Source organism: Camelina sativa, chromosome 17 (genome assembly GCF_030686135.1).
Source record: "Camelina sativa cultivar CO46 ecotype springtype chromosome 17, ASM3068613v1".
Lineage (NCBI taxonomy): Eukaryota > Viridiplantae > Streptophyta > Magnoliopsida > Brassicales > Brassicaceae > Camelina > Camelina sativa.
In genome coordinates, this window is record NC_141896.1 from 24,443,557 (window position 1) to 24,515,645 (window position 72,089).

Genomic DNA, 72,089 nt, shown 5'->3' on the forward strand with positions numbered 1-72,089 from the left:
GCTAGTTGCATTGGATTAAGACACATTTTAACCCCAGAAACACTAACATAGATGTTTACAACTTCCAAGCAATGTTTTCTTGGTTTTAGCCTGTTTTGGGACAAAATGGGTATAAGTGGCTTTTAAACTCTCCACATCTATCTCAAACTCTTATAATTAGTTAGTTGCATTAGATTAAGACACATTTTAACCCCATAAACACTAACATAGCTGTTTACAGTTTCTAAGCAATGTTTTCTTGGTTTTAACCTGTTTTGGGACAAAATGGTTATAAGTGGCTTTTAAACTCTCCACATCTATCTCAAACTCTTATAATTAGTTATTTGCAATGGATTAAGACACATTTTAACCCCATAAACACTAACGTAGCTGTTTACAGCTTCTAAGCAATGTTTTCTTGGTTTTAACCTGTTTTGGGACAAAATGGTTATAAGTGGCTTTTAAACTCTCCACATCTATCTCAAACTCTTATACTTAGTTAGTTGCATTGGATTAAGACACATTTTAACCCCATAAACAATAACATACCTGTTTACAGCTACTAAGCAATGTTTTCTTGCTGTTAGCCTGTTTTGGGACAAAATGGGTATAAGTGGTTTTTAAACACTCCACATCTATCTCAAACTCTTATAAGTAGTTAGTTGCATTGGATTAAGATACCTTTTAACCCCAGAAACACTAACATAGCTGTTTACAGCTTCTAAGCAATGTTTTCTTGATTTTAGCCTATTTTGGGACAAAATGGGTATAAGTGGCTTTTAAACTCTCCACATCTATCTCAAACTCTTATAATTAGTTAGTTGCATTGGATTAAGACACATTTTAACCCCATAAACACTAACATAGCTGTTTACAGCTTCTAAGCAATGTTTTCTTGGTTTTAGCCTGTTTTGGGACAAAATGGTTATAAGTGGCTTTTAAACTCTCCACATCTATCTCAAACTCTTATACTTTGTTAGTTGCATTGGATTAAGACACATTTTAACCCCAGAAACACTAACATAGATGTTTACAACTTCTAAGCAATGTTTTCTTGGTTTTAGCCTGTTTTGGGACAAAATGGGTATAAGTGGCTTTTAAACTCTCCACATCTGTCTCAAACTCTTATAATTAGTTAGTTGCATTGGATTAAGACACATTTTAACCCCATAAACACTAACATAGCTGTTTACAGCTTCTAAGCAATGTTTTCTTTGTTTTAGCCTGTTTTGGGACAAAATGGTTATAAGTGGCTTTTAAACTCTCCACATCTATCTCAAACTCTTATACTTAGTTAGTTGCATTGGATTAAGACACATTTTAACCCCAGAAACACTAACATAGATGTTTACAACTTCTAAGCAATGTTTTCTTGGTTTTAGCCAGTTTTGGGACAAAATGGGTATAAGTGGCTTTTAAACTCTCCACATCTATCTCAAACTCTTGTAATTAGTTAGTTGCATTGGATTAAGACACATTTTAACCCCATAAACACTAACATAGCTGTTTACAGTTTCTAAGCAATGTTTTCTTGGTTTTAACCTGTTTTGGGACAAAATGGTTATAAGTGGCTTTAAACTCTCCACATCTATCTCAAACTCTTATACTTAAATAGTTGCATTGGATTAAGACACATTTTAACCCCAGAAACACTAACAGAGATGTTTACAACGTCTAAGCAATGTTTTCTTGGTTTTAGCCTGTTTTGGGACAAAATGGGTATAAGTGGCTTTTAACCTCTCCACATCTATCTCAAACTCTTATAATTAGTTAGTTGCATTGGATTAAGACACATTTTAACCCCATAAACACTAACATAGCTGTTTACAGCTTCTAAGCAATGTTTTCTTGGTTTTAACCTGTTTTGGGACAAAATGGTTATAAGTGGCTTTTAAACTCTCCACATCTATCTCAAACTCTTATACTTAGTTAGTTGCATTGGATTAAGACACATTTTAACCCCATAAACACTAACATAGCTGTTTACAGCTACTAAGCAATGTTTTCTTGCTGTTAGCCTGTTTTGGGACAAAATGGGTATAAGTGGCTTTTAAACTCTCCACATCTATCTCAAACTCTTATACTTAGTTAGTTACATTGGATTAAGACACATTTTAACCCCATAAACACTAACATAGCTGTTTACAGCTACTAAGCAATGTTTTCTTGCTGTTAGCCTGTTTTGGGACAAAATGGGTATAAGTGGCTTTTAAACTCTCCACATCTATCTCAAACTCTTATAATTAGTTAGTTGCATTGGATTAAGACACATTTTAACCCCATAAACACTAACATAGCTGTTTACAGCTTCTAAGCAATGTTTTCTTGGTTTTAACCTGTTTTGGGACAAAATGGTTATACGTAGCTTTTAAACTCTCCACATCTATCTCAAACTCTTATACTTAGTTAGTTGCATTGGATTAAGACACATTTTAACCCCATAAACACTAACATAGCTGTTTACAGCTACTAAGCAATGTTTTCTTGCTGTTAGCCTGTTTTGGGACAAAATGGGTATAAGTGGCTTTTAAACTCTTCACATTTATCTCAAACTCTTATAATTAGTTAGTTGCATTGGATTAAGACACATTTTAACCCCAGAAACACTAACATAGCTGTTTACAACTTCTAAGCAATGTTTTCTTGGTTTTAGCCTGTTTTGGGACAAAATGGGTATAAGTGGCTTTTAAACTCTCCACATCTATCTCAAACTCTTATCATTAGTTAGTTGCATTGGATTAAGACAAATTTTAACCCCATAAACACTAACATAGCTGTTTACAGCTTCTAAGCAATGTTTTCTTGGTTTTAACCTGTTTTGGGACAAAATGGTTATAAGTGGCTTTTAAACTCTCCACATCTATCTCAAACTCTTATACTTAGTTAGTTGCATTGGATTAAGACACATTTTAACCCCATAAACACTAACATAGCTGTTTACAGCTACTAAGCAATGTTTTCTTGCTGTTAGCCTGTTTTGGGACAAAATGGGTATAAGTGGTTTTTAAACACTCCACATCTATCTCAAACTCTTATAATTAGTTAGTGGCATTGGATTAAGATACATTTTAACCCCATAAACACTAACATAGCTGTATACAGCTTCTAAGCAATGTTTTCTTGGTTTTAGCCTATTTTGGGACAAAATGGTTATAAGTGGCTTTTAAACTCTCCACATCTATCTCAAACTCTTATACTTAGTTAGTTGCATTGGATTAAGACACATTTTAACCCCAGAAACACTAACATAGATGTTTACAACTTCTAAGCAATGTTTTCTTGGTTTTAGCCTGTTTTGGGACAAAATGGGTATAAGTGGCTTTTAAACTCTCCACATCTATCTCAAACTCTTATACTTAGTTAGTTACATTGGATTAAGACACATTTTAACCCCATAAACACTAACATAGCTGTTTACAGCTACTAAGCAATGTTTTCTTGCTGTTAGCCTGTTTTGGGACAAAATGGGTATAAGTGGCTTTTAAACTCTCCACATCTATCTCAAACTCTTATAATTAGTTAGTTGCATTGATTTAAGACACATTTTAACCCCATAAACACTAACATAGCTGTTTACAGATTCTAAGCAATGTTTTCTTGGTTTTAACCTGTTTTGGGACAAAATGGTTATAAGTGGCTTTTAAACTCTCCACATCTATCTCAAACTCTTATACTTAGTTAGTTGCATTGGATTAAGCCACATTTTAACCCCATAAACACTAACATAGCTGTTTACAGCTACTAAGCAATGTTTTCTTGCTGTTAGCCTGTTTTGGGACAAAATGGGTATAAGTGGCTTTTAAACTCTTCACATCTATCTCAAACTCTTATAATTAGTTAGTTGCATTGGATTAAGACACATTTTAACCCCAGAAACACTAACATAGCAGTTTACAACTTCTAAGCAATGTTTTCTTGGTTTTAGCCTGTTTTGGGACAAAATGGGTATAAGTGGCTTTTAAACTCTCCACATCTATCTCAAACTCTTATCATTAGTTAGTTGCATTGGATTAAGACACATTTTAACCCCATAAACACTAACATAGCTGTTTACAGCTTCTAAGCAATGTTTTCTTGGTTTTAACCTGTTTTGGGACAAAATGGTTATAAGTGGCTTTTAAACTCTCCACATCTATCTCAAACTCTTATACTTAGTTAGTTGCATTGGATTAAGACACATTTTAACCCCATAAACACTAACATAGCTGTTTATAGCTACTAAGCAATGTTTTCTTGCTGTTAGCCTGTTTTGGGACAAAATGGGTATAAGTGGCTTTTAAACTCTTCACATCTATCTCAAACTCTTATAATTAGTTAGTTGCATTGGATTAAGACACATTTTAACCCCAGAAACACTAACATAGCTGTTTACAACTTCTAAGCAATGTTTTCTTGGTTTTAGCCTGTTTTGGGACAAAATGGGTATAAGTGGCTTTTAAACTCTCCACATCTATCTCAAACTCTTATAATTAGTTAGTTGCATTGGATTAAGATACATTTTAACCCCAGAAACACTAACATAGCTGTTTACAGCTTCTAAGCAATGTTTTCTTGACTTTAGCCTATTTTGGGACAAAATGGGTATAAGTGGCTTTTAAACTCTCCACATCTATCTCAAACTCTTATAATTAGTTAGTTGCATTGGATTAAGACACATTTTAACCCCATAAACACTAACATAGCTGTTTACAACTTCTAAGCAATGTTTTCTTGGTTTTAACCTGTTTTGGGACAAAATGGTTATAAGTGGCTTTTAAACTCTCCACATCTATCTCAAACTCTTATACTTAGTTAGTTGCATTGGATTAAGACACATTTTAACCCCATAAACACTAACATAGCTGTTTACAGCTACTAAGCAATGTTTTCTTGCTGTTAGCCTGTTTTGGGACAAAATGGGTATAAGTGGTTTTTAAACACTCCACATCTATCTCAAACTCTTATAATTAGTTAGTTGCATTGGATTAAGATACATTTTAACCCCAGAAACACTAACATAGCAGTTTACAGCTTCTAAGCAATGTTTTCTTGATTTTAGCCTATTTTGGGACAAAATGGGTATAAGTGGCTTTTAAACTCTCCACATCTATCTCAAACTCTTATAATTAGTTAGTTGCATTGGATTAAGACACATTTTAACCCCAGAAACACTAACATAGCTGTTTACAACTTCTAAGCAATGTTTTCTTGGTTTTAGCCTGTTTTGGGACAAAATGGGTATAAGTGGCTTTTAAACTCTCCACATCTATCTCAGACTCTTATAATTAGTTAGTTGCATTGGATTAAGATACATTTTAACCCCAGAAACACTAACATAGCTGTTTACAGCTTCTAAGTATTAGAATGTACCAAGGAGGAGAGAGGAGAGGCCGGTAAGGCCGAACCTTGGAAGAAGAGAAGAAAGGCCGGAAAGGCCATGTAAAGGCCGGTAAGGCCATGTCCGTGTCCGTGAGCGACCATGTACCGTGTCCGGTACCATGTACCGTGTCCGTGAACGGACCCATGTCCGGAGAGCGGCCAGTTAGGCCGTGAACACATTGAAGAGCAGGCCCGTCCGTACTATTAGTATATATGAAGGAGAAGAGAGAGTGAGGCCGGTGAGGCCGAGCTGCACAAGGAAGAAGAGAGTGGCCGGTAAGGCTGCTAGTACAAGAAGTGTGGCCGGTAAGGCCATGAGTGGTGTGGGAGCGGCCAGTAAGGCCGTGAGCACAATAAGAGTGGCCAATAAGGCCATGTGGGCCGTGAGAGCAAGGAGAGTGGTCAGCAAGGCCATAAGTGCCTTATAAGAAGAACAAAGGCCTTATAAGAAGAAGAAGCCCATGAGGAAGTCTCACAAAGGAAAGAAGGAAGGAATGAGGCCGAGTGTGAGTGATGAGAAGAAGGAAGACTCGGCCCACTATGTGATCAAGAAGCTTCTAATCCAACCGTTAGGAAAGAAGGAGAGAAATCACGAGTGTGGTTAAGCAAGTGGGCATGTCGCTATTAGCTTAGGAAATCACACTTCTCTCTCCTCATGTCCCTCTCAACTCTCATCTCCTCTCTAACGGTTATATGGAGCTTTGTATTCCTATATTAAGATGTAATTTCTCTCATATGTAATACATTACAATATTATCTAATAGAAGAGAAACCGTTTTCCCTCTCTACTTGTGTTCTTGTTCATATCAACAATGTAGAGTGTTTAGGAGATTAGCGGTTAGAGGCTGCCCTTAAGGCAGCCTATTCTCTTCTCAAATCCACCTAAACTCTTCTTATTTACTGCTTTACTTAGCCTAGATTACTGATTCTTAATCCTCCTTCTCCTAAGTACACAAACTCTAAGTGTTGTGATACTAGAAGAGGATAAGTCTCAAACTAGTGCTTCTCCTAGTTAGGATCCGCTTACTCTCTAGTATTTGGGTTCTATCTAGCTTGTTTATGGGGAGTTCATCACAAGTTGATGTTCTCTCCTCCCCCTTGAGAATGAGTTAGTTTGTTGTGGGTAAAGGGGGATTCATTCACCAAGTGTTTGTCTACCCTCTCTTGTGAGCTTTGTCTCATAAATCCCAACATGGTATCAGAGCCAGGTTCTGTTCTTGGTGATTTAAACTCATTCTCAAAGTCGTTTTCTTAGGAGTTAGCTTAGTTAAAGTTTTAGACTTTGCTTAGGTGTTAAATCGCTTAGCTTAGTTTCTTTAAAGCTTTAATTTTGCTTTTGTTGATTAAATCGATTCTCTAGCAGCTCATTGTTGAGTAAGCTTGGTCTCTTGTCTTGTTAGAATTTGTAGACCAAGTGTGTGGAAAGAAATCGATTTTACAAGCCCCATCCTTAAGCTTCACCGATTTGGTAATAGCTTTGTTTATTTTGGGATGTGTGGGAAGTGATGAACCATTGAGCAAATTGTGTTGTTCATGGTGAGGATTCACGGTTCTTGTGTGCTTGTATGAGCCACGAAATTCTTAGGATTTAGTTCTCTTAGGATTTAGTTAATTTTTCCTCTAAAGGTTTAATTTTGCTTTTGTTAAATTTCCTTTAAAGGCTTAATTACTAAATCGCTTCTTCTTCTTCTCAAGGTTGAGAAAGCTTTGTTTCTGGTCATATGGTGTGTCCAGGTTCGAGTTTGAGGAAGAGAGAGACTTTATTTTAGCATGTAGAGCCCGCTTGGTCAAATAGATTCAAGTTGGTCCAAGATGCATTCTTTTAACCGTTGGACAATAGGCTGTTCCAAAGGCTTTTGTTGTTTCTTCTTTGCTTGGGACCACGAAAAACATCTTCTATATGTTATTTTCGTGGATCTAAAGCCTTAAGATCTTGGAGAACACTTTGTTTAAGTGATTCTACCATGAGTTAGGTTCAAACCGTTGGAGAAATTAATTTTCCAAACGGTCCATGTGTTTCAGCCATTAAAGCACCAAAGTCTTGTTGAATGTTGGATGCTCTTGGCTGTCAAAGCTTCTGCAAACTCAAGAAAACAGAGTATAACTCTGTCCATAAGAACTCTTGAGCAAATTCTCTATTCTACTCTCCACTCACCTTATACTTCCGCCCATATACTCTACTATACTCTATACTCTTGGTTACTAATTCTCTGGTTACTTATTCTCTAAATTCTATTTTATTTTCAGTAATATTCTATATTCTCTATTCTCTAATCTCTAACAATCTCTTGTTTAGAATCTGTTCCATTGAATTTGGTTTCAGCTTCAGCCTTGAAGATTGTGTGGAGCTCGCCTACTATCTCAAGAAGAAGAAGTGGCGAGGTTGAAGGCTACAAGATAGCCATGAGGAGAGCGCAGCACAATGCCTGGAGTTAGAACCAAGGGCCACCAAGTCTTTGTTAAGCTGGTGGAAGGTGATGAATCAGTCCAAGAGCATGTGTGTTAGTGCCAAGTTGTTGATCGGATGTGCACAATGGTCTTTAGGAAAGGTGATGCACAAGGTTTCAACTGTTGATTGGATGTGCACAAGAACGGTGATGCACAAGGCTTCAACTGAGGTGATGAGGTTTCAGCCCATCATCAAGTAAAGGTTACGGGGGAGATCAAGTGACTTCAGACCGTACCTCACAGATTCTGCTCGGCCACAAGCAAAAGTCTTTACTTAAAGCTCAGCCGAAGCGTCTCAAAGATCGACTCGGACGAAACCCTTCCACTGCGATTCGGCTTCCGCGTTCTTCATTAAAGTTCGAGACCACAGAGTCATCTTGCCAGTGGAAGTGGAATCATACCAATCCGAGCAGCCGTTCGAAAGTTATGTCCGATTCAGTGGGCATGTGTCAGTCTGACAAATAAAACTGACCAGGTTTAAAAACCATGGTTAGAGTAGGAGCGGTCTCAAGGAGGAATTCCAAACCGCAACAGTGATCAACTCTCTCCCTCCTATCCATCAAAACACCATAAAGGCTGTGCTCTAAACTCTTCTCTATTTTAATTCATAAATTCATTACCTTAGTTTCATTACTAGTCTTTAGTCTTTAATATGTTCTCTTAAATTGTCACACTTTTAGAAATTTTCTTTGATATTCCTCATAACATACACTTATTGTTTCTTCTTTATCACTTGTTTGAAGGGTAAAGAAGATTATGAGAGCCTCAAAGAAATTCTAAAGGTACAAAGATAGAGATCATAAGAAGTGTGTTAAAGGCAAGGTGGACTAAGGAAGAGTAGCGGTTCAAATCATGAAGAGAAGGGAGCTAGTTCTTTGCAAACCAAGGTCAAGGGACATCATGGATAGTGGAGTCTATACTCTTTTTCCCTTAACAAAGTTTTATCCCAAGAGGTTTTCTTTGTTGAGGTTTTTAATGAGGTAGATGACACTAGTCCACCCTTGATCTTTGGTCCCCATGGTGTCCCACCGATCAAGCGTGCGGGGGAGTATTAGAATGTACCAAGGAGGAGAGAGGAGAGGCCGGTAAGGCCGAACCTTGGAAGAAGAGAAGAAAGGCCGGAAAGGCCATGTAAAGGCCGGTAAGGCCATGTCCGTGTCCGTGAGCGACCATGTACCGTGTCCGGTACCATGTACCGTGTCCGTGAACGGACCCATGTCCGGAGAGCGGCCAGTTAGGCCGTGAACACATTGAAGAGCAGGCCCGTCCGTACTATTAGTATATATGAAGGAGAAGAGAGAGTGAGGCCGGTGAGGCCGAGCTGCACAAGGAAGAAGAGAGTGGCCGGTAAGGCTGCTAGTACAAGAAGTGTGGCCGGTAAGGCCATGAGTGGTGTGGGAGCGGCCAGTAAGGCCGTGAGCACAATAAGAGTGGCCAATAAGGCCATGTGGGCCGTGAGAGCAAGGAGAGTGGTCAGCAAGGCCATAAGTGCCTTATAAGAAGAACAAAGGCCTTATAAGAAGAAGAAGCCCATGAGGAAGTCTCACAAAGGAAAGAAGGAAGGAATGAGGCCGAGTGTGAGTGATGAGAAGAAGGAAGACTCGGCCCACTATGTGATCAAGAAGCTTCTAATCCAACCGTTAGGAAAGAAGGAGAGAAATCACGAGTGTGGTTAAGCAAGTGGGCATGTCGCTATTAGCTTAGGAAATCACACTTCTCTCTCCTCATGTCCCTCTCAACTCTCATCTCCTCTCTAACGGTTATATGGAGCTTTGTATTCCTATATTAAGATGTAATTTCTCTCATATGTAATACATTACAATATTATCTAATAGAAGAGAAACCGTTTTCCCTCTCTACTTGTGTTCTTGTTCATATCAACAATGTAGAGTGTTTAGGAGATTAGCGGTTAGAGGCTGCCCTTAAGGCAGCCTATTCTCTTCTCAAATCCACCTAAACTCTTCTTATTTACTGCTTTACTTAGCCTAGATTACTGATTCTTAATCCTCCTTCTCCTAAGTACACAAACTCTAAGTGTTGTGATACTAGAAGAGGATAAGTCTCAAACTAGTGCTTCTCCTAGTTAGGATCCGCTTACTCTCTAGTATTTGGGTTCTATCTAGCTTGTTTATGGGGAGTTCATCACAAGTTGATGTTCTCTCCTCCCCCTTGAGAATGAGTTAGTTTGTTGTGGGTAAAGGGGGATTCATTCACCAAGTGTTTGTCTACCCTCTCTTGTGAGCTTTGTCTCATAAATCCCAACACTAAGCAATGTTTTCTTGACTTTAGCCTATTTTGGGACAAAATGGGTATAAGTGGCTTTTAAACTCTCCACATCTATCTCAAACTCTTATAATTAGTTAGTTGCATTGGATTAAGACACATTTATTAGAATGTACCAAGGAGGAGAGAGGAGAGGCCGGTAAGGCCGAGCCTTGGAAGAAGAGAAGAAAGGCTGGAAAGGCCATGTAAAGGCCGGTAAGGCCATGTCCGTGTCCGTGAGCGACCATGTACCGTGTCCGGTACCATGTACCGTGTCCGTGAACGGACCCATGTCCGGTGAGCGGCCAGTTAGGCCGTGAACACATTGAAGAGAAGGCCCGTCCGTACAGGCCCGTCCGTACAGGCCCGTCCGTACAGGCCCGTCCGTACGATGAAGAGAAGGCCCGTCCGTACAATGAAGAGAAGGCCCGTCCGTACGGTCTCGGCCCTTAGGCCTGCGCTCGGTCCAGTAGATAGAGAGGCCGAGTTTGAGAGGAGGAAAGCGAGGCCCTACAAGAGAGAGAGGCTTATGGGAAGATCACATGTGCCCTTGGTTGGTGAAGGAAGGAAAGGTCACTCTCACCAACACCAAATCGAGAATGTCACTTTCATCACTCTCTTCTTCTCTCCAACGGTCATATGGCATTTGTATCTCTATATTAAGCTTTGTATACACTCTCATATGTAAAAACAACAACAAAAAAATCACAATATTATTCAATAGAAGAGAAACCGATTTCCTCTCTATACTTGTGTTCTTGTTTCATATTAACAATGTAGAGAGTTTAGGATTAGCGGTTAGGGGCTGCCCTTAAGGCAGCCTATTCTCTTCTCAAATCCACCTAAACTCTTCTTATTTACTGATTTACTTAGCCTAGATTACTGATTCTTAATCCTCCTTCTCCTAAGTACACAAACTCTAAGTGTTGTGATACTAGAAGAGGATAAGTCTCAAACTAGTGCTTCTCCTAGTTAGGATCCGCTTACTCTCTAGTATTTGGGTTCTATCTAGCTTGTTTATGGGGAGTTCATCACAAGTTGATGTTCTCTCCTCCCCCTTGAGAATGAGTTAGTTTGTTGTGGGTAAAGGGGGATTCATTCACCAAGTGTTTGTCTACCCTCTCTTGTGAGCTTTGTCTCATAAATCCCAACATGGTATCAGAGCAGGATCTGTTCTTGGTGATTCAAACTCGTTCTCAAGTTAAATCTCTTAGGAGATAGCTTAGTTAAAGTTTTAAACTTAGCTTAGGTGTTAATTCGCTTAGCTTAGTTCTTTAAAGCTTTAACTTTGCTTTTGTTGTTAAAAACGATTCTCTTACAGCTCAATGTTGAGTAAGCTTGGTCTCTTATCTTGTTAGAATTTGTAGACCAAGTGAGTGAAGAGAAATCGAGTTTAAAAGCCTCATCCTTATGCTTTACCGATTTGGTAATAGTTTTGTCTAAATGGGGAAGTGATGAACCGATGAACAAATTATGTTGTTCAGGGTGAGGATTCACGGTTCTTGTGTGCTTATATGTGCCACAGGATCCTCTTTGGATTTGGCTTTAGATGCTAAAGCTTAGTTCCTTGTAAAGGTTCAATTTTGCTTTAGATGCTAAATCGCTTCTTCTTCATCTCAAGGTTGAGAAAGCTTTGTTTCTGGTCATATGGTGTGTCCAGATTCACGCTTGAGGAAGAGAGAGATCTTGTTTTTCGCATATATGGTATGCTTGGTCAAATAGATTAAAGCTGGTCCAAGGATGCATTCTTTTAACCGATGGACAATAGGGTGTTCCAAAGGCCTTTTGTTTCTTCTTTGCTTGGGACCACGAAAATCATCTCCTATATGTTATTTTCGTGGATCTAAAGCCTTAAGATCTTGGAGAACACTTTGTTTAAGTGATTCTACCATGAAATTTGTCTAAACCGTTGGAGAAATTAATTTTCCAAACGATCCATGTGTTTCAGCCATTAAAACACCAAAAGAGATTGTCTTGTTGGTTGTTCTTGGCTGTCAAAGATGTCTCAAACTCAAGAAAACAGAGTATAACTCTGTCCATTGGAACTCTTGAGCCCAATTCTACTCTACACTCATCTTATACTACCCCCCCCATACTCTCTTATACTCTTGGTTACTTATTCTCTATTCTCCATTTACACTCTACACTCTACACTCTATACTCTAATCTCTAACAATCTCTTGTTTAGAATCTGTTCCATTGAATTTGGTTTCAGTTTCAACCTTGAAGATTGTGTGGAGCTCACTTGCTATCTCAAGAAGAAATGGCGAGGTTGAAGGCTACAAAGAAGCCATGAGAAGGCGCAGCACAATGCCTGGAGTTAGAACCAAGGGCCACCAAGTCTTTGTTAAGCTGGTGGAAGGTGATGAATCAGCCCAAGAGCATGTGTGTTAGCGCCAAGTAGTTGATCGGATGTGCACCAGACTTTGAGGAAGGTCAAGCACAAGGTTTCAAGGAAAATGATGAGATGTCAGCTCATCATCAAGTCAAGGGTACGGGGGAGATAGACATTATACTCACCGCCCCTCACATTCTCTGTTCTCGGCAACAAGCAAATCTCTGCCGAGACGTCTCAAAGATCGACTCGGACGAAACCCTTCCACTGCGATTCAGCTTCCGCGTTCTTCACCAAAGTTCTAGACCACAGAGTTATCTTGCCAGTGGAAGTGAAATCATACCATTCCGAGTAGCCGATCAAAAGTTATGCCCGATTCAGTGGGCATATATCAGTCAGTAGCGGTCTCAAGAAGAGAGGTCAAAACCGCAACAATGATCAACCTCTCTCCCTCCTATTCATAAAAACACCAAAAGGCTGTGCTCTAAACCCTACTCTCTTTAAATTCCTAATTATTTTTAGTTCCATTGCTAGTCTTTACACTTCCATATGATTTTTCTTAAATTGTCACACTTATAGAAATTGTCTTTGATATTCCTCATAGCATACACTTACACTTTTCTTCTTTATCACTTGTTTAAAGGGTAAAGGAGACTATGAGAGCCTCAAAGAAATTCTAAAGGTGCAAGGATGGAGATCATAAGGAAGGTGCCAAAGGCAAGGTGGGCTAAGGAGAAGTAGCGGTTCAAATAATGAAGAGAAGAGAGCTGGTTCTTTTTAAACCAAGGTCAAGGGACATCATGGATAGTGGAGGCTATACTCTTTTTCCCTTTAACAAAGTTTTATCCCAAGAGGTTTTCTTTGTTGAGGTTTTTTTAATGAGGTAGACTACACTACTCCACCCTTGATCTTTGGTCCCCATGGTGTCCCACCGATCAAGCGTGCGGGGGAGTATTAGAATGTACCAAGGAGGAGAGAGGAGAGGCCGGTAAGGCCGAGCCTTGGAAGAAGAGAAGAAAGGCTGGAAAGGCCATGTAAAGGCCGGTAAGGCCATGTCCGTGTCCGTGAGCGACCATGTACCGTGTCCGGTACCATGTACCGTGTCCGTGAACGGACCCATGTCCGGTGAGCGGCCAGTTAGGCCGTGAACACATTGAAGAGAAGGCCCGTCCGTACAGGCCCGTCCGTACAGGCCCGTCCGTACAGGCCCGTCCGTACGATGAAGAGAAGGCCCGTCCGTACAATGAAGAGAAGGCCCGTCCGTACGGTCTCGGCCCTTAGGCCTGCGCTCGGTCCAGTAGATAGAGAGGCCGAGTTTGAGAGGAGGAAAGCGAGGCCCTACAAGAGAGAGAGGCTTATGGGAAGATCACATGTGCCCTTGGTTGGTGAAGGAAGGAAAGGTCACTCTCACCAACACCAAATCGAGAATGTCACTTTCATCACTCTCTTCTTCTCTCCAACGGTCATATGGCATTTGTATCTCTATATTAAGCTTTGTATACACTCTCATATGTAAAAACAACAACAAAAAAATCACAATATTATTCAATAGAAGAGAAACCGATTTCCTCTCTATACTTGTGTTCTTGTTTCATATTAACAATGTAGAGAGTTTAGGATTAGCGGTTAGGGGCTGCCCTTAAGGCAGCCTATTCTCTTCTCAAATCCACCTAAACTCTTCTTATTTACTGATTTACTTAGCCTAGATTACTGATTCTTAATCCTCCTTCTCCTAAGTACACAAACTCTAAGTGTTGTGATACTAGAAGAGGATAAGTCTCAAACTAGTGCTTCTCCTAGTTAGGATCCGCTTACTCTCTAGTATTTGGGTTCTATCTAGCTTGTTTATGGGGAGTTCATCACAAGTTGATGTTCTCTCCTCCCCCTTGAGAATGAGTTAGTTTGTTGTGGGTAAAGGGGGATTCATTCACCAAGTGTTTGTCTACCCTCTCTTGTGAGCTTTGTCTCATAAATCCCAACAACATTTTAACCCCATAAACACTAACATAGCTGTTTACAGCTTCTAAGCAATGTTTTCTTGGTTTTAACCTGTTTTGGGACAAAATGGTTATAAGTGGCTTTTAAACTCTCCACATCTATCTCAAACTCTTATACTTAGTTAGTTGCATTGGATTAAGACACATTTTAACCCCATAAACACTAACATAGCTGTTTACAGCTACTAAGCAATGTTTTCTTGCTGTTAGCCTGTTTTGGGACAAAATGGGTATAAGTGGTTTTTAAACACTCCACATCTATCTCAAACTCTTATAACTAGTTAGTTGCATTGGATTAAGATACATTTTAACCCCAGAAACACTAACATAGCAGTTTACAGCTTCTAAGCAATGTTTTCTTGATTTTAGCCTATTTTGGGACAAAATGGGTATAAGTGGCTTTTAAACTCTCCACATCTATCTCAAACTCTTATAATTAGTTAGTTGCATTAGATTAAGACACATTTTAACCCCATAAACACTAACATAGCTGTTTACAGCTTCTAAGCAATGTTTTCTTGGTTTTAGCCTGTTTTGGGACAAAATGGTTATAAGTGGCTTTTAAACTCTCCACATCTATCTCAAACTCTTATACTTAGTTAGTTGCATTGGATTAAGACACATTTTAACCCCAGAAACACTAACGTAGATGTTTACAACTTCTAAGCATTTTTTCTTGGTTTTAGCCTGTTTTGGGACAAAATGGGTATAAGTGGCTTTTAAACTCTCCACATCTATCTCAAACTCTTATAATTAGTTAGTTGCATTGGATTAAGACACATTTTAACCCCATAAACACTAACATAGCTGTTTACAGCTTCTAAGCAATGTTTTCTTGGTTTTAACCTGTTTTGGGACAAAATGGTTATAAGTGGCTTTTAAACTCTCCACATCTATCTCAAACTCTTATACTTAGTTAGTTGCATTGGATTAAGACACATTTTAACCCCATAAACACTAACATAGCTGTTTACAGCTACTAAGCAATGTTTTCTTGCTGTTAGCCTGTTTTGGGACAAAATGGGTATAAGTGGCTTTTAAACTCTTCACATCTATCTCAAACTCTTATAATTAGTTAGTTGCATTGGATTAAGACACATTTTAACCCCAGAAACACTAACATAGCTGTTTACAACTTCTAAGCAATGTTTTCTTGGTTTTAGCCTGTTTTGGGACAAAATGGGTATAAGTGGCTTTTAAACTCTCCACATCTATCTCAAACTCTTATAATTAGTTAGTTGCATTGGATTAAGACACATTTTAACCCCATAAACACTAACATAGCTGTTTACAGCTTCTAAGCAATGTTTTCTTGGTTTTAACCTGTTTTGGGACAAAATAGTTATAAGTGGCTTTTAAACTCTCCACATCTATCTCAAACTCTTATACTTAGTTAGTTGCATTGGATTAAGACACATTTTAACCCCATAAACACTAACATAGTATAATTTGGGATCTTGATCACCATGTCCGTACAAGTCAACGTCCGTACAAGTCAACGACCGTTCTCTCTCATCGGGCCAACCATACCATCTCGTGTAGAAGCCCACTTGAAGTCTTCTAAGGCTTGTATGAGACAACCAAGTCTCTAGATCCTTCTCCTACCGACCGTTGGAGTTTGTGTGCAAGTGGGAAGATATTTCAACTCACAAGTCACATGTTATGTTAAGAAGGAAGGATGTCACTTTCAGTCATGTAAAGCGTGTATAGGATCCCATAGGAATATGCTGTTTACTTTGTCTATAATTAGGATGTATCTAGGTTCTTTTTCAAGTAAGAAGTTTGATTCTTCTTCTATACTCTCTCTCTTACACTTCCATACTCTCTTCTACTCTCTCGTGCGAACACTCTCAAACTCACTCGATCTCTACACTCTCTCGTTTCTAAACTTACATGGTATCAGAGCCTTGTGGTTCCTCTCGTTAAACTCTTCATTCACTCTACTTTCTTCCGCAACTCGTTCATTCAATCTCTTGAGTTTTTTTCTTTAACCGTTGGGTAAACTTATTGACCATTGGACAAAACTCCATGGAAAGCACCAAAACCTTGGTTGTTCCAGTTACTCTCAAAGGAGAGAACTATTTGTTGTGGGCAAGGACCACAAAGACGGCGCTATGTGGCCGAGGGCTTTGGACCCATGTGACAACAAGTGAAGCTCCGAAGGGCGAGCCGACTGAAGACGGCAAAGTTGTGGCCACAAGTGGTGAAGAAAAGTGGTTTCAAGAAGACCAAAGTGTTCTCGCCATCATACAAAACTCTCTCGATGCTCCAATACTCGAGGCCTACTCGTATTGTGAAACGGCCAAGGATCTATGGGATACCTTGCAAAACGTCTTTGGTAACACTACCAATTTAAGCCGAGTCTTTGAGATCAAGAGAGCCATCAACAACCTAAGCCAAGAAGACATGGAGTTCACCAAACACTTTGGGAAGTTTAGGTCCCTTTGGGCTGAGCTTGAGATGCTTAGGCCAGCGACTCTTGATCCGGCAATCTTGAATGAGAGGCGTGAACAAGACAAGGTGTTCGGCCTCCTCCTTACGCTGAATCCATCTTACAACGATCTTATCAAGCATATCTTGAGGTCGGACAAGCTTCCCAGCCTGGAGGAAGTGTGTAGTCAGATTCAAAAGGAGCATGGTTCCATGGGGTTGTTTGGTAACAAGGGGGAGCTTGTAACCGCCAACCAAGCTGATGTAGCGACCGCAAACAAGGGCTACTATCGAGGAGATAACAAGAAAGAACCAGTGTGTCACCACTGCAAGAAGCCGGGCCATTTCAAGAATGAGTGTTGGATTCTCCACCCACACCTCCGAGTAAACCGACCAATGAACCACCGTGGAGCACCAAGAGCTCATCAAGCGAGTGTGGAGCCATTGGTTGCTGAACTGAACCCTCGAGCTCCGGATATGAATGGAACTGCCCTGGCTGCCTCGTCGGACCTCGTGAGGAAGTCTGATCTTGATGCGCTCATTAAGGCCCTCAAAGAAAATTCCGGTAACTCTTATCTTGCCTTGAATCAAACTAAACCGCTCATAGTTGATTCCGGTGCTTCTCACCACATGATTAGTGATTCTAGGTTAATGAGTGATATTAAACCGGCTAGTGGTAATGTTGTGATAGCAAATGGTGAGAAAGTGCCAGTTAAAGGCATTGGAAACTTGAAATTATTTGATAAAGATACTAAAGCGTTCTATATGCCAAATTTTACTTCCAACTTGCTATCAGTTAAGAGAGCCACTACTGATTTGAATTGTTATGCAATATTTGGTCCTAACAAGGTTCATTTTCAGGATATTGAGACAAGTAAGGTCCTTGGTCAAGGAGGTTCCAAGGGTGATCTATTGATCAAAAGAATAAGCCTAAGGCAGCCATGGCCGTCCGTACGAGTATTGAATATGGGCTGTCCGTACAAGTGTGGTGAAATGGCCGAGTCTTCTAGTGATAAGGAATGGAGAGGAGGCCTGCTCATCCTAAGCCCATTAGAAGACTCTAGAATTCCCAAGATAGCCGTTGGAGGGAAAGCGCAAGTGGAGCAAGAAGAGTCACGGGTGATGTTTGGTTTAAGGAGACTAAGACGGGTCGCTATCAACCTTGGGATTAGTCTCTTCTCTCTTCCTGTCCCTATCACTTAGCTGTGCGGTTTGTAAAGGGTGTAGCCCTAGAGTTTCTCATGATATAAATAGGCATTAGCCTACATTGTAACCGATATTCTTATGGAACAATAACCTAATCTTTTCTTCTTCCTCATTCTCTTTGTCTACCGATATCTCTCATCAATCTCTTGATTCTCTTCTTTATTCTACAAAGTCTTACATGGTATCAGAGCAAGTTCTTCGATTCTCTACAGTCTAATCTCATTCTCCTACTCATTTCTACACTCTAGTCTCCTTATCTTCGTTTCTTCTTACTCGCATCCCATTTATTCTCCGGGTAAAAGCTTTACCCATCGGTCCATAGAAATCCGACCATGGAAAACGCCAAGCCCATTGTTTCACCGGTTGTCCTAAAGGGGACAAACTACTTGCTGTGGACAAGAACCACAAGAACCGCCCTTGGAGGTCGTGGCCTTTGGAGTCATGTCGAGTCCGACTATGTCCCAAAGAAAAACCCCAAAGGAGAGGACGCTTCCGAGGCGGAAGCGGAGGAAGAGAGCGAGAGGAAGGCCAAATGGTTCCAGGAAGACCAAGTTGTCCTATCTGTTCTCCAAAACTCTCTGGACACGCCTATCCTTGAGGCCTACTCATATTGCGAGACGGCCAAGGAACTGTGGGAAACACTTAAAGGCGTGTATGGTAATGTCTCTAACATGACTAGAGTCTTTGAGGTCAAGAAGGCCATAAATGATCTTAACCAAGATGATGTGGAGTTCACTAAGCATCTTGGTAAGTTCCGTGCACTATGGTCCGAGCTTGACATGTTGCGGCCAAGTACACTTGAGGCAAGTGTGCTAAACGAAAGAAAGGAGCAAGACAAAGTCTTCGGACTCCTACTTACCTTGAACCCGTCCTTCAACGACCTCTTGAAGCACATCCTAAGGGCAGAGAAGCTCCCCTCCTTTGAGGATATTTGCTCCCAAATTCAGAAAGAGCAAGGATCCCTTGACTTGTTTAGCGGTAAGGGGGAGCTTGCTTCGGCCAACAAAGGAATGTACAAGCAAGAGGAGAGGAAGTTGTTGGTGTGCGACCACTGCAAGAAGCGGGGTCATCTGAAAGACAAGTGCTGGGTTCTCCATCCTCATCTCAAGCCGGCCAAGTTCAAAGCCAACCTCTCAAAGGAAGCGGTTAGCGATAAAGGAGCCGGATCATCAAAGCAGGGAGATGAGGTGGCCATGACCGCAGCCTACGGAGATGTGGTGAGGAAGTCAGACCTTGAGGCTCTCATCCGCTCCATTGCTTCACTCAAGGAGTCCGGTATCTCTTTCTTTACTTCTAGGCCTAGCAAATCGCTTGTTATTGACTCGGGAGCCTCACATCATATGATTAGTAACCCTAGTTTAATTGACAACATAAAACCGGCCTTAGGAAATGTTGTTATTGCAAATGGAGAACAAATACCAGTAAAGGGAATAGGGGACTTGAAACTATTTGATAAAACCTCAAAAGCTTTCTTTATGCCTACCTTTACCTCCAATTTACTATCGGTTAAGAGGGCCACAAATGATTTGAATTGTTATGCAATCTTTGGTCCTAACAATGTTTATTTTCAGGATATTGAGACTGGAAAGGTTCTTGGAGAAGGGCAAGGGAGTGGAGATCTCTATGTCCTAGAGAAAACCGATCCAAATTTATCCTCTACTAAGTCTTGTTTTGTTGTTGATTCGAATACGGTGTGGCATGCTAGGCTAGGCCACCCACATTCACGTGCTTTAGGGTTGATGTTTCCTAATATTTCTTTTGATAATTCTACTTGTGAACCTTGTATTCTTGGAAAACATTGCAAGTCTATCTTTCCTAAGTCAACTACTATTTATGAGAATTGTTTTGATTTGGTTCACTCAGATGTTTGGACATCACCATGCCTATCTAGAGATAATAACAAGTATTTTGTGACTTTTATTGATGAAAAATCAAAATACACTTGGATTACCTTGTTGCCATCTAAAGATAGAGTATTTGATGCCTTTATCAATTTTCAAAATTATGTGACTAATCACTTCAATGCTAAACTTAAGGTACTTAGGTCTGATAATGGGGGGGAATACACAAGTTGCAAGTTCAAAGAACATCTCTCCAAGCATGGCATTCTCCATCAAACTAGTTGTCCCTACACGCCACAACAAAATGGTGTGGCCGAGAGGAAGAACCGGCACCTCATGGAAGTGGCGCGGGCAATCATGTTCCATTCGAGTGTTCCTAAACGATATTGGGGTGATGCCGTGATGACTGCATGCTACCTAATCAACCGAACACCAACTAGAGTTCTTCATGACTTATCTCCATTTGAAGTACTAAACAAATTTAAACCATCTCTTGATCACTTACGAGTTTTCGGCTGTGTTTGTTTTGTGTTAGTACCAGGAGAACAAAGGAGTAAGCTGGATGCCAAAAGTACAAAGTGTATGTTCATTGGCTACTCCACCACACAAAAGGGGTACAAATGTTATGATCCGGCCACAAGTCGACTATATGTCTCTCGAGACGTCCGGTTTCTAGAACATATGGGCTACCATGACAAGAGGGATTGGAACAGCCTTAAAGATCTCTCTCACTCACCTAATGACCGAGCTTCGAGTCTACGGTTCCTTCTTGATCACCTTGGCAACCCATCTCCACCAACGGGTGCCGTGCGGCCAACACTAAGTCAAATTTCTACCGATGGTGGGTCTGACCAAGGAGATGCAAATGACAATGGTTCAGCCCAAGATGGTGAATCTCTCGGGTCTGGCCTACCCATAACCGGTGTTCCCGTCCCTGGCCCTACAACGGACACGCATGCTCCGGCGGCGGCCTCTACCGAGGAAAACACGGAGACGGCTCCTACGGACGGTACGCCCACCGTGTTGCCTAGCGTGGATCCACTTCCGGCACCAGTCCTGCGTCGGAGCACCAGACCTCGATCAGATCCCTCCACTTGGAAGAACAAGCGTGTCTATTACAACAGCCAAGCTGTCGCTCATCCCATTCAGTCCGTTTGTTCCCTTGAGCTGTTACCTGCTGATCACCAAGCTTTCTTCGGCCAAGTGGACGCCAATTGGATCCCGCAGACATATGATGAAGCTAAGGAACATCAAGTTTGGTTAGATGCGGTCAAGAATGAAACTGGCGCCATGATCCGGAATCATACGTGGGACGAATCGGATCTTCCTCAAGGCAAGCGGGCAGTTAGCTCCAAATGGGTGTTTACCATAAAGTATTTGAGCAATGGTGACATTGAACGGCATAAAGCCAGGTTAGTGGCCCGTGGCTTCACCCAAACCTATGGCGCGGACTACACGGACACCTTTGCACCCGTGGCCAAGCTCCATACGGTTCGGGTTGTGCTGTCTCTTGCTGTCAACCTCTCATGGGACTTATGGCAGATGGATGTGAAGAACGCCTTCCTTCAAGGTGAACTTGATGAAGAAGTGTACATGACGCCTCCTCCCGGCCTTGAAGACATGGTTACACCCGGAAAAGTCTTGAGGCTACGTAAGGCCATCTATGGCCTTAAGCAGTCCCCACGAGCGTGGTACCACAAACTAAGCTCCACTCTCAAGACTGATGGTTTTACGCGATCGGAGGCTGATCATACTCTCTTCACGCGTCGCACCTCTATTGGTTGGGTGGTGGTGCTCATATACGTCGACGACATCATCGTGACTGGTGATGATAAGGCGGCCATTCAGGACACCAAGGACTCTCTCAAGTCGGTATTTGACATCAAGGACCTTGGGGAACTCAAATACTTTCTTGGTATTGAGATTTGTCGCTCACCGGAAGGACTCTTCCTCTCACAACGCAAGTTTACTCTTGACTTGTTAGAGGAGACTGGCAAGCTTGGTGTGTCTCCGGTTGCTACGCCCCTTGATGAAGATTACCAGCTCAAGCGAAAGGGGGAGAGCTTACGGGCAAAAGAAGGCCGACCTAAGGAACCAATGGACGAGCCATTCTTAGACGTCACACGCTACCGCCGGCTTGTAGGTAAGCTGATATACCTTACTATCACACGACCTGACATATCCTATGCTGTGAATCAGGTTAGCCAACATATGAAGGCACCAAGCAAGTACCAATGGAGTCAAGTCGAAAGGATCCTAAGCTATCTCAAGGGCAGTCCGGGTCAAGGTATTTGGATGGGCAAGAATGACAACACCGAAATCGTTGGCTATTGTGATGCGGATTACAATGGCGACACGCTGGATAGGAGATCCACCACTGGGTACTGCACGTTTGTTGGAGGCAACTTGGTTACATGGAGGTCTAAGAAACAAAAGGTGGTTTCATGCTCTAGCGCCGAGGCCGAGTATAGAGCTATGAGGAAGCTCACTAACGAGATGACATGGCTGAAGGGTCTACTCAAGGACTTAGGCATCGAAACAAAGCAGCCCATGACCATGCATTGCGACAATGAAGCGGCCATCCACATTGCCACAAACTCGGTCTTTCATGAGAGGACCAAGCACATAGAAAGCGATTGCCACAAGGTGAGAGAGAAGATTGAAGAAGGAGTGGTGTTACCATGCCACACAAGGAGTCAAGATCAGCTAGCTGACATCTTCACCAAGTCTGCAAGCTCCAAGGTTTGTGATCACATCTATAGCAAACTTGGACTTGTAGACATTACACGGCCATGATCAAGCTTCTCTAATCCGTGGACAGCACACTCTTTTTCCCTCGACTTGGTTTTGTCCCATGAGGTTTTCTAAGTCAAGGTTTTTAATGAGGTGCTGCTTCACGGGTTCCAAGCTTAGCCATTTCATTAGGCTAAGCTTGAGGGGGAGTATTGATCAAAAGAATAAGCCTAAGGCAGCCATGGCCGTCCGTACGAGTATTGAATATGGGCTGTCCGTACAAGTGTGGTGAAATGGCCGAGTCTTCTAGTGATAAGGAATGGAGAGGAGGCCTGCTCATCCTAAGCCCATTAGAAGACTCTAGAATTCCCAAGATAGCCGTTGGAGGGAAAGCGCAAGTGGAGCAAGAAGAGTCACGGGTGATGTTTGGTTTAAGGAGACTAAGACGGGTCGCTATCAACCTTGGGATTAGTCTCTTCTCTCTTCCTGTCCCTATCACTTAGCTGTGCGGTTTGTAAAGGGTGTAGCCCTAGAGTTTCTCATGATATAAATAGGCATTAGCCTACATTGTAACCGATATTCTTATGGAACAATAACCTAATCTTTTCTTCTTCCTCATTCTCTTTGTCTACCGATATCTCTCATCAATCTCTTGATTCTCTTCTTTATTCTACAAAGTCTTACATGATCTCTATATGCTTGAGGACTTGAATTTATCTGCTTCTTGTTTTAATTCGGTTGTTGTTAAACCTAGTGATTCTATTTTACATGCTAGGCTAGGACATCCTCACACTAGAGCTTTAGCTTTAATGTTCCCTAATATTTCTTTTCAAAATGATGGGTGTGAGGCTTGTATTCTTGGTAAACATTGCAAGGCTGTTTTTCCTAAATCTATTACTATTTATGAAAAATGTTTTGATTTGGTTCATTCTGATGTTTGGACATCCCCTTGCTTATCTAGAGAAAATCAAAAGTATTTTGTGACTTTTATTGATGAAAAATCAAAATATACTTGGATAACTTTGCTTCCTTCTAAGGATAGAGTTCTTGAAGCTTTTACTAGCTTTCAAAATTATGTTACTAACCACTATCATGCCAAGATTAAAATTTTGAGATCAGATAATGGTGGAGAATACACAAGCCATGCCTTTAAGCAATATCTAGCCGAACATGGAATTCTTCATCAAACTAGCTGTCCATACACACCACAACAAAATGGGGTGGCTGAAAGGAAGAATAGGCATCTCATGGAGGTAGCAAGGTCCATGATGTTCCATACAAGAGTTCCAAAACGCTTTTGGGGAGATGCCGTGCTCACAGCTTGTTATCTTATCAACCGCACACCAACAAAAATACTCAACGACTTGTCTCCATTTGAGGTATTGAACAATGAAAAGCCTAACTTTGATCATTTACGAGTATTTGGTTGTGTTTGCTATGTGTTGCGACCAGGTGAACTAAGAGACAAGCTTGATGCTAAGAGTACTAAGGCAATGTTTATCGGCTATTCTACAACTCAAAAAGGATATAAGTGCTATGACTCGGAGACAAGAAGAGTTCTTGTGTCTCGTGATGTCAAGTTTGTGGAGTCACAAGGATTTTATGATGAGAAGAACTGGGATGAACTTCGCAATCTCTCGACCTCTTCTTCCGATCGGACACGCAACCTCCGGGTGATCCTTGAGAGGCTAGGTATTGAGAATGATCGGATCACCAACGCGCCGGCCAGTCAAGCATCACCAGAACAACCTGAGCCATTCCCTGAGCCCGACCTTGATCCACCCACTTCTCATACCAACGACGAAACTGAGTTGCCCACGGATTCGACCGAACTACCCGGAGACAACAATGATGTGCCATCCGAGGAACCGGCTGAGCAGCTTGAAGAAATTATTACACTAGGCAGAGCTAGCTCAGAGGCGGGAACTATAGTTCCTCTTCGACGTAGCCAACGTCTCAAGTTTCCCCCATCTAACTGGAAGAACACTAGAGTGTACTACAACAACATGGTCGTCGCACACCCAATTCAAGCTGTATGCACGCTGGCACACTTTCCGATGGAACATCAAGTGTTCCTTGGCCAAATTGACCAGCATTGGGTTCCCAAGACATATGATGAGGCCAAGGACCACAAGGTGTGGCGAGACGCAGTTGATGCCGAGAACACGGCCATGGTGCAAAATCACACATGGGACGAATCAGACTTACCCAAGGGCAAGAAGGCTGTGACGTCTCGGTATATCTTCACTATCAAGTATAAGAGCAATGGGGAGATTGAACGCTACAAGGCCAGACTTGTAGCTCGTGGTTTTACGCAAACGTATGGGGAGGATTACAAAGATACGTTTGCTCCGGTGGCCAAATTACACACAGTTCGAGTTGTTCTCTCCTTGGCCACAAACTTGGATTGGGATCTATGGCAAATGGATGTGAAGAATGCGTTCTTGCAAGGAGAACTTGAAGATGAGGTCTACATGCGGCCACCGCCTGGTCTAGAGGACACCATAGGCCCGGGAAAGGTGCTGAAGCTCAACAAGGCAATATATGGCCTTAAACAATCGCCTAGAGCATGGTACCACAAGTTGAGCACAACCTTACTTGGGAAAGGTTTTCGCAAATCAGAATCGGATCATACTCTCTTCACACTACCAAGTGACAAAGGTATAGTGGTCATTCTAGTATATGTTGATGATATCATCATATCTGGAAGTGACAAGGTAGGTATTCAAGAAGCTAAAGAGTTTCTTAAGTCAGTTTTTGATATTAAAGACCTTGGAGAACTTAAGTATTTTCTTGGTATAGAAGTGTATAGGTCTGATGAAGGATTGTTTTTATCACAAAGAAAGTATGCTCTTGACCTCTTAAGTGAAGCAGGAAAACTTGGATCAAAAGCAGTGACCACACCTCTTGAAGAAAACTACAAGACAGCCGGAAAGGGGGAGCCTCCATTCGAAGATGTCACGCGATATAGGCGTCTAGTGGGTAAGCTCATATATTTAACTATCACTAGGCCTGATCTTTGTTTTGCTGTGAACCAGGTAAGCCAACACATGCAAAACCCAACTAGACACCACTGGAACATGGTGAACCGAATCCTTAAGTACATCAAGGGAGCTCCGGGACAAGGCATATGGATGGGAAGGAACAAGAGCACCGAGTTGATAGGATATTGTGACGCTGATTACGCCGGAGACCATGGGGATCGTCGCTCAACCACCGGATACTGCACGTTCTTGGGAGGAAACTTAGTCACATGGAAGAGCAAGAAACAAAAGGTTGTCTCGTTATCTAGTGCGGAGTCCGAGTATAGAGCCATGAGGAAGTTAACAACCGAGCTCATGTGGCTTAAGGCACTATTGAAGGATCTTGGAGTTGAATCATCAAAGCCTATCACTATGCATTGTGATAACGAAGCAGCCATCCACATAGCCACCAATTCCGTGTTTCACGAGAGAACAAAACACATAGAGGTCGATTGCCACAAGGTGCGAGAGCAGATTCAGCTAGGCGTCACACTCCCATGTCATACAGACAGCAAAGAGCAACTAGCCGACATTTTCACAAAGGCGGCCAGCCCACAAGTGTGCGAATACATTCACCCTCGGCTAGGACTCATGGACCTCACCAAACCTTGAGATCCTACGCTCTTTTTCCCTTAAGTATAATTTTTCCCAAGTGGTTTTATATACTAAGGTTTTTAATGAGGTAGGTGATCAATGGTTCAAGCTTATGTCATAGGGTCCAATGACTAAAGCTTGAGGGGGAGTATAATTTGGGATCTTGATCACCATGTCCGTACAAGTCAACGTCCGTACAAGTCAACGACCGTTCTCTCTCATCGGGCCAACCATACCATCTCGTGTAGAAGCCCACTTGAAGTCTTCTAAGGCTTGTATGAGACAACCAAGTCTCTAGATCCTTCTCCTACCGACCGTTGGAGTTTGTGTGCAAGTGGGAAGATATTTCAACTCACAAGTCACATGTTATGTTAAGAAGGAAGGATGTCACTTTCAGTCATGTAAAGCGTGTATAGGATCCCATAGGAATATGCTGTTTACTTTGTCTATAATTAGGATGTATCTAGGTTCTTTTTCAAGTAAGAAGTTTGATTCTTCTTCTATACTCTCTCTCTTACACTTCCATACTCTCTTCTACTCTCTCGTGCGAACACTCTCAAACTCACTCGATCTCTACACTCTCTCGTTTCTAAACTTACACATAGCTGTTTATAGCTACTAAGCAATGTTTTCTTGCTGTTAGCCTGTTTTGGGACAAAATGGGTATAAGTGGCTTTTAAACTCTTCACATCTATCTCAAACTCTTATAATTAGTTAGTTGCATTGGATTAAGACACATTTTAACCCCAGAAACACTAACATAGCTGTTTACAACTTCTAAGCAATGTTTTCTTGGTTTTAGCCTGTTTTGGGACAAAATGGGTATAAGTGGCTTTTAAACTCTCCACATCTATCTCAAACTCTTATAATTAGTTAGTTGCATTGGATTAAGATACATTTTAACCCCAGAAACACTAACATAGCTGTTTACAGCTTCTAAGCAATGTTTTCTTGACTTTAGCCTATTTTGGGACAAAATGGGTATAAGTGGCTTTTAAACTCTCCACATCTATCTCAAACTCTTATAATTAGTTAGTTGCATTGGATTAAGACACATTTTAACCCCATAAACACTAACATAGCTGTTTACAGCTTCTAAGCAATGTTTTCTTGGTTTTAACCTGTTTTGGGACAAAATGGTTATAAATGGCTTTTAAACTCTCCACATCTATCTCACACTCTTATACTTAGTTAGTTGCATTGGATTAAGACACATTTTAACCCCATAAACACTAACATAGCTGTTTACAGCTACTAAGCAATGTTTTCTTGCTGTTAGCCTGTTTTGGGACAAAATGGGTATAAGTGGCTTTTAAACTCTTCACATCTATCTCAAACTCTTATAATTAGTTAGTTGCATTGGATTAAGACACATTTTAACCCCAGAAACACTAACATAGCTGTTTACTATGAACCGGCACACACACTTGTCCGTACGACCGTACGGACGTCCGTACGACCAACCAACGGGCCATCCTCAAATAGAAGTCTTCATGAGCCCAATCCACCAAAGAGATCCTCCAACGGTCGTCATTCATCTCGATCCTTCCTTTGTAGCCGTTGGAGCAAGTTGTAAGAGAGAAGAGGAGATCACATGTTAGAATAAGGAGATGTCGCTTTCTCCTCATATTAGTGTGCATAGGATCCTAAGAGAATATCCTATTTGTATATGTCTTTAAATAGTTTGTAAGTATCATACTAATAGAAGTAAGAAAAGAGTTTATTCTCTTTCTCCAACACTCTCTCTCTCAATCGTTCACTCTCCTCACTCTTTACACGATTTCACTCTCTTCCATAATCTCTTGATTACTCTACTCTCAAACTTACATGGTATCAGAGCAGATTTGATTCTGTTCTTGCCTCAAATCTCCATCACTCCCTTCCGCATTCTCTTTCTTGTTCTTGAAATTTCTTGTTCTTGAATCTTCTTTCTTTAACCGTTGGACAATAGCTTTAACCAACGGTCTCTTCATCTTTTTCCATGGAAACTACCAAAACTCTCATTGTTCCAGTTACTCTCAAGGGAGAGAATTACTTACTGTGGGCTAGAACCACAAAGACAGCCCTATGCGGCCGAGGACTTTGGTCCCATGTTGAGACGAGCGAAGCTCCTAGTGGCGAGACCACCAAAGACGGCAAGGATCTTGTCGATGAGAAGAACAAGTGGTTTCAAGAAGATCAGGGAGTCCTAGCTATCATTCAAAACTCCCTAGATGCACCTATACTTGAAGCTTACTCTTATTGCGAGACAGCAAAAGACTTGTGGGACACTCTCAAGAATGTTTTTGGGAATGTTACAAATGTAAACCGAATTTTTGAGATTAAGAGGGCCATCAACAACCTCAACCAAGAAGACATGGAGTTCACCAAGCACTTTGGGAAGTTTAGGTCCCTTTGGGCTGAACTAGAGATGCTCCGGCCGGCGACTATAGATCCGGCCATTCTGAATGAGAGGCGTGAACAAGATAAGGTGTTCGGCCTTCTCTTGACCTTGAACCCCTCCTACAATGACCTTATCAAGCATATTCTACGGTCGGACAAGCTCCCTAGCCTTGATGATGTCTGTAACCAAATTCAAAAGGAGCATGGCTCCATGGGATTGTTTGGCGGCAAGGGAGAACTTGTGACCGCTAACAAAGCTGAGACGGCATCAGCAAACAAGGGCTACTACAAGCCGGAGGACAAGAACAACCCGCCATTTTGTGAGCATTGTAAGAAGCTTGGTCACTTCAAGAGCCGCTGCTGGATTCTACACCCTCATCTAGCACCACCGCCGGGTACCATCCGAGGTGGACGACCAAACCGCGGAGGACCACCGAGAGCTCATCAAGCAGTAGCCATGGGGGAGTCATCAATCTCTGAGCAACCTCAACAAGTGACCAGTGGAACTGCTCTTGCTGCAGCATCGTCCGAGCTGGTAAGGCGGTCCGACCTTGATGCGCTCATCAAAGCCATCAAAGAGGCCACCGGTAAGGCGTTTCTTGCCTCAAACAAAATTAAACCCCTCATAGTTGATTCTGGTGCATCCCATCACATGATTAGTGATTCTAGGCTAATTAGTGATATTAAACCTGCTAATGGTAATGTGATAATAGCAAATGGTGAGAAAGTACCAGTTAAAGGCATTGGAAACTTGAAACTATTTGATAAGGAGACTAAGGCATTTTATATGCCAAACTTTACTTCTAACTTGCTATCAGTTAAGAGAGCCACTACTGATTTAAATTGTTATGCTATATTTGGTCCTAACAATGTTCATTTTCAGGATATTGAGACAAGTAAGGTTCTTGGTCAAGGAGGATCCAAGGATGACCTCTATGTGCTTGAGGACTTGAACTTATCTTCTAATGCATCTTGTTTTAATTCGGTTATTATGAAACCTAGTGATTCTATTTTACATGCTAGGCTAGGACACCCTCACACAAGAGCTTTATCTTTAATATTTCCTAATGTTTCTTTTCAAAATGATGAGTGTGAGGCTTGTATTCTTGGTAAACATTGCAAGGCTGTTTTTCCTAAATCTATTACTATTTATGAAAAATGTTTTGATTTAATTCATTCTGATGTTTGGACATCTCCTTGCTTATCTAGAGATAATCAAAAGTATTTTGTGACTTTTATTGATGAAAAATCAAAATATACTTGGATAACTTTACTTCCCTCTAAGGATAGAGTCCTTGAGGCCTTTACTAATTTTCAAAATTATGTCACTAACCACTTTCATGCCAAGATTAAAATTTTGAGATCAGATAATGGTGGAGAGTACACAAGCCATGCCTTTAAGCAATATCTAGCCAAACATGGAATTCTTCATCAAACTAGCTGTCCTTACACACCACAACAAAATGGAGTGGCTGAGAGAAAGAATAGGCATCTCATGGAAGTAGCAAGGTCTATGATGTTTCACACAAGGGTTCCAAAGAGGTTTTGGGGAGATGCTGTGCTAGCCGCTTGTTATCTTATTAACCGCACACCAACAAAGATCCTAAAGGATGTGTCTCCATTTGAGGTATTAACGAATGACAAACCTACATTTGATCACTTACGAGTGTTTGGTTGTGTGTGCTATGTGTTGCGACCAGGTGAGCTAAGAGACAAGCTTGATGCAAAGAGTACAAAGGCTATGTTTCTTGGCTACTCTACCACACAGAAGGGGTATAAGTGCTATGAACCTACAACAAGGAGGGTTCTAGTATCTCGTGATGTCAAGTTCATGGAGACACAAGGTTTTTACGATGAGAAGAATTGGGATGAGCTCCGTAACCTCTCTGATTCACCATCTGATCGGACGCGCAACCTCCGAGTAATCCTTGAGCGACTAGGTCTTGAAAACGATCGGATCACTACCGAGTCAGCCAGACCAGCATCACCAGAGCAACCTGAGCCATTTACTGAGCCTGAGCCTGCTACACATGCCGATGACCATACTGAGCAGCATGAGGAAGCACCCGAGTCACTCGCGGACAACACGGCCGAAACAACCGAGGAGACGGCTGAACAGCTTGAGGAGATCGTTACTCCAGGACGAGCCAACTCCGAAGCTGGGGCTATAGTTCCTCTTCGGCGCAGCCAACGTATTAGGTATCCGTTGGCTCATTGGAAGAACACCCGTGTGTACTACAACAACATGGCCGTTGCTCATCCGATTCAGGCCGTGTGCACCTTGGCTCATTTTCCGATAGAGCATCAAGTGTTTCTTGGCCATATTGATGAGGATTGGATCCCCAAGACCTATGATGAGGCTAAGCAGCACAAAGTATGGAGAGATGCAGTGGATGCCGAGAATACGGCCATGGTGCAAAATCATACATGGGACGAGGCTGACTTACCCAAGGGCAAGAAGGCTGTCACCTCTCGGTATATCTTCACAATCAAATATAAGAGCAATGGGGAGATTGAACGCCACAAAGCCCGCCTAGTCGCACGAGGGTTCACGCAAACGTATGGGGAGGACTATCTTGATACGTTTGCTCCGGTGGCTAAGCTTCACACGGTTCGAGTTGTACTCTCTCTCGCCACCAACCTCGACTGGGAACTTTGGCAAATGGACGTGAAGAACGCCTTCTTGCAAGGAGAACTGGAGGATGAAGTGTATATGCGACCACCACCGGGTTTGGAGGATACTATTGGTCCGGGAAAGGTCTTGAAACTCAACAAAGCTATCTATGGCTTGAAGCAGTCACCAAGGGCTTGGTATCACAAGCTTAGCACCACACTCCTTGACAAAGGCTTTCGCAAATCCGAAGCTGACCACACCTTGTTCACCTTACCAAGCGCCAAAGGTATAGTAGTCATTCTAGTGTATGTTGATGATATCATCATCACTGGAAGTGACTCGGTAGGTATTCAAGACTCTAAAACATTCTTGAAATCAGTTTTTGATATTAAAGATCTTGGAGAGTTGAAATACTTTCTTGGGATAGAAGTTTATAGATCAAATGAAGGGTTATTGTTGTCTCAAAGAAAGTATGCACTAGACTTATTGAGTGAAACAGGAAAACTAGGAGCTAAGGCAGTAACAACGCCCCTAGAAGAGAATTACAAGGATGGAGGACAGGGGGAGCTTGACACCGCTCCATTCGAGGACGTTAGCCTCTACCGGCGGCTAGTCGGTAAGCTCATTTATTTGACTATCACACGGCCTGACATTTGCTTTGCCGTGAACCAGGTAAGCCAGCATATGAAGAACCCCACCGTGCACCATTGGAACATGCTGACACGGATCCTCAAGTACATCAAGGGCTCACCCGGCCAAGGCATATGGATGGGACGCAACAAGAGCACTGAGTTGGTAGGCTACTGCGACGCTGACTATGCCGGAGATCGTGGGGACCGACGCTCAACCACAGGCTATTGCACGTTCCTTGGAGGGAACCTGGTCACATGGAAGAGCAAGAAGCAAAAGGTCGTCTCACTCTCAAGTGCCGAATCCGAGTATAGAGCTATGAGGAAGCTAACGACGGAGCTAATGTGGCTGAAGATGTTACTCAAGGATCTTGGAATAGAATCAACAAAGCCGATCACCATGCACTGTGATAACGAAGCAGCCATTCATATAGCAACCAATTCAGTGTTCCATGAGCGGACCAAGCACATTGAAGTGGATTGCCATAAGGTCCGAGAACAAATCAAGCTTGGAGTTGTCTTACCTTGCCATACCGAAAGCAAAGAACAACTTGCAGACGTCCTGACTAAAGCTGCGAGCCCCCAAGTGTGTGAATACATCCATCCTAAGCTTGGCCTCCTAAACCTCACTCGGCCATGACTTGCTTTGTTTTGGCGCCTACACTCTTTTTCCCTTAAGTATAGTTTTCCCAAGAGGTTTTTCTATACTAAGGTTTTTTTAATGAGGTGGGTGCCTATGTTGTCAAGCTTGACTAGTTCCCCAAGTCAAGCTTGAGGGGGAGTATGAACCGGCACACACACTTGTCCGTACGACCGTACGGACGTCCGTACGACCAACCAACGGGCCATCCTCAAATAGAAGTCTTCATGAGCCCAATCCACCAAAGAGATCCTCCAACGGTCGTCATTCATCTCGATCCTTCCTTTGTAGCCGTTGGAGCAAGTTGTAAGAGAGAAGAGGAGATCACATGTTAGAATAAGGAGATGTCGCTTTCTCCTCATATTAGTGTGCATAGGATCCTAAGAGAATATCCTATTTGTATATGTCTTTAAATAGTTTGTAAGTATCATACTAATAGAAGTAAGAAAAGAGTTTATTCTCTTTCTCCAACACTCTCTCTCTCAATCGTTCACTCTCCTCACTCTTTACACGATTTCACTCTCTTCCATAATCTCTTGATTACTCTACTCTCAAACTTACATTTACCACTTCTAAGCAATGTTTTCTTGGTTTTAGCCTGTTTTGGGACAAAATGGGTATAAGTGGCTTTTAAACTCTCCACATCTATCTCAAACTCTTATAATTAGTTAGTTGCATTGGATTAAGACACATTTTAACCCCATAAACACTAACATAGCTGTTTACAGCTTCTAAGCAATGTTTTCTTGGTTTTAACCTGTTTTGGGACAAAATAGTTATAAGTGGCTTTTAAACTCTCCACATCTATCTCAAACTCTTATACTTAGTTAGTTGCATTGGATTAAGACACATTTTAACCCCATAAACACTAACATAGCTGTTTATAGCTACTAAGCAATGTTTTCTTGCTGTTAGCCTGTTTTGGGACAAAATGGGTATAAGTGGCTTTTAAACTCTTCACATCTATCTCAAACTCTTATAATTAGTTAGTTGCATTGGATTAAGACACATTTTAACCCCATAAACACTAACATAGCTGTATACAGCTTCTAAGCAATGTTTTCTTGGTTTTAGCCTATTTTGGGACAAAATGGTTATAAGTGGCTTTTAAACTCTCCACATCTATCTCAAACTCTTATACTTAGTTAGTTGCATTGGATTAAGACACATTTTAACCCCAGAAACACTAACATAGATGTTTACAACTTCTAAGCAATGTTTTCTTGGTTTTAGCCTGTTTTGGGACAAAATGGGTATAAGTGGCTTTTAAACTCTCCACATCTATCTCAAACTCTTATACTTAGTTAGTTACATTGGATTAAGACACATTTTAACCCCATAAACACTAACATAGCTGTTTACAGCTACTAAGCAATGTTTTCTTGCTGTTAGCCTGTTTTGGGACAAAATGGGTATAAGTGGCTTTTAAACTCTCCACATCTATCTCAAACTCTTATAATTAGTTAGTTGCATTGAATTAAGACACATTTTAACCCCATAAACACTAACATAGCTGTTTACAGATTCTAAGCAATGTTTTCTTGGTTTTAACCTGTTTTGGGACAAAATGGTTATAAGTGGCTTTTAAACTCTCCACATCTATCTCAAACTCTTATACTTAGTTAGTTGCATTGGATTAAGCCACATTTTAACCCCATAAACACTAACATAGCTGTTTACAGCTACTAAGCAATGTTTTCTTGCTGTTAGCCTGTTTTGGGACAAAATGGGTATAAGTGGCTTTTAAACTCTTCACATCTATCTCAAACTCTTATAATTAGTTAGTTGCATTGGATTAAGACACATTTTAACCCCAGAAACACTAACATAGCAGTTTACAACTTCTAAGCAATGTTTTCTTGGTTTTAGCCTGTTTTGGGACAAAATGGGTATAAGTGGCTTTTAAACTCTCCACATCTATCTCAAACTCTTATCATTAGTTAGTTGCATTGGATTAAGACACATTTTAACCCCATAAACACTAACATAGCTGTTTACAGCTTCTAAGCAATGTTTTCTTGGTTTTAACCTGTTTTGGGACAAAATGGTTATAAGTGGCTTTTAAACTCTCCACATCTATCTCAAACTCTTATACTTAGTTAGTTGCATTGGATTAAGACACATTTTAACCCCATAAACACTAACATAGCTGTTTATAGCTACTAAGCAATGTTTTCTTGCTGTTAGCCTGTTTTGGGACAAAATGGGTATAAGTGGCTTTTAAACTCTTCACATCTATCTCAAACTCTTATAATTAGTTAGTTGCATTGGATTAAGACACATTTTAACCCCAGAAACACTAACATAGCTGTTTACAACTTCTAAGCAATGTTTTCTTGGTTTTAGCCTGTTTTGGGACAAAATGGGTATAAGTGGCTTTTAAACTCTCCACATCTATCTCAAACTCTTATAATTAGTTAGTTGCATTGGATTAAGATACATTTTAACCCCAGAAACACTAACATAGCTGTTTACAGCTTCTAAGCAATGTTTTCTTGACTTTAGCCTATTTTGGGACAAAATGGGTATAAGTGGCTTTTAAACTCTCCACATCTATCTCAAACTCTTATAATTAGTTAGTTGCATTGGATTAAGACACATTTTAACCCCATAAACACTAACATAGCTGTTTACAGCTTCTAAGCAATGTTTTCTTGGTTTTAACCTGTTTTGGGACAAAATGGTTATAAGTGGCTTTTAAACTCTCCACATCTATCTCAAACTCTTATACTTAGTTATTAGTATATATGAAGGAGAAGAGAGAGTGAGGCCGGTGAGGCCGAGCTGCACAAGGAAGAAGAGAGTGGCCGGTAAGGCTGCTAGTACAAGAAGTGTGGCCGGTAAGGCCATTAGTGGTGTGTGAGCGGCCAGTTAGGCCGTGAACACAATGAGTAAGGCCATATGGGCCGTGTGAAAAGTGAGAGAAGTCAGCAAGGCCATAAGTGCCTTATAAGAAGAACCAAGGCCTTATAAGAAGAAGAGGCCCAAGAAGAAGGAAATATCTCACAAGGAAAAGGGAGAAGGATCTAATGGCCACAAAGAAAGGAAAGAAGGGAGGATCTAACGGTCACAAGGAATGGAAGGGAAGGAGAATCTCGTGCCTTTGGTAGGAGAAAGAAAGAAGGAGTCGCTTTCACCATCCTTTACTCGAGACAAACGGCTACAAGTCTCTATCACCTTCTTCTTCTCTCTAACGGTCATATGACCTTGTATTCTCCTATATTAAGCTTTGTATTTCATCTCATATGTATCACAATATTATTCAATAAGAAGAGAATCCGATTTCCCCTCTTTTACCTTGTGTTCTTGTTCTTAGCTTCAATGTAGATAGTTTAGGGAATCGGTTAGAGGCTGCCCTTAAGGCAGCCTATTCTCTTCCCAAATCTCACCTAAAGTCTTCTTATTTACTGCTTTACTTAGCCTAGATTACTGATTCTTAATCCTCCTTCTCCTAAGTACACAAACTCTAAGTGTTGTGATACTAGAAGAGGATAAGTCTCAAACTAGTGCTTCTCCTAGTTAGGATCCGCTTACTCTCTAGTATTTGGGTTCTATCTAGCTTGTTTATGGGGAGTTCATCACAAGTTGATGTTCTCTCCTCCCCCTTGAGAATGAGTTAGTTTGTTGTGGGTAAAGGGGGATTCATTCACCAAGTGTTTGTCTACCCTCTCTTGTGAGCTTTGTCTCATAAATCCCAACATGGTATCAGAGCAGGTTCTGTTCTTGGTGATTTAAACTCATTCTCAAAGTCATTTTCTTAGGAGTTAGCTTAGTTAAAGTTTTAGACTTTGCTTAGGTGTTAAATCGCTTAGCTTAGTTTCTTTAAAGCTTTAATTTTGCTTTTGTTGATTAAATCGATTCTCTAGCAGCTCATTGTTGAGTAAGCTTGGTCTCTTGTCTTGTTAGAATTTGTAGACCAAGTGTGTGGAAAGAAATCGATTTTACAAGCCCCATCCTTAAGCTTTACCGATTTGGTAATAGCTTTGTTTATTTTGGGATGTGTGGGAAGTGATGAACCATTGAGCAAATTGTGTTGTTCATGGTGAGGATTCACGGTTCTTGTGTGCTTGTATGAGCCACGAAATTCTTAGGATTTAGCTCTCTTAGGATTTAGTTAATTTTCCTCTAAAGGTTTAATTTGCTTTTGTTAAATTTCCTTTAAAGGCTTAATTACTAAATCGCTACTTCTTCTTCTCAATGTTGAGAAAGCTTTGTTTCTGGCCCTATGGTGTGTCCAGATTCAAGCTTGAAGAAGAGAGAGATCTTAATTTTCGCATCTCATGTCCGCTTGGTCAACTAGACTAAAGCTGTTCAAAGATGCATTCTTTTAACCGTTGGACAATAGGTTGTTCCAAAGGCTTTTGTTGTTTCTTCTTTGCTTGGGACCACGAAAAACATCTTCTATATGTTATCTTCGTGGATCTAAAGCCTTAATCTCTTGAAGAACACTTGTTTAAGTGATTCTACAAGGAGTTTTGTTGTTAAACCTTTGGAGAAACTAATTTTCCATAAGGTCCATTGTGTTTCAGCCATTAAAGCACCAAAAGAGATTGTCTTCTTGGATGTTCTTGGCTGTCAAAGCTTCTTTCAACTCAAGAAAACAGAGTTAAACTCTGTCCATAAGAACTCTTGAGCAGATTCTCTATTCTACTCTCCATTCATCTTATACTACCGCCAATACTCTCCCTTATACTCTCACTTTCTATTCTCCATATATACTCTTATTAATTCTCTAAATTCTCTATTTAATTTCAGTAATATTCTCTATACTCTAATCTCTAACAATCTCTTGTTTAGAATCTGTTCCATTGATTTTTGGTTTCAGTTTCAGCATTGAAGATTGTGTGGAGCTCGCTCACTATCTCAAGGAGAAGAAGTGGCGAGGTTGAAGGCTACAAGATAGCCATGTAAGAGCGCAGCACAATGCCTGGAGTTAGAACCAAGGGCCACCAAGTCTTTGTTAAGCTGGTGGAAGGTGATGAATCAGTCCAAGAGCATGTGTGTTAGTGCCAAGTTGTTGATCGGATGTGCACAATGGTCTTTAGGAAAGGTGATGCACAAGGTTTCAACTGTTGATTGGATGTGCACAAGAACGGTGATGCACAAGGCTTCAACTGAGGTGATGAGGTTTCAGCCCATCATCAAGTAAAGGTTACGGGGGAGATCAAGTGACTTCAGACCGTACCTCACAGATTCTGCTCGGCCACAAGCAAAAGTCTTTACTTAAAGCTCAGCCGAAGCGTCTCAAAGATCGACTCGGACGAAACCCTTCCACTGCGATTCGGCTTCCGCGTTCTTCATTAAAGTTCGAGACCACAGAGTCATCTTGCCAGTGGAAGTGGAATCATACCAATCCGAGCAGCCGTTCGAAAGTTATGTCCGATTCAGTGGGCATGTGTCAGTCTGACAAATAAAACTGACCGGGTTTAAAACCATGGTTAGAGGAGCGGTCTCAAGGAGGAATTCCAAACCGCAACTGTGATCAACTCTCTCCTTCCTATCCATCAAAACACCATAAAGGCTGTGCTCTAAACCCTTCTCTATTTTAATTCATAAATTCATTACCTTAGCTTCATTACTAGTCTTTAGTCTTTAATATGATTCTTCTTAAATTGTCACACTTTTAGAATTTTTCTTTGATATTCCTCATAGCAAACACTTATTCTTTTCTTCTTTATCACTTGTTTAAGGGTAAAGGAGACTATGAGAGCCTCAAAGGAATTCTAAAGGAACAAGGATGGAGATCATAAGGAATGTGCTAAAGGCAAGGAGGGCTAAGGAAGTGTAGCGGTTCAAAGGCTTAAAGAGAAGAGAGCTGGTTCTTGACAAACCAAGATCATTGCGACATCAAGGAACGTGGAGACTACACTCTTTTTACTTAACAAAGTTTTCTCCCAAGTGGTTTTCTTTGTTAAGGTTTTTAATGAGGTAGTCCTCACGTGTCCACGCTTGATCTTGGGTCCCCATGGTGCCCTGCAGATCAAACGTGCGGGGGAGTATTAGTATATATGAAGGAGAAGAGAGAGTGAGGCCGGTGAGGCCGAGCTGCACAAGGAAGAAGAGAGTGGCCGGTAAGGCTGCTAGTACAAGAAGTGTGGCCGGTAAGGCCATTAGTGGTGTGTGAGCGGCCAGTTAGGCCGTGAACACAATGAGTAAGGCCATATGGGCCGTGTGAAGAGTGAGAGAAGTCAGCAAGGCCATAAGTGCCTTATAAGAAGAACCAAGGCCTTATAAGAAGAAGAGGCCCAAGAAGAAGGAAATATCTCACAAGGAAAAGGGAGAAGGATCTAATGGCCACAAAGAAAGGAAAGAAGGGAGGATCTAACGGTCACAAGGAATGGAAGGGAAGGAGAATCTCGTGCCTTTGGTAGGAGAAAGAAAGAAGGAGTCGCTTTCACCATCCTTTACTCGAGACAAACGGCTACAAGTCTCTATCACCTTCTTCTTCTCTCTAACGGTCATATGACCTTGTATTCTCCTATATTAAGCTTTGTATTTCATCTCATATGTATCACAATATTATTCAATAAGAAGAGAATCCGATTTCCCCTCTTTTACCTTGTGTTCTTGTTCTTAGCTTCAATGTAGATAGTTTAGGGAATCGGTTAGAGGCTGCCCTTAAGGCAGCCTATTCTCTTCCCAAATCTCACCTAAAGTCTTCTTATTTACTGCTTTACTTAGCCTAGATTACTGATTCTTAATCCTCCTTCTCCTAAGTACACAAACTCTAAGTGTTGTGATACTAGAAGAGGATAAGTCTCAAACTAGTGCTTCTCCTAGTTAGGATCCGCTTACTCTCTAGTATTTGGGTTCTATCTAGCTTGTTTATGGGGAGTTCATCACAAGTTGATGTTCTCTCCTCCCCCTTGAGAATGAGTTAGTTTGTTGTGGGTAAAGGGGGATTCATTCACCAAGTGTTTGTCTACCCTCTCTTGTGAGCTTTGTCTCATAAATCCCAACATTAGTTAGTTGCATTGGATTAAGACACATTTTAACCCCATAAACACTAACATAGCTGTTTACAGCTACTAAGCAATGTTTTCTTGCTGTTAGCCTGTTTTGGGACAAAATGGGTATAAGTGGTTTTTAAACACTCCACATCTATCTCAAACTCTTATAATTAGTTAGTTGCATTGGATTAAGATACATTTTAACCCCAGAAACACTAACATAGCAGTTTACAGCTTCTAAGCAATGTTTTCTTGATTTTAGCCTATTTTGGGACAAAATGGGTATAAGTGGCTTTTAAACTCTCCACATCTATCTCAAACTCTTATAATTAGTTAGTTGCATTGGATTAAGACACATTTTAACCCCAGAAACACTAACATAGCTGTTTACAACTTCTAAGCAATGTTTTCTTGGTTTTAGCCTGTTTTGGGACAAAATGGGTATAAGTGGCTTTTAAACTCTCCACATCTATCTCAGACTCTTATAATTAGTTAGTTGCATTGGATTAAGATACATTTTAACCCCAGAAACACTAACATAGCTGTTTACAGCTTCTAAGCAATGTTTTCTTGACTTTAGCCTATTTTGGGACAAAATGGGTATAAGTGGCTTTTAAACTCTCCACATCTATCTCAAACTCTTATAATTAGTTAGTTGCATTGGATTAAGACACATTTTAACCCCATAAACACTAACATAGCTGTTTACAGCTTCTAAGCAATGTTTTCTTGGTTTTAACCTGTTTTGGGACAAAATGGTTATAAGTGGCTTTTAAACTCTCCACATCTATCTCAAACTCTTATACTTAGTTAGTTGCATTGGATTAAGACACATTTTAACCCCATAAACACTAACATAGCTGTTTACAGCTACTAAGCAATGTTTTCTTGCTGTTAGCCTGTTTTGGGACAAAATGGGTATAAGTGGTTTTTAAACACTCCACATCTATCTCAAACTCTTATAACTAGTTAGTTGCATTGGATTAAGATACATTTTAACCCCAGAAACACTAACATAGCAGTTTACAGCTTCTAAGCAATGTTTTCTTGATTTTAGCCTATTTTGGGACAAAATGGGTATAAGTGGCTTTTAAACTCTCCACATCTATCTCAAACTCTTATAATTAGTTAGTTGCATTAGATTAAGACACATTTTAACCCCATAAACACTAACATAGCTGTTTACAGCTTCTAAGCAATGTTTTCTTGGTTTTAGCCTGTTTTGGGACAAAATGGTTATAAGTGGCTTTTAAACTCTCCACATCTATCTCAAACTCTTATACTTAGTTAGTTGCATTGGATTAAGACACATTTTAACCCCAGAAACACTAACGTAGATGTTTACAACTTCTAAGCATTTTTTCTTGGTTTTAGCCTGTTTTGGGACAAAATGGGTATAAGTGGCTTTTAAACTCTCCACATCTATCTCAAACTCTTATAATTAGTTAGTTGCATTGGATTAAGACACATTTTAACCCCATAAACACTAACATCGCTGTTTACAGCTTCTAAGCAATGTTTTCTTGGTTTTAACCTGTTTTGGGACAAAATGGTTATAAGTGGCTTTTAAACTCTCCACATCTATCTCAAACTCTTATACTTAGTTAGTTGCATTGGATTAAGACACATTTTAACCCCATAAACACTAACATAGCTGTTTACAGCTACTAAGCAATGTTTTCTTGCTGTTAGCCTGTTTTGGGACAAAATGGGTATAAGTGGCTTTTAAACTCTTCACATCTATCTCAAACTCTTATAATTAGTTAGTTGCATTGGATTAAGACACATTTTAACCCCAGAAACACTAACATAGCTGTTTACAACTTCTAAGCAATGTTTTCTTGGTTTTAGCCTGTTTTGGGACAAAATGGGTATAAGTGGCTTTTAAACTCTCCACATCTATCTCAAACTCTTATAATTAGTTAGTTGCATTGGATTAAGACACATTTTAACCCCATAAACACTAACATAGCTGTTTACAGCTTCTAAGCAATGTTTTCTTGGTTTTAACCTGTTTTGGGACAAAATAGTTATAAGTGGCTTTTAAACTCTCCACATCTATCTCAAACTCTTATACTTAGTTAGTTGCATTGGATTAAGACACATTTTAACCCCATAAACACTAACATAGCTGTTTATAGCTACTAAGCAATGTTTTCTTGCTGTTAGCCTGTTTTGGGACAAAATGGGTATAAGTGGCTTTTAAACTCTTCACATCTATCTCAAACTCTTATAATTAGTTAGTTGCATTGGATTAAGACACATTTTAACCCCAGAAACACTAACATAGCTGTTTACAACTTCTAAGCAATGTTTTCTTGGTTTTAGCCTGTTTTGGGACAAAATGGGTATAAGTGGCTTTTAAACTCTCCACATCTATCTCAAACTCTTATAATTAGTTAGTTGCATTGGATTAAGATACATTTTAACCCCAGAAACACTAACATAGCTGTTTACAGCTTCTAAGCAATGTTTTCTTGACTTTAGCCTATTTTGGGACAAAATGGGTATAAGTGGCTTTTAAACTCTCCACATCTATCTCAAACTCTTATAATTAGTTAGTTGCATTGGATTAAGACACATTTTAACCCCATAAACACTAACATAGCTGTTTACAGCTTCTAAGCAATGTTTTCTTGGTTTTAACCTGTTTTGGGACAAAATGGTTATAAGTGGCTTTTAAACTCTCCACATCTATCTCACACTCTTATACTTAGTTAGTTGCATTGGATTAAGACACATTTTAACCCCATAAACACTAACATAGCTGTTTACAGCTACTAAGCAATGTTTTCTTGCTGTTAGCCTGTTTTGGGACAAAATGGGTATAAGTGGCTTTTAAACTCTTCACATCTATCTCAAACTCTTATAATTAGTTAGTTGCATTGGATTAAGACACATTTTAACCCCAGAAACACTAACATAGCTGTTTACCACTTCTAAGCAATGTTTTCTTGGTTTTAGCCTGTTTTGGGACAAAATGGGTATAAGTGGCTTTTAAACTCTCCACATCTATCTCAAACTCTTATAATTAGTTAGTTACATTGGATTAAGACACATTTTAACCCCATAAACACTAACATAGCTGTTTACAGCTTCTAAGCAATGTTTTCTTGGTTTTAACCTGTTTTGGGACAAAATAGTTATAAGTGGCTTTTAAACTCTCCACATCTATCTCAAACTCTTATACTTAGTTAGTTGCATTGGATTAAGACACATTTTAACCCCATAAACACTAACATAGCTGTTTATAGCTACTAAGCAATGTTTTCTTGATGTTAGCCTGTTTTGGGACAAAATGGGTATAAGTGGCTTTTAAACTCTTCACATCTATCTCAAACTCTTATAATTAGTTAGTTGGATTGGATTAAGACACATTTTAACCCCAGAAACACTAACATAGCTGTTTACAACTTCTAAGCAATGTTTTCTTGGTTTTAGCCTGTTTTGGGACAAAATGGGTATAAGTGGCTTTTAAACTATCCACATCTATCTCAAACTCTTATAATTAGTTAGTTGCATTGGATTAAGATACATTTTAACCCCAGAAACACTAACATAGCTGTTTACAGCTTCTAAGCAATGTTTTCTTGACTTTAGCCTATTTTGGGACAAAATGGGTATAAGTGGCTTTTAAACTCTCCACATCTATCTCAAACTCTTATAATTAGTTAGTTGCATTAGATTAGGACACATTTTAACCCCAGAAACACTAACATAGATGTTTACAACTTCTAAGCAATGTTTTCTTGGTTTTAGCCTGTTTTGGGACAAAATGGGTATAAGTGGCTTTTAAACTCTCCACATCTATCTCAAACTCTTATACTTAGTTAGTTGCATTGGATTAAGACACATTTTAACCCCATAAACACTAACATAGCTGTTTACAGCTACTAAGCAATGTTTTCTTGCTGTTAGCCTGTTTTGGGACAAAATGGGTATAAGTGGTTTTTAAACACTCCACATCTATCTCAAACTCTTATAATTAGTTAGTTGCATAGGATTAAGATACATTTTAACCCCAAAAACACTAACATAGCTGTTTACAGCTTCTAAGCAATGTTTTCTTGATTTTAGCCTATTTTGGGACAAAATGGGTATAAGTGGCTTTTAAACTCTCCACATCTATCTCAAACTCTTATAATTAGTTAGTTGCATTGGATTAAGACACATTTTAACCCCATAAACACTAACATAGCTGTTTACAGCTTCTAAGCAATGTTTTCTTGGTTTTAGCCTGTTTTGGGACAAAATGGTTATAAGTGGCTTTTAAACTCTCCACATCTATCTCAAACTCTTATACTTAGTTAGTTGCATTGGATTAAGACACATTTTAACCCCAGAAACACTAACATAGATGTTTACAACTTCTAAGCAATGTTTTCTTGGTTTTAGCCTGTTTTGGGACAAAATAGGTATAAGTGGCTTTTAAACTCTCCACATCTATCTCAAACTCTTATAATTAGTTAGTTGCATTGGATTAAGACACATTTTAACCCCATAAACACTAACATAGCTGTTTACAGCTTCTAAGCAATGTTTTCTTGGTTTTAACCTGTTTTGGGACAAAATGGTTATAAGTGGCTTTTAAACTCTCCACATCTATCTCAAACTCTTATACTTAGTTAGTTGCATTGGATTAAGACACATTTTAACCCCATAAACACTAACATAGCTGTTTACAGCTACTAAGCAATGTTTTCTTGCTGTTAGCCTGTTTTGGGACAAAATGGGTATAAGTGGCTTTTAAACTCTCCACATCTATCTCAAACTCTTATACTTAGTTAGTTGCATTGGATTAAGACACATTTTAACCCCATAAACACTAACATAGCTGTTTATAGCTACTAAGCAATGTTTTCTTGATGTTAGCCTGTTTTGGGACAAAATGGGTATAAGTGGCTTTTAAACTCTTCACATCTATCTCAAACTCTTATAATTAGTTAGTTGGATTGGATTAAGACACATTTTAACCCCAGAAACACTAACATAGCTGTTTACAACTTCTAAGCAATGTTTTCTTGGTTTTAGCCTGTTTTGGGACAAAATGGGTATAAGTGGCTTTTAAACTATCCACATCTATCTCAAACTCTTATAATTAGTTAGTTGCATTGGATTAAGATACATTTTAACCCCAGAAACACTAACATAGCTGTTTACAGCTTCTAAGCAATGTTTTCTTGACTTTAGCCTATTTTGGGACAAAATGGGTATAAGTGGCTTTTAAACTCTCCACATCTATCTCAAACTCTTATAATTAGTTAGTTGCATTAGATTAGGACACATTTTAACCCCAGAAACACTAACATAGATGTTTACAACTTCTAAGCAATGTTTTCTTGGTTTTAGCCTGTTTTGGGACAAAATGGGTATAAGTGGCTTTTAAACTCTCCACATCTATCTCAAACTCTTATACTTAGTTAGTTGCATTGGATTAAGACACATTTTAACCCCATAAACACTAACATAGCTGTTTACAGCTACTAAGCAATGTTTTCTTGCTGTTAGCCTGTTTTGGGACAAAATGGGTATAAGTGGTTTTTAAACACTCCACATATTGATCAAAAGAATAAGCCTAAGGCAGCCATGGCCGTCCGTACGAGTATTGAATATGGGCTGTCCGTACAAGTGTGGTGAAATGGCCGAGTCTTCTAGTGATAAGGAATGGAGAGGAGGCCTGCTCATCCTAAGCCCATTAGAAGACTCTAGAATTCCCAAGATAGCCGTTGGAGGGAAAGCGCAAGTGGAGCAAGAAGAGTCACGGGTGATGTTTGGTTTAAGGAGACTAAGACGGGTCGCTATCAACCTTGGGATTAGTCTCTTCTCTCTTCCTGTCCCTATCACTTAGCTGTGCGGTTTGTAAAGGGTGTAGCCCTAGAGTTTCTCATGATATAAATAGGCATTAGCCTACATTGTAACCGATATTCTTATGGAACAATAACCTAATCTTTTCTTCTTCCTCATTCTCTTTGTCTACCGATATCTCTCATCAATCTCTTGATTCTCTTCTTTATTCTACAAAGTCTTACATGGTATCAGAGCAAGTTCTTCGATTCTCTACAGTCTAATCTCATTCTCCTACTCATTTCTACACTCTAGTCTCCTTATCTTCGTTTCTTCTTACTCGCATCCCATTTATTCTCCGGGTAAAAGCTTTACCCATCGGTCCATAGAAATCCGACCATGGAAAACGCCAAGCCCATTGTTTCACCGGTTGTCCTAAAGGGGACAAACTACTTGCTGTGGACAAGAACCACAAGAACCGCCCTTGGAGGTCGTGGCCTTTGGAGTCATGTCGAGTCCGACTATGTCCCAAAGAAAAACCCCAAAGGAGAGGACGCTTCCGAGGCGGAAGCGGAGGAAGAGAGCGAGAGGAAGGCCAAATGGTTCCAAGAAGACCAAGTTGTCCTATCTGTTCTCCAAAACTCTCTGGACACGCCTATCCTTGAGGCCTACTCATATTGCGAGACGGCCAAGGAACTGTGGGAAACACTTAAAGGCGTGTATGGTAATGTCTCTAACATGACTAGAGTCTTTGAGGTCAAGAAGGCCATAAATGATCTTAACCAAGATGATGTGGAGTTCACTAAGCATCTTGGTAAGTTCCGTGCACTATGGTCCGAGCTTGACATGTTGCGGCCAAGTACACTTGAGGCAAGTGTGCTAAACGAAAGAAAGGAGCAAGACAAAGTCTTCGGACTCCTACTTACCTTGAACCCGTCCTTCAACGACCTCTTGAAGCACATCCTAAGGGCAGAGAAGCTCCCCTCCTTTGAGGATATTTGCTCCCAAATTCAGAAAGAGCAAGGATCCCTTGACTTGTTTAGCGGTAAGGGGGAGCTTGCTTCGGCCAACAAAGGAATGTACAAGCAAGAGGAGAGGAAGTTGTTGGTGTGCGACCACTGCAAGAAGCGGGGTCATCTGAAAGACAAGTGCTGGGTTCTCCATCCTCATCTCAAGCCGGCCAAGTTCAAAGCCAACCTCTCAAAGGAAGCGGTTAGCGATAAAGGAGCCGGATCATCAAAGCAGGGAGATGAGGTGGCCATGACCGCAGCCTACGGAGATGTGGTGAGGAAGTCAGACCTTGAGGCTCTCATCCGCTCCATTGCTTCACTCAAGGAGTCTGGTATCTCTTTCTTTACTTCTAGGCCTAGCAAATCGCTTGTTATTGACTCGGGAGCCTCACATCATATGATTAGTAACCCTAGTTTAATTGACAACATAAAACCGGCCTTAGGAAATGTTGTTATTGCAAATGGAGAACAAATACCAGTAAAGGGAATAGGGGACTTGAAACTATTTGATAAAACCTCAAAAGCTTTCTTTATGCCTACCTTTACCTCCAATTTACTATCGGTTAAGAGGGCCACAAATGATTTGAATTGTTATGCAATCTTTGGTCCTAACAATGTTTATTTTCAGGATATTGAGACTGGAAAGGTTCTTGGAGAAGGGCAAGGGAGTGGAGATCTCTATGTCCTAGAGAAAACCGATCCAAATTTATCCTCTACTAAGTCTTGTTTTGTTGTTGATTCGAATATGGTGTGGCATGCTAGGCTAGGCCACCCACATTCACGTGCTTTAGGGTTGATGTTTCCTAATATTTCTTTTGATAATTCTACTTGTGAACCTTGTATTCTTGGAAAACATTGCAAGTCTATCTTTCCTAAGTCAACTACTATTTATGAGAATTGTTTTGATTTGGTTCACTCAGATGTTTGGACATCACCATGCCTATCTAGAGATAATAACAAGTATTTTGTGACTTTTATTGATGAAAAATCAAAATACACTTGGATTACCTTGTTGCCATCTAAAGATAGAGTATTTGATGCCTTTATCAATTTTCAAAATTATGTGACTAATCACTTCAATGTTAAACTTAAGGTACTTAGGTCTGATAATGGGGGGGAATACACAAGTTGCAAGTTCAAAGAACATCTCTCCAAGCATGGCATTCTCCATCAAACTAGTTGTCCCTACACGCCACAACAAAATGGTGTGGCCGAGAGGAAGAACCGGCACCTCATGGAAGTGGCGCGGGCAATCATGTTCCATTCGAGTGTTCCTAAACGATATTGGGGTGATGCCGTGATGACTGCATGCTACCTAATCAACCGAACACCAACTAGAGTTCTTCATGACTTATCTCCATTTGAAGTACTAAACAAATTTAAACCATCTCTTGATCACTTACGAGTTTTCGGCTGTGTTTGTTTTGTGTTAGTACCAGGAGAACAAAGGAGTAAGCTGGATGCCAAAAGTACAAAGTGTATGTTCATTGGCTACTCCACCACACAAAAGGGGTACAAATGTTATGATCCGGCCACAAGTCGACTATATGTCTCTCGAGACGTCCAGTTTCTAGAACATATGGGCTACCATGACAAGAGGGATTGGAACAGCCTTAAAGATCTCTCTCACTCACCTAATGACCGAGCTTCGAGTCTACGGTTCCTTCTTGATCACCTTGGCAACCCATCTCCACCAACGGGTGCCGTGCGGCCAACACTAAGTCAAATTTCTACCGATGGTGGGTCTGACCAAGGAGATGCAAATGACAATGGTTCAGCCCAAGATGGTGAATCTCTCGGGTCTGGCCTACCCATAACCGGTGTTCCCGTCCCTGGCCCTACAACGGACACGCATGCTCCGGCGGCGGCCGAGGAAAACACGGAGACGGCTCCTACGGACGGTACGCCCACCGTGTTGCCTAGCGTGGATCCACTTCCGGCACCAGTCCTGCGTCGGAGCACCAGACCTCGATCAGATCCCTCCACTTGGAAGAACAAGCGTGTCTATTACAACAGCCAAGCTGTCGCTCATCCCATTCAGTCCGTTTGTTCCCTTGAGCTGTTACCTGCTGATCACCAAGCTTTCTTCGGCCAAGTGGACGCCAATTGGATCCCGCAGACATATGATGAAGCTAAGGAACATCAAGTTTGGTTAGATGCGGTCAAGAATGAAACTGGCGCCATGATCCGGAATCATACGTGGGACGAATCGGATCTTCCTCAAGGCAAGCGGGCAGTTAGCTCCAAATGGGTGTTTACCATAAAGTATTTGAGCAATGGTGACATTGAACGGCATAAAGCCAGGTTAGTGGCCCGTGGCTTCACCCAAACCTATGGCGCGGACTACACGGACACCTTTGCACCCGTGGCCAAGCTCCATACGGTTCGGGTTGTGCTGTCTCTTGCTGTCAACCTCTCATGGGACTTATGGCAGATGGATGTGAAGAACGCCTTCCTTCAAGGTGAACTTGATGAAGAAGTGTACATGACGCCTCCTCCCGGCCTTGAAGACATGGTTACACCCGGAAAAGTCTTGAGGCTACGTAAGGCCATCTATGGCCTTAAGCAGTCCCCACGAGCGTGGTACCACAAACTAAGCTCCACTCTCAAGACTGATGGTTTTACGCGATCGGAGGCTGATCATACTCTCTTCACGCGTCGCACCTCTATTGGTTGGGTGGTGGTGCTCATATACGTCGACGACATCATCGTGACTGGTGATGATAAGGCGGCCATTCAGGACACCAAGGACTCTCTCAAGTCGGTATTTGACATCAAGGACCTTGGGGAACTCAAATACTTTCTTGGTATTGAGATTTGTCGCTCACCGGAAGGACTCTTCCTCTCACAACGCAAGTTTACTCTTGACTTGTTAGAGGAGACTGGCAAGCTTGGTGTGTCTCCGGTTGCTACGCCCCTTGATGAAGATTACCAGCTCAAGCGAAAGGGGGAGAGCTTACGGGCAAAAGAAGGCCGACCTAAGGAACCAATGGACGAGCCATTCTTAGACGTCACACGCTACCGCCGGCTTGTAGGTAAGCTGATATACCTTACTATCACACGACCTGACATATCCTATGCTGTGAATCAGGTTAGCCAACATATGAAGGCACCAAGCAAGTACCAATGGAGTCAAGTCGAAAGGATCCTAAGCTATCTCAAGGGCAGTCCGGGTCAAGGTATTTGGATGGGCAAGAATGACAACACCGAAATCGTTGGCTATTGTGATGCGGATTACAATGGCGACACGCTGGATAGGAGATCCACCACTGGGTACTGCACGTTTGTTGGAGGCAACTTGGTTACATGGAGGTCTAAGAAACAAAAGGTGGTTTCATGCTCTAGCGCCGAGGCCGAGTATAGAGCTATGAGGAAGCTCACTAACGAGATGACATGGCTGAAGGGTCTACTCAAGGATTTAGGCATCGAAACAAAGCAGCCCATGACCATGCATTGCGACAATGAAGCGGCCATCCACATTGCTACAAACTCGGTCTTTCATGAGAGGACCAAGCACATAGAAAGCGATTGCCACAAGGTGAGAGAGAAGATTGAAGAAGGAGTGGTGTTACCATGCCACACAAGGAGTCAAGATCAGCTAGCTGACATCTTCACCAAGTCTGCAAGCTCCAAGGTTTGTGATCACATCTATAGCAAACTTGGACTTGTAGACATTACACGGCCATGATCAAGCTTCTCTAATCCGTGGACAGCACACTCTTTTTCCCTCGACTTGGTTTTGTCCCATGAGGTTTTCTAAGTCAAGGTTTTTTAATGAGGTGCTGCTTCACGGGTTCCAAGCTTAGCCATTTCATTAGGCTAAGCTTGAGGGGGAGTATTGATCAAAAGAATAAGCCTAAGGCAGCCATGGCCGTCCGTACGAGTATTGAATATGGGCTGTCCGTACAAGTGTGGTGAAATGGCCGAGTCTTCTAGTGATAAGGAATGGAGAGGAGGCCTGCTCATCCTAAGCCCATTAGAAGACTCTAGAATTCCCAAGATAGCCGTTGGAGGGAAAGCGCAAGTGGAGCAAGAAGAGTCACGGGTGATGTTTGGTTTAAGGAGACTAAGACGGGTCGCTATCAACCTTGGGATTAGTCTCTTCTCTCTTCCTGTCCCTATCACTTAGCTGTGCGGTTTGTAAAGGGTGTAGCCCTAGAGTTTCTCATGATATAAATAGGCATTAGCCTACATTGTAACCGATATTCTTATGGAACAATAACCTAATCTTTTCTTCTTCCTCATTCTCTTTGTCTACCGATATCTCTCATCAATCTCTTGATTCTCTTCTTTATTCTACAAAGTCTTACACCACATCTATCTCAAACTCTTATAATTAGTTAGTTGCATAGGATTAAGATACATTTTAACCCCAAAAACACTAACATAGCTGTTTACAGCTTCTAAGCAATGTTTTCTTGATTTTAGCCTATTTTGGGACAAAATGGGTATAAGTGGCTTTTAAACTCTCCACATCTATCTCAAACTCTTATAATTAGTTAGTTGCATTGGATTAAGACACATTTTAACCCCATAAACACTAACATAGCTGTTTACAGCTTCTAAGCAATGTTTTCTTGGTTTTAGCCTGTTTTGGGACAAAATGGTTATAAGTGGCTTTTAAACTCTCCACATCTATCTCAAACTCTTATACTTAGTTAGTTGCATTGGATTAAGACACATTTTAACCCCAGAAACACTAACATAGATGTTTACAACTTCTAAGCAATGTTTTCTTGGTTTTAGCCTGTTTTGGGACAAAATAGGTATAAGTGGCTTTTAAACTCTCCACATCTATCTCAAACTCTTATAATTAGTTAGTTGCATTGGATTAAGACACATTTTAACCCCATAAACACTAACATAGCTGTTTACAGCTTCTAAGCAATGTTTTCTTGGTTTTAACCTGTTTTGGGACAAAGTGGTTATAAGTGGCTTTTAAACTCTCCACATCTATCTCAAACTCTTATACTTAGTTAGTTGCATTGGATTAAGACACATTTTAACCCCATAAACACTAACATAGCTGTTTACAGCTACTAAGCAATGTTTTCTTGCTGTTAGCCTGTTTTGGGACAAAATGGGTATAAGTGGCTTTTAAACTCTTCACATCTATCTCAAACTCTTATAATTAGTTAGTTGCATTGGATTAAGACACATTTTAACCCCAGAAACACTAACATAGCTGTTTACAACTTCTAAGCAATGTTTTCTTGGTTTTAGCCTGTTTTGGGACAAAATGGGTATAAGTGGCTTTTAAACTCTCCACATCTATCTCAAACTCTTATAATTAGTTAGTTGCATTGGATTAAGACACATTTTAACCCCATAAACACTAACATAGCTGTTTACAGCTTCTAAACAATGTTTTCTTGGTTTTAACCTGTTTTGGGACAAAATAGTTATAAGTGGCTTTTAAACTCTCCACATGAAACATGTATTTCTTATGTTTGTGGTGATGATGGTGGATGTATGCAAAGATGATATATGAATGATGGGTGTTTCAATTCCCCTTATGCAGTTGCAGTATAAGGGGTGTCAATCCAGTCTGAGTGCTTGTGAACAGATAAGATGTGCATATGAACTAAGTTAAGACAAATGTAATGATTGTTTGTCACTAACAATCCTATGATGATAATGATAAAATGCAGAAAATAAATTACAAGAGCTAAGAACTAGATGCAAATAAAACAGAATGATTATGAACTAAGAACAGAAACAGAAACTGTAAACACTAGATAAGAACTAATGCAAGACAAGTGATGAACTACATGCTAAGTGAATGCAATGGAAATTAAACAGAAATGAAACAAGACAAACACAGATCATAAACAAGAGTTCTGGGGATGAACTCGAGCAGCACTCGACCGAGTGTAGGTCGAGTGAGTGGTCGAGCTAGACGAATCCGGAAAAACAGAGCAATGCAATAAAAACAGAGTAAAGATAACACAGATCAAACTGCAGGCAAATAACAAGATTAAGACTTTAAACTCAATAAACAAAGAAGGTTCCTGAGGATGGATTCATGGGATAAACTAACCATTGTGGTAATCTAACTTGATCAACAAATCTCAAGCAATGCTATGAGCTAACCTCTAGACATATTAATCTAAGACAAGTCTATTAGAATGTACCAAGGAGGAGAGAGGAGAGGCCGGTAAGGCCGAGCCTTGGAAGAAGAGAAGACAGGCCGGAAAGGCCATGTAAAGGCCGGTAAGGCCATGTCCGTGTCCGTGAGCGACCATGTACCGTGTCCGGTACCATGTACCGTGTCCGTGAACGGACCCATGTCCGGTGAGCGGCCAGTTAGGCCGTGAACACATTGAAGAGAAGGCCCGTCCGTACAGGCCCGTCCGTACAGGCCCGTCCGTACAGGCCCGTCCGTACGATGAAGAGAAGGCCCGTCCGTACGGTCGTGCTCTTAGGGCTGCTCTCGGTCCATGTGATGGAAAGGCCGAAGTTTGAGTGGCTTAGGAGAAGGAAAACGAGGCCTTACAAGAGAGAGAGGCCCATCTCACAAGGAAAAGGAAGGAAGGGAGAAGATTCACGTGAGCGTTTGGTGAAGGAAGGAAGTCGCTTTCACCAAGTTGAATTGAGAACGTCCCTATCACCTTCTTCTTCTCTCTTTGTGTCTAACGGTCATATGACCTTCTTCTCCTATATTAATGTATAATCTCTCATATGTAAAATACATCACAATATTATTCAATAGAAGAGAAACCGATTTCCTCTCTATACTTGTGTTCTTGTTTCATATTAACAATGTAGAGAGTTTAGGATTAGCGGTTAGGGGCTGCCCTTAAGGCAGCCTATTCTCTTCTCAAATCCACCTAAACTCTTCTTATTTACTGCTTTACTTAGCCTAGATTACTGATTCTTAATCCTCCTTCTCCTAAGTACACAAACTCTAAGTGTTGTGATACTATAAGAGGATAAGTCTCAAACTAGTGCTTCTCCTAGTTAGGATCCGCTTACTCTCTAGTATTTGGGTTCTATCTAGCTTGTTTATGGGGAGTTCATCACAAGTTGATGTTCTCTCCTTTCCCTTGAGATCGAGTTAGTTTGTTGTGGGTTTAAGGAGACTTAACCATTGGGGTTTTGTTCTTCCTTGTCAAGAGCTTTCTCTCTTGCAAAACCCAACATGGTATCAGAGCAGGCTCTGTTCTTGGTGACTCAAACTCGTTCTCAAGTTGGTTCTCTTAGGAGTTAGCTTAATTAAAGTTTTAATCCTAGCCTAGGTGTTAAATCGCTTAGCTTAGTTTCTTTAAAACTTTAATTTTGCTTTTGTTGTTAAATCGATTCTCTAGCAGCTCAATGTTGAGTAAGCTTGGTCTTGGGTCTTTGTAGAGTTCATAGACCAAGTGTGTGAAAGAAATCGATTTTAAAACCTCATCCTTAGGCTTCACCGATTGGGTAAAAGCTTGGGTTTAAATTGAGGTGGTGATGAACCAAGGAGCAAATTGTTCTTGTTCTTGGTAAGGATTCACGTGTTTTTTAGGCTTGTATAGAGCCACGAAATCCTTAGGATTTTTCCTAGGATTCTCTTAAGATTTAGTTAATTTTCCTTTAAAGGTTTAATTTTGCTTTTGTTAAATTTCCTTTAAAGTTTAATTACTAAATCACTTCTTCTTCTTCTCAAGGTTGAGAAAGCTTTGTTTCTGGTCATATGGTGTGTCCAGGTTCGAGTTTGAGGAAGAGAGAGACTTTATTTTAGCATGTAGAGCCCGCTTGGTCAAATAGATTCAAGTTGGTCCAAGATGCATTCTTTTAACCGTTGGACAATAGGCTGTTCCAAAGGCTTTTGTTGTTTCTTCTTTGCTTGGGACCACGAAAAACATCTTCTATATGTTATCTTCGTGGATCTAAAGCCTTAATCTCTTGAAGAACACTTGTTTAAGTGATTCTACAAGGAGTTTTGTTGTTAAACCTTTGGAGAAACTAATTTTCCATAAGGTCCATTGTGTTTCAGCCATTAAAGCACCAAAAGAGATTGTCTTCTTGGATGTTCTTGGCTGTCAAAGCTTCTTTCAACTCAAGAAAACAGAGTTAAACTCTGTCCATAAGAATTCTTGAGCAGATTCTCTATTCTACTCTCCATTCATCTTATACTACCGCCAATACTCTCCCTTATACTCTCACTTTCTATTCTCCATATATACTCTTATTAATTCTCTAAATTCTCTATTTAATTTCAGTATTATTCTCTATACTCTAATCTCTAACAATCCCTTGTTTAGAATCTGTTCCATTGATTTTTGGTTTCAGTTTCAGCATTGAAGATTGTGTGGAGCTCGCTCACTATCTCAAGGAGAAGAAGTGGCGAGGTTGAAGGCTACAAGATAGCCATGTAAGAGCGCAGCACAATGCCTGGAGTTAGAACCAAGGGCCACCAAGTCTTTGTTAAGCTGGTGGAAGGTGATGAATCAGTCCAAGAGCATGTGTGTTAGTGCCAAGTTGTTGATCGGATGTGCACAATGGTCTTTAGGAAAGGTGATGCACAAGGTTTCAACTGTTGATTGGATGTGCACAAGAACGGTGATGCACAAGGCTTCAACTGAGGTGATGAGGTTTCAGCCCATCATCAAGTAAAGGTTACGGGGGAGATCAAGTGACTTCAGACCGTACCTCACAGATTCTGCTCGGCCACAAGCAAAAGTCTTTACTTAAAGCTCAGCCGAAGCGTCTCAAAGATCGACTCGGACGAAACCCTTCCACTGCGATTCGGCTTCCGCGTTCTTCATTAAAGTTCGAGACCACAGAGTCATCTTGCCAGTGGAAGTGGAATCATACCAATCCGAGCAGCCGTTCGAAAGTTATGTCCGATTCAGTGGGCATGTGTCAGTCTGACAAATAAAACTGACCGGGTTTAAAACCATGGTTAGAGGAGCGGTCTCAAGGAGGAATTCCAAACCGCAACAGTGATCAACTCTCTCCCTCCTATCCATCAAAACACCATAAAGGCTGTGCTCTAAACTCTTCTCTATTTTAATTCATAAATTCATTATCTTAGCTCTATTACTAGTCTTTACTCTTTAATATGTTCTTTTAAAGTTTTCTTTAGAATTTTCTTTGATATTCCTCATAGCAAACACTTATTCTTTTCTTCTTTATCACTTGTTTCAAGGGTGAAGGAGACTATGAGAGCCTCAAAAGAAAATTCGAGAAGTGCAAGCTTGGAGAGATCATATGAAGTGAGTTCAAGGCAAGAAGGGCTAAGGAGTGTAGCGGTTCAAAGGCCTGAAGAGGAGAGAGCTGGTTCTTGACAAACCAAGATCAATGGGACATCATGGATAGTGGAGTCTATACTCTTTTTCCCTTAACAAAGTTTTATCCCAAGAGGTTTTCTTTGTTGAGGTTTTTAATGAGGTAGATGACACTAGTCCACCCTTGATCTTTGGTCCCCATGGTGTCCCACCGATCAAGCGTGCGGGGGAGTATTAGAATGTACCAAGGAGGAGAGAGGAGAGGCCGGTAAGGCCGAGCCTTGGAAGAAGAGAAGACAGGCCGGAAAGGCCATGTAAAGGCCGGTAAGGCCATGTCCGTGTCCGTGAGCGACCATGTACCGTGTCCGGTACCATGTACCGTGTCCGTGAACGGACCCATGTCCGGTGAGCGGCCAGTTAGGCCGTGAACACATTGAAGAGAAGGCCCGTCCGTACAGGCCCGTCCGTACAGGCCCGTCCGTACAGGCCCGTCCGTACGATGAAGAGAAGGCCCGTCCGTACGGTCGTGCTCTTAGGGCTGCTCTCGGTCCATGTGATGGAAAGGCCGAAGTTTGAGTGGCTTAGGAGAAGGAAAACGAGGCCTTACAAGAGAGAGAGGCCCATCTCACAAGGAAAAGGAAGGAAGGGAGAAGATTCACGTGAGCGTTTGGTGAAGGAAGGAAGTCGCTTTCACCAAGTTGAATTGAGAACGTCCCTATCACCTTCTTCTTCTCTCTTTGTGTCTAACGGTCATATGACCTTCTTCTCCTATATTAATGTATAATCTCTCATATGTAAAATACATCACAATATTATTCAATAGAAGAGAAACCGATTTCCTCTCTATACTTGTGTTCTTGTTTCATATTAACAATGTAGAGAGTTTAGGATTAGCGGTTAGGGGCTGCCCTTAAGGCAGCCTATTCTCTTCTCAAATCCACCTAAACTCTTCTTATTTACTGCTTTACTTAGCCTAGATTACTGATTCTTAATCCTCCTTCTCCTAAGTACACAAACTCTAAGTGTTGTGATACTATAAGAGGATAAGTCTCAAACTAGTGCTTCTCCTAGTTAGGATCCGCTTACTCTCTAGTATTTGGGTTCTATCTAGCTTGTTTATGGGGAGTTCATCACAAGTTGATGTTCTCTCCTTTCCCTTGAGATCGAGTTAGTTTGTTGTGGGTTTAAGGAGACTTAACCATTGGGGTTTTGTTCTTCCTTGTCAAGAGCTTTCTCTCTTGCAAAACCCAACAAAGTCTCTCCCACTCTCATGGTCAAGAGACAATCAAACCTATGCAATCCTAGACTTGCTCTCACAATGAAAAGAATCTACACAAGCAGGCATTAAGCAATACATCTCAAACCAAACAAGACCTCTAATCTCTTAGCAAGCCTAATGGTAAGCTCTAGATCTAGCCTTATCTATGCTTCTTAAACATTGGTGTGATGCTAAAAAGCTTGAGATCAGATCCTACCCTCTCAGATATAGAATCAGCATTAAGAACATCTAGCCTAGAAGAGATCTACAACAATCAAGCTTGATCAAATCAGATATACCACAAGATCAATCTATCCTAACCCATCCTCAAGATCCTAAGAAGACTACTCACAACAAGACATGATCAAACAAATCATAAACCCAGAAATCATTGAAACTTGCATGATTAGAAAGATAAGATTAAGATCTACAACTTTAAAGAAGAAATCAAACTCAGATTCTCAATACTTAGAAAGTTATTCAACCAACAAGTATGAGGAAATTCTTCTTTTCCAAGTACAAGATCCAAAAAAGAAAATAAAAAGCAAAAGGAATAATATTCCTTAAAAGGCAAAAACTAGGTTTTTAATATCTGAAAAGCTGACTAAAAATCTAGATTAAAAACTTGGTTCAGGTGGCTGCAGTACAAGTCCTTATATAGTGGGGAAGGTGGAAGCCCTAAAAATGGGAAAAGTCAAAGTGGTCCACGCATCGGTCAACTCGACCAGTGCTCGGTCGAGCTGGGGGTCGAGCTGGCTTCTCTTGTGCAACTCCACACGGTCGAGTCCATCTCCCACTCGGTCGAGTGCTTGGTCGAGCTGGACTCCGGATTCCTTGTTCTTCAGCCTTAACTCCCTTGTTTCCTCTTCATGATTGCTTCACATCTCTTCTTCATTGCTTCCATGCTCCTTAAGCTCCAAAATCACCTGTTTATGCATGAAAAGATGCAAATGCAATGCAACTACACTATAATGCATGATTAGTCCTAAAGCTGCACAATAATGGTGAGAATGGATAGAAAAAGATGCAAAAGATGTGAATAAACTAAGGGAAAACATGGTAAAATATATGAACATCAACACCCCCAAACTTAGTCTTTGCTTGCCCTCAAGCAAATAAACAAGACATAAGAAGGTAAGTGAGGTTTAAAAGTGGGATCTCAGCTCCTAAAGCTTGCAAATAGACCATCTAGAATCAATGTCCAAGTTACTAGTACTAGAATGCAAGGTGAAGAGCTATACTTAAAAACTTTAGACAAGCACATCACAACATTTACTGATTTGAGCCTTAGATATTCACATGCATTCAAATCAACCATTTCCTTTAACATTCATTAATCAAGAACATGAATCAATTCTATGCAATGCTTAAACTCATTTGGCTTGGTAATAAAGGGTTTTAGAGACAATGATGGTCTCTTTTCAGAGTGGGGCTTGTCAATATCAAGGTTCTCTCATTAAAAATGGATTAAGCTTTAGAAGAATGCTAAAGGTAAGAACACCTAAACTCATACAAAAATAAAACCTTGTCTACCCAAAGGCACCCAAAGTGTTTATCCTAACAATCTAAACCCAAATGATCCTAGTGCTACCCTTTAACTTCTTCTTTTCTCTTTAACCCTTTTCTCTTTTGGTTTTCAAGTCTTAGGAGAGGTTTCTTACTTGATCTTTCTAGTGGGATGGGGGATTCTTATTGATTGCTATGGTTCTCTTTTCTTCTTATTCTTAAGACATTTAAGCTTTTTGCTAAACTGCTCTTTGCTTTATTTTCTTTTTCTTTTGACTAGAACCATCTTAGATAACACTTTCTTACTTCCCATCCTTTCACTAGACATTAGCTTTCACTTAAACACACTCCTCTCCTAAAGACTCTACCCTTTTTTCTTTCTCTTTTCTTTCTTTCCTTTTTATTACAGCCAAGTCCCAAACCTAACAAGTGAACCACCTAGTCCTATCTAGTTTGAAAAATGCAAACTAGAACTACACAAGGTCTTACTCTTGTCAGTTCAAACCTAACACTTTCTACCAAGCTCAATCCCAAAAAGGCCTCACACACACAAGAATAAACATGGCTTGAAAGAAAGGTTTGGTTAGGGGTAAGGAAACTGATTTAAAAGTGAAATCAGCTACTTGGATCAACAAGAGTGGTAAAAAGGAGAAAGATGATCCAAATATGTATATGGTATCCATGAGTTTAAAGCAATGCATACAATGATAATTAAAAGTCAATATTAGGTTCTTATAGATAGGAAATGGAATCAAATCACAACATGCTTCAATTTAGACCAAATGCAATGCAGGAATTCAAGGCTTGGTTCAGTCTTATGCTTCTAACCACTCAACTAACATCAAAGTACTAATAACTTGGGCATTGATCCTAGTCTAGTGAATAAAGCAAGCTAACAAGGAAATACTCATCATAGATCCCTAATGCAAATATTATACAATTCTACATGAAACATGCTAAACAAGATCCTAATATGCAATGCAAACTACATGAACACTCTTTTTTTTTTATGAAGATTTTTTCAAAAATTTTCAAATTTTTATGGTTTTTCTATGCCTTAGATGCTAATGCAAGTGCTAACATGATGATGATAAAAATTTGAAATAAGAACACAAAACACAACATCAAATGCTATCTAGAACCCTCCCCCAAACTTAAATCACACAGTCCCTTGTGTGAAAAAGTTGTGAGAAGATTCAAGATTAAAACACAACACAAAACACAACATGAAATGCAATGGTATAAACAATGGTAAGGTGATAGTGGTACCTTAGGGATTGTGGAAGTAGTTGTCCACATCCATCTGCATGCTGTCATATGAGTAGTTGGGGTCAGGCTGGTGGGTTGGAGAAGGACTTTGGAGCAGCTCGACTATAGAGATCGACCGGGACTCGGTCGAGTGCATGTCCGAGTGGGGGGGTCGAGCTGGATTGCGTGTCTCCAGTACTTGTCCCTAACTCTTCTATTCAGACTCCTCTACTTCCCTGACCATGAAAACACTAAAGCAAAAATCAAAATACCAAAATTCCAAAGCAATATATACAAAGATACCTTAGGGACTTCCTCCCTAGTGAGCTTGTTTAGAGTCACTAAGCTTGACTTTGATGCCTTTTCAGGCTTGAGTTAGAGACCAAGGAGGTGATGAAATCCCCCCTGGTTCTACTTGATAACACTTGTGTTCCTTCTTGATCACTACTTCCTTAGCACCTGTACCATGTTCCTTTTTAACCTTAAGCTTTGGCCTTGCCTTCTTCCAAGAATTTTTGTTCAGCTTGACTTGGATATCCTTGACTAAAGCAGCCAGTTCTTGAACAGAATTCTTAAGCTTCTCCACTGAATCTTCTTGAAAGGTTAGCTTACCCCTTGAAGCAGTTTCCTCACTTGAGACCTCATGATCCTCCTTTCTTTTGATAGTGTAAGGTGGATCATATTTTGAAGGCAGATTAGCGGGATTGTTGATGTCAAACTTCATAGTAAAGTCTTCAGTCAGGTGGAGCTTGATAGTCCCCATCTTCACATCAATAACTGCCCCAACTGTAGCTAAGAATGGCCTTCCCAAGATAAGAGGGTCTTTAGGCTCTTTTTCCATACTCATGATTGCAAAATCAGTTGGGATCCTTGCTTCTCCTATTTTGATAGGGAGATTTTCAATCACTCCAACCACATCCCTCTTGGATCCATCTGCTAGACTGACATAGTAGTTGTTGTTTTTGAAGTCCTCATACCCTAACTTCTCAGCCACTGAGTATGGCATCAAGCTCACTGAAGCTCCTAAATCACAAAGGCACTTATTGAAGTGCATGTAGCTAATGGAACAGGGTAAGTTGAATGAGCCTGGATCTTCAAGCTTTGTTGGGACAATAGCTTTCCCAATCTCTTTCAAATCCTTCATATCTTGGTCATGAGCCTTCTTCTTTGACATCTCAAGTAAAAAATCCTGATAGAGAGGGTATGGAGCATACTGTTCCAAAGCAGGTCCTCTCTCTTCTTCTTGGTAAGCAGTGATAGTCTCTTGTATAGCCATTACTTCCTTCAAGACTTTCACTTCCTCTTGTTGCAAAGCCATCACTTCCTCCTTCTTCTCAATGACAACCTCCTGTTGTATGGCTATTACATCCTTCTTTTCAATGACTACTTCATCCTTCAAAGCCATCACTCCCTTAATAACAACCTCTTCTTTCAAGGCTTTCTCCTTCTCTTGTTGCAAAGCTATCTTCTCCTTTTTCTCAATGATCTCCCTGAGTTCTCTTATCTTTTGTGCCTTGAAACGTCCTGGGAATGGTAAAGGCGGCTTGTAAGCAGGAGGAATGTATCTAGCAGGCTTAAGAGCTTCTGTGTCTGCAACTCGATCAGTCACTCGATCATGTACTCGATCGTGTGTGTGGTCGAGCACCTGGTCGAGTTGTTTCTCTGCATCAGTCTGCTTAGTAAAACCTTCACTCTGGGCTTCAATTAGTGATGAATCCTCCCCACCTTGAACCTCACTGTCCTCAGTGACATATTCCTCATGGAGATGGATAGCTTTAGCAGTGATCTCCCTTTGGTGTGGAATAGCGTGTTCAGGAAGTTGGTGTGGATTAGGAGCTGAAGTAGAAGAAATGGAGCTCTCCATGCACTGAAATGAAGAGGTCAGACTCTCAAGCTGGTTACGCAGGTCATGAGAATAAGAATCCAATGTTTGGTTCAGCTCTCCAAACTGCCTTGCTGCCTCAATCTGCTTATTGGCTTGCCCAAGCAATAATTGTTGCATCATAGCTCTTAAGTCAGGTTCTTGGGCTTGGTATGTCTGAAATGCTGGAGGGTGACACCATTGAGGCTGGAAACTTTGTTGTTGGTGCATAGGTGCATAATGGAACTGACCGCCTTGAAACATGGTCACTAACTCAAACAGAAAACACAAACGATTTTTGCCAGGCAAACGACTGAGCACAGGCTCAAGTGGGAGGTGAGGTCGACTGGAAAATGAGGGTAAAAGAGATCCGGCGTCTAGCTCGAGCAAGTGCTCGACCACGACTCGGTCGAGCTGGGGTCGAGCTGATGGTCGAGCTGGTACCTGAAATGGAACTTCAACCCCAAACACAAGATTCAAGTGCAGAAACTTAACAAATGCACAAAAGAACTTAATCTTAGACTCATATGGATCCTAAATGTCACAATAACAAACTCAAACCGGCAACGGCGCCAAATTGAAACATGTATTTCTTATGTTTGTGGTGATGATGGTGGATGTATGCAAAGATGATATATGAATGATGGGTGTTTCAATTCCCCTTATGCAGTTGCAGTATAAGGGGTGTCAATCCAGTCTGAGTGCTTGTGAACAGATAAGATGTGCATATGAATCTAAGTTAAGACAAATGTAATGATTGTTTGTCACTAACAATCCTATGATGATAATGATAAAATGCAGAAAATAAATTACAAGAGCTAAGAACTAGATGCAAATAAAACAAAATGATTATGAACTAAGAACAGAAACAGAAACTGTAAACACTAGATAAGAACTAATGCAAGACAAGTGATGAACTAGATGCTAAGTGAATGCAATGGAAATTAAACAGAAATGAAACAAGACAAACACAGATCATAAACAAGAGTTCTGGGGATGAACTCGAGCAGCACTCGACCGAGTGTAGGTCGAGCTAGACGAATCCGGAAAAACAGAGCAATGCAATAAAAACAGAGTAAAGATAACACAGATCAAACAGCAGGCAAATAACAAGATTAAGACTTTAAACTCAATAAACAAAGAAGGTTCCTGAGGATGGATTCATGGGATAAACTAACCATTGTGGTAATCTAACTTGATCAACAAATCTCAAGCAATGTTATGAGCTAACCTCTAGACATATTAATCTAAGACAAGTCTCTCCCACTCTCATGGTCAAGAGACAATCAAACCTATGCAATCCTAGACTTGCTCTCACAATGAAAAGAATCTACACAAGCAGGCATTAAGCAATACATCTCAAACCAAACAAGACCTCTAATCTCTTAGCAAGCCTAATGGTAAGCTCTAGATCTAGCCTTATCTATGCTTCTTAAACATTGGTGTGATGCTAAAAAGCTTGAGATCAGATCCTACCCTCTCAGATATAGAATCAGCATTAAGAACATCTAGCCTAGAAGAGATCTACAACAATCAAGCTTGATCAAATCAGATATACCACAAGATCAATCTATCCTAACCCATCCTCAAGATCCTAAGAAGACTACTCACAACAAGACATGATCAAACAAATCATAAACCCAGAAATCATTGAAACTTGCATGATTAGAAAGATAAGATTAAGATCTACAACTTTAAAGAAGAAATCAAACTCAGATTCTCAATACTTAGAAAGTTATTCAACCAACAAGTATGAGGAAATTCTTCTTTTCCAAGTACAAGATCCAAAAAAGAAAATAAAAAGCAAAAGGAATAATATTCCTTAAAAGGCAAAAACTAGGTTTTTAATATCTGAAAAGCTGACTAAAAATCTAGATTAAAAACTTGGTTCAGGTGGCTGCAGTACAAGTCCTTATATAGTGGGGAAGGTGGAAGCCCTAAAAATGGGAAAAGTCAAAGTGGTCCACGCATCGGTCAACTCGACCAGTGCTCGGTCGAGCTGGGGGTCGAGCTGGCTTCTCTTGTGCAACTCCACACGGTCGAGTCCATCTCCCACTCGGTCGAGTGCTTGGTCGAGCTGGACTCCGGATTCCTTGTTCTTCAGCCTTAACTCCCTTGTTTCCTCTTCATGATTGCTTCACATCTCTTCTCCATTGCTTCCATGCTCCTTAAGCTCCAAAATCACCTGTTTATGCATGAAAAGATGCAAATGCAATGCAACTACACTATAATGCATGATTAGTCCTAAAGCTGCACAATAATGGTGAGAATGGATAGAAAAAGATGCAAAAGATGTGAATAAACTAAGGGAAAACATGGTAAAATATATGAACATCACCACATCTATCTCAAACTCTTATACTTAGTTAGTTGCATTGGATTAAGACACATTTTAACCCCATAAACACTAACATAGCTGTTTATAGCTACTAAGCAATGTTTTCTTGCTGTTAGCCTGTTTTGGGACAAAATGGGTATAAGTGGCTTTTAAACTCTTCACATCTATCTCAAACTCTTATAATTAGTTAGTTGCATTGGATTAAGACACATTTTAACCCCAGAAACACTAACATAGCTGTTTACAACTTCTAAGCAATGTTTTCTTGGTTTTAGCCTGTTTTGGGACAAAATGGGTATAAGTGGCTTTTAAACTCTCCACATCTATCTCAAACTCTTATAATTAGTTAGTTGCATTGGATTAAGATACATTTTAACCCCAGAAACACTAACATAGCTGTTTACAGCTTCTAAGCAATGTTTTCTTGATTTTAGCCTATTTTGGGACAAAATGGGTATAAGTGGCTTTTAAACTCTCCACATCTATCTCAAACTCTTATAATTAGTTAGTTGCATTGGATTAAGACACATTTTAACCCCATAAACACTAACATAGCTGTTTACAGCTTCTAAGCAATGTTTTCTTGGTTTTAGCCTGTTTTGGGACAAAATGGTTATAAGTGGCTTTTAAACTCTCCACATCTATCTCAAACTCTTATACTTAGTTAGTTGCATTGGATTAAGACACATTTTAACCCTAGAAACACTAACATAGATGTTTACAACTTCTAAGCAATGTTTTCTTGGTTTTAGCCTGTTTTGGGACAAAATGGGTATAAGTGGCTTTTAAACTCTCCACATCTATCTCAAACTCTCATAATTAGTTAGTTGCATTGGATTAAGACACATTTTAACCCCATAAACACTAACATAGCTGTTTACAGCTTCTAAGCAATGTTTTCTTGATTTTAGCCTATTTTGGGACAAAATGGGTATAAGTGGCTTTTAAACTCTCCACATCTATCTCAAACTCTTATAATTAGTTAGTTGCATTGGATTAAGACACATTTTAACCCCATAAACACTAACATAGCTGTTTACAGCTTCTAAGCAATGTTTTCTTGGTTTTAGCCTGTTTTGGGACAAAATGGTTATAAGTGGCTTTTAAACTCTCCACATCTATCTCAAACTCTTATACTTAGTTAGTTGCATTGGATTAAGACACATTTTAACCCCAGAAACACTAACATAGATGTTTCAACTTCTAAGCAATGTTTTCTTGGTTTTAGCCTGTTTTGGGACAAAATGGGTATAAGTGGCTTTTAAACTCTCCACATCTATCTCAAACTCTTATAATTAGTTAGTTGCATTGGATTAAGATACATTTTAACCCCAGAAACACTAACATAGCTGTTTACAGCTTCTAAGCAATGTTTTCTTGATTTTAGCCTATTTTGGGACAAAATGGGTATAAGTGGCTTTTAAACTCTCCACATCTATCTCAAACTCTTATAATTAGTTAGTTGCATTGGATTAAGACACATTTTAACCCCATAAACACTAACATAGCTGTTTACAGCTTCTAAGCAATGTTTTCTTGGTTTTAGCCTGTTTTGGGACAAAATGGTTATAAGTGGCTTTTAAACTCTCCACATCTATCTCAAACTCTTATACTTAGTTAGTTGCATTGGATTAAGACACATTTTAACCCCAGAAACACTAACATAGATGTTTACAACTTCTAAGCAATGTTTTCTTGGTTTTAGCCTGTTTTGGGACAAAATGGGTATAAGTGGCTTTTAAACTCTCCACATCTATCTCAAACTCTCATAATTAGTTAGTTGCATTGGATTAAGACACATTTTAACCCCATAAACACTAACATAGCTGTTTACAGCTTCTAAGCAATGTTTTCGTGGTTTTAACATATTTTGGGACAAAATGGTTATAAGTGGCTTTTAAACTCTCCACATCTATCTCAAACTCTTATACTTAGTTAGTTGCATTGGATTAAGACACATTTTAACCCCATAAACACTAACATAGCTGTTTACAGCTACTAAGCAATGTTTTCTTGCTGTTAGCCTGTTTTGGGACAAAATGGGTATAAGTGGCTTTTAAACTCTTCACATCCATCTCAAACTCTTATAATTAGTTAGTTGCATTGGATTAAGACACATTTTAACCCCATAAACACTAACATAGCTGTTTACAGCTTCTAAGCAATGTTTTCTTGGTTTTAACCTGTTTTGGGACAAAATGGTTATAAGTGGCTTTTAAACTCTCCACATCTATCTCAAACTCTTATACTTAGTTAGTTGCATTGGATTAAGACACATTTTAACCCCATAAACACTAACATAGCTGTTTACAGCTACTAAGCAATGTTTTCTTGCTGTTAGCCTGTTTTGGGACAAAATGGGTATAAGTGGCTTTTAAACTCTTCACATCTATCTCAAACTCTTATAATTAGTTAGTTGCATTGGATTAAGACACATTTTAACCCCAGAAACACTAACATTGCTGTTTACAACTTCTAAGCAATGTTTTCTTGGTTTTAGCCAGTTTTGGGACAAAATGGGTATAAGTGGCTTTTAAACTCTCCACATCTATCTCAAACTCTTATAATTAGTTAGTTGCATTGGATTAAGACACATTTTAACCCCATAAACACTAACATAGCTGTTTACAGCTTCTAAGCAATGTTTTCTTGGTTTTAACCTGTTTTGGGACAAAATGGTTATAATTGGCTTTTAAACTCTCCACATCTATCTCAAACTCTTATACTTAGTTAGTTGCATTGGATTAAGACACATTTTAACCCCATAAACACTAACATAGCTGTTTACAGCTACTAAGCAATGTTTTCTTGCTGTTAGCCTGTTTTGGGACAAAATGGGTATAAGTGGTTTTTAAACACTCCACATCTATCTCAAACTCTTATAATTAGTTAGTTGCATTGGATTAAGATACATTTTAACCCCAGAAACACTAACATAGCTGTTTACAGCTTCTAAGCAATGTTTTCTTGATTTTAGCCTATTTTGGGACAAAATGGGTATAAGTGGCTTTTAAACTCTCCACATCTATCTCAAACTCTTATAATTAGTTAGTTGCATTGGATTAAGACACATTTTAACCCCATAAACACTAACATAGCTGTTTACAGCTTCTAAGTAATGTTTTCTTGGTTTTAACCTGTTTTGGGACAAAATGGTTATAAGTGGCTTTTAAACTCTCCACATCTATCTCAAACTCTTATACTTAGTTAGTTGCATTGGATTAAGACACATTTTAACCCCATAAACACTAACATAGCTGTTTACAGCTACTAAGCAATGTTTTCTTGCTGTTAGCCTGTTTTGGGACAAAATGGGTATAAGTGGCTTTTAAACTCTTCACATCTATCTCAAACTCTTATAATTAGTTAGTTGCATTGGATTAAGACACATTTTAACCCCAGAAACACTAACATTGCTGTTTACAACTTCTAAGCAATGTTTTCTTGGTTTTAGCCAGTTTTGGGACAAAATGGGTATAAGTGGCTTTTAAACTCTCCACATCTATCTCAAACTCTTATAATTAGTTAGTTGCATTGGATTAAGACAAATTTTAACCCCATAAACACTAACATAGCTGTATACAGCTTCTAAGCAATGTTTTCTTGGTTTTAGCCTGTTTTGGGACAAAATGGTTATAAGTGGCTTTTAAACTCTCCACATCTATCTCAAACTCTTATACTTAGTTAGTTGCATTGGATTAAGACACATTTTAACCCCAGAAACACTAACATAGATGTTTACAACTTCTAAGCAATGTTTTCCTTGTTTTAGCCTGTTTTGGGACAAAATGGGTATAAGTGGCTTTCAAACTCTCCACATCTATCTCAAACTCTTATACTTTGTTAGTTGCATTGGATTAAGACACATTTTAACCCCATAAACACTAATATAGCTGTTTACAGCTACTAAGCAATGTTTTCTTGCTGTTAGCCTGTTTTGGGACAAAATGGGTATAAGTGGTTTTTAAACACTCCACATCTATCTCAAACTCTTATAATTAGTTAGTTGCATAGGATTAAGATACATTTTAACCCCAAAAACACTAACATAGCTGTTTACAGCTTCTAAGCAATGTTTTCTTGATTTTAGCCTATTTTGGGACAAAATGGGTATAAGTGGCTTTTAAACTCTCCACATCTATCTCAAACTCTTATAATTAGTTAGTTGCATTGGATTAAGACACATTTTAACCCCATAAACACTAACATAGCTGTTTACAGCTTCTAAGCAATGTTTTCTTGGTTTTAGCCTGTTTTGGGACAAAATGGTTATAAGTGGCTTTTAAACTCTCCACATCTATCTCAAACTCTTATACTTAGTTAGTTGCATTGGATTAAGACACATTTTAACCCCAGAAACACTAACATAGATGTTTACAACTTCTAAGCAATGTTTTCTTGGTTTTAGCCTTTTTTGGGACAAAATGGGTATAAGTGGCTTTTAAACTCCCCACATCTATCTCAAACTCTTATAATTAGTTAGTTGCATTGGATTAAGACACATTTTAACCCCATAAACACTAACATAGCTGTTTACAGCTTCTAAGCAATGTTTTCTTGGTTTTAACCTGTTTTGGGACAAAATGGTTATAAGTGGCTTTTAAACTCTCCACATCTATCTCAAACTCTTATACTTAGTTAGTTGCATTGGATTAAGACACATTTTAACCCCATAAACACTAACATAGCTGTTTACAGCTACTAAGCAATGTTTTCTTGCTGTTAGCCTGTTTTGGGACAAAATGGGTATAAGTGGCTTTTAAACTCTTCACATCTATCTCAAACTCTTATAATTAGTTAGTTGCATTGGATTAAGACACATTTTAACCCCAGAAACACTAACATAGCTGTTTACAACTTCTAAGCAATGTTTTCTTGGTTTTAGCCTGTTTTGGGACAAAATGGGTATAAGTGGCTTTTAAACTCTCCACATCTATCTCAAACTCTTATAATTAGTTAGTTGCATTGGATTAAGACACATTTTAACCCCATAAACACTAACATAGCTGTTTACAGCTTCTAAACAATGTTTTCTTAGTTTTAACCTGTTTTGGGACAAAATAGTTATAAGTGGCTTTTAAACTCTCCACATCTATCTCAAACTCTTATACTTAGTTAGTTGCATTGGATTAAGACACATTTTAACCCCATAAACACTAACATAGCTGTTTATAGCTACTAAGCAATGTTTTCTTGCTGTTAGCCTGTTTTGGGACAAAATGGGTATAAGTGGCTTTTAAACTCTACACATCTATCTCAAACTCTTATAATTAGTTAGTTGCATTGGATTAAGACACATTTTAACCCCAGAAACACTAACATAGCTGTTTACAACTTCTAAGCAATGTTTTCTTGGTTTTAGCCTGTTTTGGGACAAAATGGGTATAAGTGGCTTTTAAACTCTCCACATCTATCTCAAACTCTTATAATTAGTTAGTTGCATTGGATTAAGATACATTTTAACCCCAGAAACACTAACATAGCTGTTTACAGCTTCTAAGCAATGTTTTCTTGATTTTAGCCTATTTTGGGACAAAATGGGTATAAGTGGCTTTTAAACTCTCCACATCTATCTCAAACTCTTATAATTAGTTAGTTGCATTGGATTAAGACACATTTTAACCCCATATGTTGAAATAAGCGGAAGACTTAGAGAGATTTGAGAGGTTTAGAATGAAGAAGAAGAGTTGGTGGCGAATAGTATGAAAGAGAGTGATAATAGATTAGAATTAGGTAGAATATCACAAATACAACACATGACAAAGGTTTAAATAGGGAGGCAGCTAGGGCGACCACATGACCTAAAATAGAAACAAAAGAAATCGACAATTAGGAGAGAGAGGGGGTAGGTGATCGGTGATAGCGACTTGTCCTAGTCTTCCACTCTTGTCCACTTGCGCTTTCTCCCTAACGGCTACACAAGGGATTCTCGATCCTTCTCATGGGCCGGAGGTGAGCAGGCCTCCTCACTATCCTCACACATAGATGACTCGGCCTTAGTGCTTCACTCGGCCTTATTGCTTGCACGTACGGACGGTACGGACTGTACGGACGCCATAGGCTTATTCTTGATCAATACTCCCCCTCAAGCTTAGCCTGATGAAATGGCTAAGCTTGGAACCCGTGAAGCAGCACCTCATTAAAAACCTTGACTTAGAAAACCTCATGGGACAAAACTAAGCCAAGGGAAAAAGAGTGTGCTGTCCACGGATTAGGAAAGTTGATCACGGCCGTGTGATGTCTACAAGTCCAAGTTTGCTATGAATATAATCACAAACCTTGGGACTTGCAGATTTGGTGAAGATGTCGGCTAGCTGGTCTTGACTCCTTGTGTGGCATGGTAGAACCGCTCCCTCTTCGATCCTCTCCCTAACCTTGTGGCAGTCGCTCTCAATGTGCTTGGTCCGTTCATGGAAGACTGAGTTAGTGGCTATGTGGATCGCTGCCTCATTGTCACAATGCATTGTCATCGGCTGTCTTGTTTCAATGCCGAGATCCTTAAGTAGACCTTTCAACCATGTCATCTCATTAGTTAGCTTCCTCATAGCTCGGTACTCAGCCTCGGCACTTGAACATGACACCACCTTTTGCTTCTTAGACCTCCATGTAACTAGGTTTCCTCCAACAAAGGTGCAATATCCAGTAGTTGACCGCCTATCCAATGTGTCTCCATTATAGTCCGCATCACAATAACCCACGATCTCAGTGTTGCCGTTTTTACCCATCCAAATGCCTTGACCAGGGCTGCCCTTGAGATAGCTCAAAATCCTCTCCACTTGACTCCATTGATACTTGCTTGGAGCTTGCATGTGCTGACTCACCTGATTCACAGCATAAGAGATATCAGGTCGTGTGATAGTTAAATAGATCAACTTACCTACAAGCCGTCGGTAGCGTGTGACGTCCGGGAACGGCTCGTCCAATGGTTCGCGTGGTTTGCCTTCCTTCGCCCGAATGCTCTCCCCCTTTCGCTTGAGCTGGTAATCTTCATCTAGTGGTGTAGTAGCTGGAACCGTACCAAGTTTGCCTGTCTCAGCAAGCAAGTCAAGAGCATACTTGCGTTGTGAGAGGAAGATACCCTCCGGGGAACGGCAGATTTCGATGCCGAGGAAGTATTTGAGCTCTCCGAGGTCCTTAATGTCAAAGGCAGACTTGAGAGAGTCTTTAATGGCAACAATACCGGCCTTGTCATCGCCAGTCACGATGATGTCATCGACATAAACCAGCACCACAACCAGGCCAAGTGATGTCTTGAGAGTGAAAAGAGTGTGGTCAGCCTCCGATCGTCTAAAGCCATTCGCCTTAAGAGTGGAGCTGAGCTTATGGTACCAGGCGCGTGGTGACTGTTTGAGGCCATAGATGGCCTTGCGTAACCGTAAGACTTTCCCGGGAGCAACAATGTCCTCAAGACCAGGCGGAGGAGTCATGTACACTTCTTCATCTAGCTCGCCTTGGAGGAACGCGTTCTTCACATCCATTTGCCATAAGTCCCAAGAAAGGTTCACGGCCAACGATAGCACTACTCGCACGGTATGCAATTTGGCCACGGGAGCAAACGTTGCCATGTAGTCATCTCCATAGGTTTGAGTGAACCCTCGGGCCACCAGCCGTGCCTTATGCCTTTCAATCTCTCCCGTGCTCAAGAACTTGATGGTGAATACCCACTTTGAACTTACGGCCTTCTTCCCTTTGGGGAGGTCAGCCTCATCCCATGTGTGATTTCTGATCATTGCACCAGCTTCATCCTCCACAGCATCTACCCATACCTTATGTTCTTTGGCCTCCTCGTACGTTTGGGGAACCCAGTGTTCATCAACTTGGCCGAAGAAGGCTTGGTGCTCGGTCGGAAGCAGCTCGAGCGAACATACGGCTTGGATAGGATGTGCGACGGCTTGACTGTTGTAGTAGACCCTCTTATCTTTCCATGTAGAGGGGTGAGACCGGACACGCGTGCTTCGTCGTGGAGCTGGTTGAGCTGGCGGCACTGATTGGCTGGACTGAGTGACATCTTCGATGACCGGTTCAGCATCAGGTCGTGTCTCGGTCAGGCTTGAGTTTGGCTCGGGCATCTCATGTGCCTCGGTCATGCTCTGGTTTGACTCGGGCATCTCATGGTCCGGGGATATCATCTCGGGCATAGCACCTTCCGGCTCGAGCGTATGGTCAATGGAGCTCGGGTTGGGTTCTGGCTGAGGAAGGGCTGTGGCCGTAGGCGGATTTCCGAGATGGTCAAGGAGAAACTTAAGGCTGGAGGCTCTATCATTTGGTGATGATGAAAGATCCTTCAAGCTGTTCCAGTCTTTGTTATCAAAATAACCCACATTTTCCAAGAACCGAACATCTCTTGATACATACAGCCGGCTTGTCTTTGGGTCAAAACACTTGTATCCCTTTTGAGTAGTGGAGTAGCCGATGAACATACACCTTATGCTTTTGGGATCGAGCTTACTCCGCTGTTCT

General features: G+C 40.5%; 1 protein-coding gene across 1 annotated transcript; it reads left to right on the forward strand.

Annotated features, from left to right (window-relative positions):
* Positions 1-16,361: 16,361 nt before the first annotated feature.
* On the forward strand, positions 16,362-59,559 carry LOC147924281 (uncharacterized). Its single transcript, XM_087496697.1, has 4 exons — positions 16,362-17,073; positions 18,999-19,290; positions 24,186-24,763; positions 59,518-59,559. Exons 1-4 carry the CDS (start codon positions 16,408-16,410, stop codon positions 59,557-59,559), a joined length of 1,578 nt encoding a protein of 525 aa, XP_087352823.1. The 5' UTR covers positions 16,362-16,407.
* The last annotated feature ends 12,530 nt before the right edge of the window (positions 59,560-72,089 follow it).

What these genes read in the sequence shown, in the direction of transcription:
- LOC147924281 (XM_087496697.1), top strand. Translation starts at nt 16,408, where the DNA reads ATGGAAAGCACCAAAACCTTGGTTGTTCCAGTTACTCTCAAAGGAGAG. An exon ending in TAACCGCCAACCAAGCTGAT is followed by an intron (nt 17,074 to 18,998) that starts GTAGCGACCGCA and finishes TTTAGCGGTAAG; the next exon opens with GGGGAGCTTGCTTCGGCCAA. An exon ending in TGCTTCACTCAAGGAGTCCG is followed by an intron (nt 19,291 to 24,185) that starts GTATCTCTTTCT and finishes TGGAGTCACAAG; the next exon opens with GATTTTATGATGAGAAGAAC.